General features: G+C 31.8%; 1 protein-coding gene across 4 annotated transcripts; it reads left to right on the forward strand.

The window, feature by feature from the left end:
• The first annotated feature begins 412 nt into the window (after positions 1-412).
• Positions 413-49240, forward strand: Eph (Eph receptor tyrosine kinase). Of its 4 annotated transcripts, XM_065514601.1 has the most exons (15): positions 413-603; positions 11838-12587; positions 22829-22908; positions 29897-30077; positions 30978-31463; positions 31562-32521; positions 32585-32761; positions 32926-32943; positions 33087-33134; positions 35435-35563; positions 39248-39343; positions 43730-44100; positions 44170-44316; positions 44387-44716; positions 48254-49240. In XM_065514601.1, exons 2-15 carry the CDS (start codon positions 11897-11899, stop codon positions 48356-48358), a joined length of 3819 nt encoding a protein of 1272 aa, XP_065370673.1. In that variant the 5' UTR covers positions 413-603; positions 11838-11896; the 3' UTR covers positions 48359-49240. The 4 variants fall into 4 exon arrangements, with proteins under 4 accessions (XP_065370673.1, XP_065370675.1, XP_065370674.1 ...); XM_065514603.1 differs by lacking the exon at positions 33087-33134; XM_065514602.1 differs by lacking the exon at positions 32926-32943 and having other exon boundaries at positions 415-603.
• The last annotated feature ends 22849 nt before the right edge of the window (positions 49241-72089 follow it).

Below are 72089 nucleotides of genomic sequence, written 5' to 3' on the forward strand. Positions count from 1 at the left end.
GGCGCTGTCACCTTATTAGATTCACCTTTGATAAATACAAAGTTTGAAATAAAGTTGCCGACGATATTTCTTATGTTAAGAAATAAAAATTGCCTGTTGAGTTGGGGGTTAAAAGCAATTTCTGTTTCGTGTAAAAACCATAATTTGTTGTATGTTTTGTTTAGATTTATGCACATGCGCAAAGTGGGAAAGCAATAATAAAAAAGAGTAAAAGTGTCACATTAGTCATACGATGGTAACACTGGTCGTAATTATGAAGGTAAAAATAATGATTGGCGTCTTTGTTGAGTTTTTGGCTATAAACTCAAAACTATAAATTATTTTTGGAAATTTTTGATATATAAATGAAAATTAAATGTACGAATACAATTATGATGAAAAGTGTATTGAAGTTTTATGTGAAATTAAACAAAACTGATCAGTAGTGGAAAATCTTTATAAAAAAAACTAATAATTCTTTATTCCAAATATATTAAATAGAAATGCAAACCACAACAAACATATTTAAAATGTGTATTTAATAAAAAAAAGTTTTCGCAATGAAGCTGGTGAACATAATGCAAGTGAACATAAATTTTGTTTTCTAAACATATGCTGGAACAGGTAAAGTGTAATGAAAAAATGCTTAGTATTTGTGTGTATATACAGAAAAAATACTTTTGTTGTTATTTTTCCTTTTTGTGAAGTATACAGAAATTGTCAAAAAAAAATCTAGTTACCACTTTTAGTATTATTATTATTTTTATTATTCTAAATAAATAATGCATAACAAGTCGATATAACAATTACTCAGTATTATTAATATAGGTATGTACTTATTTACATTAGACTGTTTCAAAAATATATTGAAGAAAAGAAGTGTGTATACCTAAAATCGTTTTGCAAATAAGTTAGTACAGTAATATATGTATATATTTTAAAGTTTTATGCATCTGTAGGTCAATTTAAAAAATCTTTTCACAATTCCAATTGTTCCATTATTTGAAAATCCTCATTGCCTATAGGATTGGCATATCTTCAGCATGCGTCACATTGGCACTGAAATGTGAGATAAGTTATGAAGGATAACAATTTCTTAAGTTAAATTTTAGCAGACATTTTCTTATCAAATATTCAGTATTGCATGTCATTTTAAAGAAATCGTAATATGGTGAATCACAGTGAAGTGTAAAAAGTCCATGAAATGAATATAAAACCAGATGAAGAGAGTCTAAATTAGTTGGCATAAATCAAGACATCGAAACAGCTTGCACTTTAATGTTTTTTTTCGAAGGTTATAGCTCTCATAATTATAAGCACAAAAACGTTAAAATACCTGCTCTCTCTTAGTTTAGGAGTTATAGGAATTTAAAGTCAATTCCATGTCATCGTACGTGACATTTGTTCGCCTATGGAGTGGAATAGATTTTGCAAAAATAGGAGTATTTGAAAAATAATTAGGACTTTATGTTCCATTCAGAGGGTGCTATATTTAAAAAAAGAATAAGTGCTTTCGAAACATTGTTGTCCAAAATATCGAGCGAAATACGGGTATATCGCACGTGACAGCAAACGAAAGTAATTTTATGGTACCAAAATTTGCGAATGTTAAGTGGCATATGGGCAATAATTCCATATCATCGTACGTGACATTTGTACGCCTATAGAGTAAAATAGATTTTGCAAAAATAAGAGTATCTGAAAAATAATTTGGTCTTTAGGGTACTTTATTTTAAAATAATAAAAAGATCTTTAGAAATATTGTCCTAAATATTCAGCGAAATAAGGGTACATCGTACGTGACATTAAACGGAACTCATTTTGAGGTACATGTAGAAATATGCGAAAATATTCTAAGCGTGAGAGGCATTATGTTTTCTTTTAATTTCATACACTAAACGAAATATTTTTCCTTAACAATCCATCATATTTAAATAAAAACAATCTTTGGATGATTTTATAATAAATAAAATTTAATATCGTACGTGACATACCGTACGTGACAGATTTTTTTCTTATAATAAAAAAATATATATTCTGTAAATATATGTATACAAAAAAAATTAAAAAAATTAATAGAAAATATACATTCGGTTTCAATAAACAATTTGACAATAGCAATTAGAGTCAAATTGATTTCATACTACAAGCTAAAGGGAGTCTAGTTTTAACCGCAATTTTAGCCTAAAACATACATAAAACATTAAAAAATTAAATATAATCAGTTTAAACTATTATTTTTGTCTTTAAAATGTTGTAATATGACCTAAATACTTTCACATAGTAACATTTTATTATTTTTTCTATTCAAATCATCTTGAAAAAAAGTTTCAAGGTTTTTTGTTTTTTCAGTCGTGGTAGGTATTCTCGTGGAATTGCTCATATTTCATTGTTTTAATTTCTTGCACTAAACCAAATATTTCTCCTCTACAATCCATCATATTTAAATGAAATGGTGATTTTAAAGTAAATACATTTTTTTAATCTTATCTTAGCCTAAAACGTACTAATTAAATTAACAACTTAAATATAGTCAGTTTAAACTATTATTTTTGCCATTAAAATGTTGTAATAAGCTCTAAATACCTTCACATGGTACAACTTTAGTGATTTCTCCTATTGAAATAAAGTTTTAAGGGTTTTGGTTTTTTTTCAGACGTGGTGGTCATTCTCGTGGAATTGCCCATATATAAGTATATACATTAGAGTGCCCTAAAAAAAATAAAATTGCGAATTTTGACCGTCCCCTCCTCTAGAATGGTTATATGTATTGTAGAAACACGTGTAAAATATTAGGATGATATGATAACGCTAACTGGTGCCGCAACGACGCTGAAGTTTTGAGGTGCATTTACATGGGGAAAAAATGTAATTTTTTAAGTTTTTGTAAAAATTTTGGCATTAAATAATTACTTTTGCAATTTAATTTAAAAGAATCGAAATGTACACGTAATTGTCGTTCTAATAAGATATAAAAGACAAAAACTGGTTAAAAAATGTTAAAGTTATTAAAAAATCGCCAGGTCATTAACGTGTCTCAGGCCACTAGAACAAGAAATGTAGAAACAAAATTAACATATTTTGATAAATATTATAATAAAAGTACATTTTTACTTAAAATATATGCATATTTACTTGTATATGAGTTTTTGTCTTCGTAGGATACCGTTAACCTATTCGCAGGTATGACCAAAAAATTTAAGCAGTTTGAAAACTCCAATTTCAAATTTTTAAAAATTTTGTTAAACAAATTTAAAAATTTTTTGATCATCACATTGGGATTTATTGAGAACATAATAGCGAATAAAAATATGAAAAAAGTTTGAAAATACCTCCTATAGTTTTTCCGTACCTGCGATTTAAATTTTGAGATTTTCGAGAAAAACTATTTTTTTGGCCATATTTTGGCGATTGAGCCCAATTTCCTTACTGCTATGATTTTTTAGCAAAAGCTATTCAGAATATTATATTCCAGGTAATTTTAAATATAGTCTGAAAGTTTTTCTAAAATCGGAAAACATTAACCCTTAAATCGTGAAGGTCAAAGGTAAATTTTTTCAATATTTGGAATTTCTCATGGAAACAGCGAAATGTTATTTATTTTTGGGCCGATTTTGATGAGACTTAAAAAAAATATAACACAAAATCTAGTATTTATAAAAACAGCAGAACAATTAAAATTAACCCTTAATTGCACTTGGTGTTAAAATTGCCCCAAACTTTTAAACCATAAACAAAATTGTCAATTTCAATAGTGCTGATCAAAAATTGTTTTTTATAGGAAACAAACTTTAAAATATTGTATTGTGTATTAGAAAATAGTACTTCTAAGCCACTTTGAAAACTGTTCACATATTTGTTCAATTTGGACCACACATTTTTCAAAGGACAAAATATTTAATTTATACCTGATTTTTGCTTTAATAACATATTTAATATTTTATTGAGGATTTTTGAATAATAAAATTGATTTTAACCATTTAGTGCACTTTTGATTTATTAGATTTAAAAAATAACTCGAATGATTCAGTTTATTTAATTCTGAAAAACATTAAAGTTATCACCAAAGTATTCACCATGTGTTTTTCGTGATTTTAAAAGTTGAGGTTTATTTCATTCATGCAATTGTGCAAGCTAACCACACACATATTCTTATTCTCTTTGATTTAGTAGTCACTGAGACAGCGACGAATGAAGAACAGCTAAGCGGATGTATTACTATTTTTTATTTTATTTTAAATTTTTGTTCATGATCACTGAAAGAAATATTTGGATTTTTTTAATATATTTCGAACTTCAAAAAATCATTGAAGTTTTGTCTATTTTTCTCCTCAATTTACTTCTGTGAACAATTTTTTTTTCAGATTTGAAATGATTTTAATCAAAACAACTTAATAAAATAAGCAAAAAAATATTTTTCATATTTTAAAAATTTGACGAAAATGATTAATATCGAACTCTCCATTAATGTGCTATGATAATATGTCGCCGACAATTTGATTAAGGGGCGTTTTCTCATTAGGTGATTATCTTTTTTCTCAACGAAAAACTGCAGATTAAAGAAATTTGGTTTTCTCAATGTCCCGACCTCATTTGCAATTATTTATTTATCGTACAGATAAATTCAATCAGCTGACTGCTGTTCATAGTTTTTATGTGTTTGTATTTTTGTAAACGAAATTAAATAGATTTTATAAAAAAAAAGGTTTAATAGAGGAATTAAGAGTTTATCATGCCAGGTCTAACTACCTGTCATACATGCAGGATAATTAATTTTTCAAAAGATTCCGGCTGTTGATGGCCACATTAAACAGCTGATTTATGTAAACATGTTGTCACTTTAAGGCAGGGTTCCCAACTTTCACATGTATTTTGAGAGGTATTGCCATCTGAAAATAATGTTATTTGTCGGTATATTGAGAAAACCAAAATTGTTAACGGACAGTTTATCAGCCTACATCTCCTGTACATCTCCTTGAAATGTACATACATACACACATGCGTACATTATTTATGAACATTAAGAAAAACATGAAGCAGTTGTTTGTAAGTAAAAGAGCGCAGCAAAAAGCACAGCAAAAGCATAGGAAAAAACAAAAATGCTGAAATGCTCACAGCATTTCAGCATTTGTGAATTTAATCGCTGTGACTGGCTGCGCAAGCAGATAACTTCTCACTGAATCACTATAAGCTAATAACAATTTTTTTATTTTTTGACTTTTGCTGTTTGACTATAACTTGGACGGAATTGCTGAAAAACTGTAAGCAAAGCATTTTTTTAGGTGCTTTTGCTAATTTCAAGCAAGCAATACAAACACTGATTTAGATTTAAGATTTGAACAAATTATTGATAGTTCACATTATTTTGTGAAGATACAATAAATAAAATATGAAAAAAAAAATAATTATCATAAATGAGTTATTCATCACCCAATCAAGCAGTCTATGAAGCGTAAATTTTATAACAGCCTCCAAAACATCCGGAAAATCCCTGGAGGTACCGAACAATAGCTGGATATCATATGCAATAATGAATGGCTTTACTAAATCTAAATCCAAACAATCAACACAATCATTCATATATAAAATGAACATAATAGGTCCAATAATAGATCACTGTGGTACTCCACATGTAATATCGACAATATCCGAATAGATTCCTTGTACACCAACATACTGTGACATTCCTTTTAAATAAGAATTTATCAGTCTACATGCCATCACAGATAACTTAAACTTCTCTTAACTTTCGAATAAGAACAGAATGATCCAAACGGTCAAATGCTTTTGAAAGGTCCAATGAAACCATAACACAATTACAGTTTCTGTTTAAATTGTCCCTTATAGTTTCCGTTATACCTAAAAGAATGGCAGTAGTATTATGTCCTGTTTTAAATGCCTATTGAACGTCACTAATAAGATTTTGTTGAGAAATATAATCGATAACCTGGGTCTTCAATACGTGTTTCATTACCTTAGAAATTGCTGGCAAAATGCTTATTGGCCGAAAATCATTGGCAGATTCTTTTTTAGGTATAGGAACAACGCGGGAGAGTTTCCATTGATTAGGATAGGTAGACGTGGTAATTATCATATTAAATAAATGCAAAACGGGATCCAAAATGTATGGGAAAACTAATTTATAAATTTAATTGGCAATTCTTCAGTTCCTATGCTGTTTGAATTAACCTTCGACAGGCCACTAAGTTTCATCAGTGTATATATGTTTAAATGAAAATCCGTCAATATGTCCACTCAAAGATTCAAAATCAAATTCATTGGTAACATTGCCATTTTTTACAACAAAAGACCGGTTCAATTCGTTAATGTCAATGTTTGAGAATTTAGAATAATTGCTTTTGCCACATCCTACATTATTTAAAATTCTCCACATCTTTCTATTGTCAGCACGATCAAACAGCCTCACATAGTGACATCTTCTAAACTTTTGTATTAACGACTTCAATTTATTTCTTAGACGACAGTAAATTATGCGATCCTCCTCTGTTCTGCGTTGCCGCTTTGGTCCAATTGGACCAAAATTGGTAGTTTGAAGTTAACAAATTGACTTTTGGTAGTTTGGTTGGTTTGTTCCGATATTTGTCGTATTTTGGTAGGCTACGATATTTCTGAACAAAATAATTAAAATAATAACGAAAAAACTACTTATGTTAAGCCAAAATAATAAAACTACATATTTGCAAAATATGAAGATAGCATTTTCTAAAATATTTAGTTTAGTCAGGTAAATGTGTATTTATTTAGTAGTGTTGAGTTCAAAAAATGCCAAAGGGCTCTCAAAACTTTTATTTTCTAATAATATGTGTTAAACTCTGCTTCAATATCATTATTCCTCTGGATAATTTTATAGCAGCAATAATATAATTTTAAGTTAACTATTAATTTTGAAAAGAATCCATATAGCATTTCTCAAATATTTTAAATTTGGTAGGTTTTGGTAGGCTTTGGTAGTTTTTAATTAGAAATTTGGGAGGAAAAATATTTTATGAGTGGGAACGCTGCCTCTGTTCCACTCATCTGTTCAATAAGTACGATTTCTGAGAGACCTTGCTACAATAATTTCTCTCATTCTCATCCAAGGAATTTTTTTGTCCTAACACTAAAACTAATAATGGACACAAATTCATACAATTCAGACAGAAATGAATTCAAAACATTCAGTTTATAATTTACGCAGTTATTATCGTAAAATGAGGAAATATTAAAATTATCGACATGAGTTCTAATGATGTTGAAATCGATATAATCAAATTTTCTGTACTCTATATATCTATCATACCTAGAAGTGATAAAATGCAAAGAAATATAAATCAAGGCGTGATGAGAATGTAGAAACGCAACTGACGCCTGACCTGATAAGATAATATTACCTTGACGACTAACAAGAAAAAAGTCAATTAATAATGTTGAATTAGATTTTTTTTCTTTTTTTTTTATAATAAACTAGTTGACAAGTTTAGTTCGTCAAGTTTCTCCAACCCTGCCTGTTCTTATTCACTTGCAAATAAAACATCTAAATTTGTACAGCATACTTTAGGGGCTTTTTTATTACAGTTGACTGGACTCAAAAAAGTCGGTTTTAGTCGTAATTTTTTTCTTTACAAACCATCTCCTGAAAATTTCGAATCGAATAAAAAAAAATCAGCCAAATCGCTCCAGCCGTTCTCACGCGATGACATTACATACATGGACCATTTAATTTTTATATATATAGAAATAGCTTTGTTTTTTCCCGATTCGTTACTAAGGAGTTGTTGAGACTTCACTGTTAACTGAAGAATTGTCCGAAGTCGATACTTGTTAAATTTCTAGCTGGCGTTTCCCAAAGTTAAAGTGTTTAAAACATTCTTCATATTCAAACATTTTCTCAGTAGCATCCTGTATTTTTACTCGAAGTAAATAAGAATTTAATATGCGAAATATGGGAATTGTATTATCTTTCCTTAGATAATGACATAAGCGGTTCAATTTTCCTCCTTTTTCAGCTAAATGGTCATTAAGATAAATACGCTTTACACCATTGTTTTTGAGAATGTCTGCTTCTACAATTATGCCTTTTTTAAAATAGTTATGCATAACTGTATCCCTTTTTGTCGTTTTTGTCTTCGAGATCTTTAATCTTGTTGCAATTGTTATCATAAACATCTTATATATAAATAGGCCTCACGTTTTTTTGTGGTACACTTTTAAGTATGTTATTGTCCACCAATATTGATGAAACATATATGGTTTAAAAGATTATTTTCTCTATTTTTTCCATAAAAGTGTTAAAAAGCGTTCTAAATTTGCTTGAAAAACAACAACAACATGTTTATGCACATCTAAATACACGTGTATTTGTACACAAACGTGAAAAATATTTTTGCGTATACTCAAAGTGACTGTATAATTTCGTTATTAGTGGTCGAATTTTGACCACCAGGCGATTCTAGTATTTAATTAACTGGTTGCAATTTTTAATATCATCTGTTAAGCTGGAGGTCCACACTACGCGTCTTCGCGTCAAAGCATTGTGTGCTTTTCATATCTATTTCACATCCTACGCTTGAAGTTACATGCGATGCTTTTTAAGCGTAAATTTTTTGTTTTATTATTAAAAAAACTTCGCGTTTTCAGCAGCTTATATTTATTTTTTCACCATTAAACTTGTTTTAATTTATTAAAATTGAAAAATACACATTAAAAAAATAATATAAATTGTTAAAATCAGCTGACATGTTCGTGCGCCGCTTGTGACGCTTATAAAAGTAGAAAGTAGATCTACTTTAAGTATTCTACGCGTCAAGGCATTCTACGCTTTTGTACTTGTAACTTGCAGCGTACAAATACATTGCAGCGTACAAATACATTGATTCTACTTTTTTGACAGCCGCGTAGAATGCCAGAAAGCGTAAAACGCGTGGTGTGGACCTCATCCTTTAGCTCTTTAATTTGTTCATCGTAATTTCCAACATTTAATAGCAAACCATCAAGTTTAAAATGTATACTGTCATTCGATTTCCCAACTGCATCTCTCAGATCAGATACTTCAGAACTGGATCCAGACCATTTTTCTCATTCGAACATAAATTTTCCTTTTTCGGTTTGAAATGGGTACAAATAGTTAAAAAGAAAAAAATAAACGTGTTGTTGAATGATAATTTTTATTCATATATGTTGGTTTGGGTTATGTTTGATTTACTTTTAATTTTAAAATATGCACAATGAATCTTATGGTCATAGAATAAAATATACATTGAAGCGTTACTGAGAGACAAAGAACCTAAGTCTGTTGTCAAAAACCTAAGACTTGCAACAACAGATACATGTAAATCTATGTACATATTTTGAGTTTTTATAAAAGTAATCAAATTTTGGTCTTAAATATGAGTGATCACAGATCCTTTTCTTGATTAAACGCTTATTGACCAAGTTATTTGCGAATTTAGATATTTTGAGTTTTTATATAATAAATCAAATTTTGGACAGAAATATGAGTGATCACAGATCGACCTGCTTTTCTTGATTAAACGCTTATTGGCCAAGTTATTAACGAATTAAGATATTTTGAGTTTTTAAATTAAAAATCGATTTTTGGTAAGAAATATAAGTGATCACAGATCGAGCCCTTTTCTTGATTAAACGCTTATTAGCTAAGTTATTTGCGAATTTCGATATTTTGAGTTATTATATAAAAAAATCGATTTTTGGCCAGAAATATGAGTGATCACAGATTGAGCTCCTTTTCTTGATTAAACACTTATTGGCCAAGTTACTAACGATTAGAGATCGAAAATAACTCGTCCATATACCAAAAAATACAAATTGTGATTTATATTTTTGTGATAAAAATAAATCACTGAAAATAACGATTATGAAATGGTTTGGTATGACCTTTATTCGTTTTTTTAATGGTTTGGTGTTAGAAAAAACAATTCATTTGTTCTTGTTCTTAATAACTGTTACTTTCTCTTTTATTTACATACAATAACATATTAGTAATTTTTAACAAATTATGGAAATAATATGATAAGTATGAAGTCTGAGTAACAATGAGAATTTTTTTTAAATTGTTATTAATCTTTTGATAAATTTAATATATTTAAGCGTTGATTTGCATCAAATGCATTTGTGCGATTTATTTTTCATGTTCGCAAATAAAAGTCACAAGCTAACCTTTACGCAAAAAATAAATTATAAATCACTCATCCAGATTATTTGCGTTTGTTTCTTTTCTGTTTCTCTCAACCCCAATCCTAAAATGTTCTCGAATAAATCACTCTCAGTGATATATCACAAAAAATTATTTTTAAATGGCTGCGAATGAGAATTTACCATTGAAATGAAAGTGAACCCGTTATTTTACGATCTGCTTGATTATTGGCTTAGTGGCCAAGTTATTAGCGAATTTAGATATTTTAAGTTTCTAAATTAAAAATCGATTTTTGGTCAGAAATATAAGGGATCACAGATCGAGCTCCCTTTCTTGATTAAACGCTTGTTGGCCAAGTTACTAACGATTTTAGATATTTTGAGTTTTTATATAAAAAAATAAATTTTTAGCCAGAAATATGAGTGATCACATATCGAGCTCCTTTCCTTGACTAAACGCTTGTTGACCAAGTACTAACGATTTTAGATATTTTGAGTTTTTATATAAAAAATCGATTTTTGTTCAGAAATATGAGTGATCACAGACCGATCTTCTTTTCTTTATTAAACGCTTATTGGCGAAGTTATTCGCGAATTTACATATTGTGATCGAGCTCTTTTTCTTAATTAAACGCTTATTGGCCAAGTTATTCGCGAATTTAGATATTTGGAGTTTTTATATAAAAAAAACAATTTTTGTTCAGAAATATGAGAGATCACAGATCATTTAATTTTTTGTATGACAACGAATGAGTAATTTTATTTGCTATATAATTTTATTTCAATGGATATTTTCTCATGATCTCGTTTTCAAATAATTTTAGTTTTATATTTTAATAAAGCAGTTAACAATAAAATAATTTCACGTTCAAGTGAGTAAAACACAGGTTTATATTGTAAAATTTTATATTTTTCTCATGAAATTCGACAATCGCTAACATGAACCCCCTATAGCTGAGACTCGTTTGTAATTAAAGAGTGATAATTAGTGGTTGTTTTTAAAATTTCTTATTATGTTTATGTTTGTTCAAGGTTTTTTAGACTACTTATCATTAATAGTGTGATGTTAATTGTTGTTTAATTTTAAGTAAATCATAATAACTAAGTTTTATAAAGGTTTCAATAAACAGATTAATAATAAAAAACAAGTGCATATTTGATATTTATAGTGGCGTTTAATTACTTCGAAGGAAATGATTATACACAAATATTTTCTTTGTAAATCCGGGTTGAATCATGGAACTGTCATTAAAAATTTTAGACCTAATTTCGATAAAAACCTATCTGAAGAAATCGTCTCGTGAAATCGTGATATATACTAGATTAGGGACATGAGAATATTTAAAAGTATTTTTCTTATTCACCGAAAAGAACGCACTTAATTATGTATAAAACTAAAATTAATAGACAATTTGTTAATACTGTGGTGACCAGCTAATTAGGGAAAAATTTTTTGCTATATTGCATGTGATTCTCAATTAATTGTTTTAAATATTTCGCTTTTGTCCAAATATGTTGTACATATTTTTCCAAACATTTTTGACAAGGTTCTTTTGTTTTGGCACTATTGCACTTAAAATTCAGTAGATAAAAAAATCAAAAATTTGCCCCTAAATAGCTGGCCGCATATTTGCATGCTGTAAATTTGTTGTAAATATGTACTGTAAATTTTCTGAAAATATTTGTATTTTTGTGTATACTTTTAGATCTCAATTATGAGTATAAGACACCATTTGGAAAAAGAAATATTTGTATCAACAGGAAAATGCATGCTTTTTTATCCGATGCATGCGATTTATGTGAAAAGAAGAAAATGTTAAAAGTTGTAGCCAACATCCTTGTGTCGCTCCTTCATCGTTATATTCGCCATCATCACCAAAAAGTTTTAAAAATGTTGTACCCTTACTGTGGAGGGCATCATAGTCGATCTCATAAAAATCATAAATTACCTGTATATAATGTTGACTTCAATAATGGTTTATCCACTGACAAATCGAATTTTATAATAAATAATATAAGTAAAGAAAATAGTTATAATGAAAATGCTTCCAACATACAACAAAAGACTTCCTTATGTGCTTCAACAACCCAAATTTTAACCGCGATATCAACTAAGACAATGGTATTTATCTTGCCATTATCTTACAAAAAAGCAATTACAACAACAAATACATCTTCTTTATCAACATACACATCGACATCATCAGCTTTTATTACATCAAATTATTTATTATCAACTCCACTACTATCATCTGTAATATCCAAAGATGATTCCTGCCACAAACTTTTATTTACATCATCTTACAAGCCATCATTAAACATGTTCATTAACACCGTATCATGCAAGAGATCAGCGCCATCAATGCATTTTCCTAAAAAATGCCAATTCATCATGAAATTAATAGTAATATTTGTATTATTAATAATGCAGATTGGCATTGCAACTGCAGATCAAGGTAAATTATATTTTAGTAATAAGTACAATACGGTAAGTACACAATGAATATCAAATATTTATAAAAATTTTATCACTTTTATTAAGACAATTAGAAAAGCAAAAGCATTTACATATACAGTAGCGAGCATAAAAAATTCAACGCTATGCAATTTTATTTTCAACAGCACTGATTTTGCTCAAAAAGGTATCCAATTGTCCACGTCTGCTATTTTTATATTCTTATTGATCATATGCAATTAAGGATAATTATACAATTTTTAGTAAAAACAGTGGTAAACTCTACAGAAAATTGACTTGATTTTTAAAATTTTGAAAAAAATAATTATAAAAAATTAATAAAAACTATAATACTGTTACAATACAGTAATTTACGGTTAATACTAATAAATTCAACGATGTGAAATTTACAAAGGATAACAGAATTAACGAATGATGCATTTTCCGTTCAATATGGTGAATTTTTCGAAAACCAAGAAAATTTTAAGAATTTTTATTTATTTCTTTACCAATTTAAAATCTATGAAAAGGAAATCAAATAATTGTGGTGGTGTGCCTAAAACTGAGTGCATAAGAGCTAAAGATCAAAAGGATATGACTAGTTAATGTTAGAAGGGTGCTGAATTTTAATGCTAAAATAATATTTTCACAATCATATGACATCATGTGGTCTTTAAAAATTACAAATAATGATTTCGACGCTTTCGCAGCGACATCCAAGACGTCATACCATCGGACGTTAACCGATTGTCTATTGCAAGTGCTCGAAAATTGTTGCATCAAACGGCGGTTACTGAAGCCATTAATGGCTACAGATGCAACAGAGTCCTAAACGAACACCCCCTGCGATATCGGATTGTGAGAGACAATTACCCAGGCCGGTTGGTGCAGTTTCCTCAACTGCTACCGAGAACGAATCGTTCCTGGCACTTTAAACCGTTGCCCCGCCTGTCATCAAAGTCCTCATGATATAATGCACTTATTTAATTGTCCCACCAGGTCTACAAATCTGCGCCCCATAGACCTGTGGTTAAGTCCAACTGGGGTGGCGCAGTTTCTTCAGCTCCCACTACCACCTACTGACATAAACACAAATAATTAAAAATATACAGACACGAATAAATTAAAATTACGTTAATTGACCTTCCATATCATACGACTGCACCATTTTAAGCATAAAGGACCTGCTTCGAAAAGCACAGGCGCTTCATTTATTTTTGTAAATAATATATTGTTTATTGAATTGGTTTCTCCTTATTATATTTGCATCATTAAATTATCTTTTGGAGGTTGCAATAGTCATACACATGTCCACATGTGTTCGTTTGGGTAGCATCAAATATATGATGTCACCTTCCATGGATCAGGTAACACAGCCTTGATTACATCAATGTCTAACATTTTAGATTTATTTCCATAAAATCCAATTAAAAACAAGCCATCAAAATTATTTCGGCACTCTAATCATAACACAATTTTTAATTATATCTAAATTTTTATAACGGAATAGTAGTATGACGTTTTTGGATAAAATGTTTATCCTTTTGAATTTAAATTTTTTTGTATTAATAGTAAATGATGGTTATGCAACATTGTTATTGTTTTTTTTTACCAATTTTTTATAATTATTTTTTTCAAAATTTTAAAAATCAAGTCAATTTTCTGTAGATTTGCATTTTTTTTGCTCGCACAATTTTACCACTGTTTTTACTAAAAATTTTCTAATTATCCTTACGTAAAAAAATATTGGACAAAATGCCATACAATAATTGCCTATAATCAATAAGAATAAAAAACAGCAGTGCGGACAATTGGATTCCTTTTTGAGCAAAATCAGTGCTGTTGAAAATCAAATTGCATAGTGTTGCATTTTTTATGGTCGCTACTGTACATATATACCTCAGCAAGTATCAGTGAATTTTGATAACCCTCATTATCTTCGCTCTCTTTGTTGTAATGAATCTTCAACGAACAATTGTCTGATCTGATAGTCCTACTTATCTGTGTTTAACCATATTTATCAATATAATTCATTAGATACAGAAAATAAATTTGCTCCAAATTCTATCATAATTACAGAGTATTTAACTTATTCTTGAGATTTCTAGCGATTTCAACCAATTCCATCAAGTTGTCTTTAAACTGTACCTTTTACAGAACTTATATCACATGGACACATTGACTGTCGGACATCGCAAAAAATATAAGCCATTTGGTATATTTGAAGGTGTATGTTCATAAACATCAGCAAAAAAGAATTATCTAACACAAGGCAACAAAATCGAAAAAAAATTAAAGGCTTTTTAAACCACTACACAATTTTTTTACACGTTTCTCCACCTATTTAATGATAACTCAAAAAGGCATCGAAAAGTTGAGATTTACATAACCTTTAATCCGTTTATATATTGCTATATAAACGATTTTTATGACATCGATCATATTAGACGGCCAAATCAGGAAGATTCATGTAAATTATTTGCTGTTAGCTGCATTTTTGGGCAGTAAACTTAAATACCTGCTTAAAATAACTTGGTCCTACAAAAAGTTGGCCAAATAATCAAAGGTCTGCTATCAAACTGTTTCCAATGTTATTAAGCAGTACCAGGAGAACTTGTCCGTTGATATAAAACCTGGTTCAGGTAAAAGGAATGGTCCACGTGATGTTGCTAAAGCCAAAAAATAGAAAGCATTTTCAAAAGAGCTCCCAACACCTCCGGTAGGAAAGCTGCCCGGTTAGGTCAGTATTCTGACTTTTTGGTTCGAAAAGTTGAAGCCAATGCTGGTTTAAATGCATACAAGGCTCAAAAAGTTCCTGACATGAACTCTTCTAAAAATTTAGAGACCAAAGACAGAGCACGGAAATTCAAGTCAAATTGTATACAAAAAATATACCTGCTGCATAATGGATGACAAAATGTACGTATGGAAAATTTTCGCAGCTTCTGGGTAAATTTTTTTATGCTGCAGATGCTCGAGGGAATGTTGAAGAACAGTTTAGGACCCAAAAGTAGAACAAATTTCCCAAAAACTTCTTGGTATGGCAAGCAATATGCAGTTACGGCAAAAAAGCCAAACATTTGTTACAAAGGGCTTTATAAATACCGAAATTTACATCAATGAATGTTACAAAAAAAGGATGTTTCCATTCATTAGACTTCTTAATGTGTCCATTTATTTTTGGCCTGATTTGGCATCTATCACTATGGTATGAAAGGTCTTGAGTGGTACAAGAACAATAATGTGGTATTTGTACCAAGAGAGGCAATTCCTACAAACTGGAGCTGAGTACAGTGAAGAGATATTGGGCTCTTGTTAAAAGAGAATTGAAGAGCACAAAAACGTTGTCCAAAAGTGTGGTAGATTTTAAACGGAGATGGACAACCTGTTCGAACAAAGTGACATAAAGGACTATAAAAACCATAATTGAAGGGTTTTCGAAAAAGTTTCAAAATTTCATTATTAGTGATTAGAACTATAAAAATAATTTTTTTCGTAAATTGTAACAATAATATCAATCAAATATAAAAAAATTCAAAACTGTAGGCTTAGTGGTTTCATTTTTATTAACATATGTATATTAGGGATATAACTATTGACAATTTTTGCAAATATGCAAATTGGCATAGCATAGTCGAATAGAGCATTAAAAAATATAAAAAACCACGGTATTATTTTTTCGCGGTTGTTAAAAAAGTTCACGCACCAAACGCAATAAAGTTTTTCATGAAATATTTTCAATTATTTTGAAACACAATATATTTTATTTTAATAGTAACTGCGGACATACTTTAAAATATAATTTTTAAATGAGGGAAGTATCCCTCACACTTGCAAAAAAAAATGAAATAATTTATATAATTTTTCAGAGAAATAGAAGTTTGGTTTATTTTAGAAATAGGTGTTGGTGCGTGATGTTTTTGATTCCAAATGATCTAAAAAAATGATTTTCATTACTTATACAACATTGGCCATCACGTGGTGGTATGCCAAAAATTTCGCCAAAATTAGTTATATGCCTAATGTATATGTATGTTAAACATTTTTCGATCTCAGTCCTTAAATATCGAACTACATCAACAACAAATTTTAGTTTTAACCCAAAACATTACTAGATTTTGTCAATCCACAAATTTTGCTCAAGAACCCAGAACAAAATAAAATTAAATTTGAGAAGAAAAAAACAGAATGTAAAAAAAATATTGAATAAAAAGTAAATGAAATTGTTTTGTATAGAAATATTTTAAGTAAGAGATGTTGTAGTACATATTTAGAATTAAGAAGATCAGAAAGAATTAAAAGACAAAAATAGGATTATTAATATTATTGATATAATGAGTGATTCTGTTGAAGTTTATTATCAGAGTTTTATATTAAGACTAAAATACAAAGTTGAAAGTAATACAATGTTACTACAATATGAGAATGAACATGTAAGAAGAAAATAGAGAACGTACATGTTGCAATATAAAAGGGTTGGCATATTTCAAGAGATTCATCGTAAGGTTTGATTTATAATGTAAACTAAAACACATAAATATGAAAGTGATCTAAAAATGTTTATTGTCGGTTAAAAGAACAATTTATGGCATTTACTGTTTGAAAATGAAATCATGTAAATGTTGGCCATGACTACGTCTGAGTTGGTCCATTTCGAAGCAATTTTCGGTTACTCCTTCGAGCATAGCGACTGTTATCTCGTGAATAACACCAGTCATATTGGCTTCCAAAGCGTCAATCGTAGCTGGCTTATTCCTGAAGACCTCACACTTTACATATCCCCAGAGAAAATAGTCGCATGATCTAGGTAGCATATTTAACGTAGCAAATCGTGAAATTAAGTGCTCATCAAAATGATTTCTCAACAAGGTCATTGTTACCCTCGCTGTATAGCTCGTAGCTCCGTCTTGTTGAAACCAGAGCTGACCTAAACTATGTTCTTGAATTTCGATAATCAAATTGTTCGCTAACATGGTGCGATAGCAGTTACCATTGACGGTAACATTCTGATTTTCCTCATTTTTGATTAAATATGGACCATGATTCCACCAGTCCATAAACCACGCCATACCGTCATTTTTAACCCTCCGTTAGTATCAACTGATCTGGTTGATACAGGCAAAAAATGTTCTATTGTAAATTTTTTTAAACATCCTAAATTTTAAGCTATTTCTTGATAAAAATATATTTTTACTGCAATTTTATTTTTATTACCCTTTTAAATACTTTGGCCCATAATCATAGTCAAACACTAAAGTCGGTTCTATTTAGAAACAACTTTAAAATAAAAACCTGCTTTTAATTATTTTGCAACTATAGTCAAAATTAAAGTGTGTTTTAAATTGAGGGATATTTTGGTTCTAATTTTATTGATAACCGTTTAATAATTGCAAAATCTCTGCCAATATCTTGTAACACAAACATTTTTGACTTGTTGTCGAACTTTTTTACTTGAGGAAGAACAGCTGATGATGTTGTTAAATGAGTTAATAACAGCTTCAGCTGGTTTTATTTTTACAGTCGACTTTAACGTCAAAAGTATATTTTATCTTGTCTATGGTAGACCTAAAGTCCACTCTTAAGTAAAGACGACTTTATTTCTCTTAAAATATACTTTATTTCTGACTATGATTATGGGCCTTTGAATTTAATATTGTTTTGATGTTTTCGAAATAAAAAGTGAAGAGATTATTTTCAAACGCCGTTTTTTTATTGATATCATTTTGATACATTGCGAGTAGTTTCGATTGAAAATGATTGCGACTAACGGAGGGTTAATGGATTTAATGGTAGCTCTTGGTACTCTTCGGGTTACTCAGCAGCCCAAATACGACAATTTGGTTTATTAAAGTATCCATTGAGTCAGATATATATATTTTTATAACTGCTTTTTATAACTATTTTTATATATTAATTAAATTTATAATAATCTTCATAATAATCTTGTTTTACTATAAGAGAACATTCTGTCGCGTACGGTATGACACGTACGATATTACATTTTATTTATTATAAAATCAACCAAAGATTGTTTTTATTTAAATACTAGATGACCGCCCCGGCTTCGCCTGGTAGCTATTTACTAGGGTGTTCATTCGAATAATTTCTTACGAATAATTATTCGAACAATTTAAAAATGGCCATTTTCGAATAACGAATAATTCGAACAATTATATGTAGAATAATCGAATAAAACGAATAAATGTTCATATATATTTAAATTTATTAAATTGCTTAAAATTTTCTCATAATTTCAAATTTAAATAAGTAATAATGACTCACATAAATTGTATTGTTTCTGAAATTCGACAAATAACTAAAGACAAATGGACTTTCGATCACTGCAGATGAGTGTTCCGATAGCTCCTTCTATAAATATTACTGCAAGAAGTAACAATTCTAAAAACAAATCTTTCAACATTTTTAACTTAGGACTTGAACCAATGAAAATAAAAGGTACGGATTAAAATATTTATTATTTAGCTGGCGAAATATTAGAAGAATCGCAATTAATAATTAAAATATTAACTTAGATTAAAGTGGAGTTGAATGTGATGGAGAATGTGATTTTGAAACCGTCGTCGAAAGTGATATTGAGGATGACATTTATAATGATTACATTGAAATAGATGAAGGCCATGATCTTAAAATATATGTATATAAGTGATGTTATTAACCGCAAAATATTTAATAAATCGAATGATAAACACAATTATTGTAAACTAACGTTTTGTTGCAAGAAAAGCATGGAGTTCGTCTTATACATGATATTAAACATCGTTGGACATCTTTGTCTAACATGGTAATTAACTTTTTGCGTATTTGTAAATGCGTCAATCATGCACCGCCTGACTTCAAGTTAGCCACGTTCACTGACAATGATATCAAACTTTGGACAGATTCCCTTTATTGTGTAATTACCCAAGGCCACTTTATTAAGCAAAGATTCGGCAACATTGATAGAGCTTGATGAATAATACAATTTGTTATAAATAATTTAGAAATAGTAAATAATTAATTTTCTAAAGAATTAGTTACTCAATTTAAAACCCGAATTAATGAACGACATATAAAAGTTCTTAATACGTTTATATTGTATTTGAATTCAGGATCATGTCCAACTAGCTCAAATTTTTTAAAGCATAGCTCCAAAACGGAAACTAAAGGGTTTGCTAGTCAATTGTTTTGTAGATTCGAATGTTTTTTAACATTATCAATACTTCAATGGTTAACTTTAACGATATTTTTTGTTTTTCCTAAACAATAAAATATTAAAAAACCGAAATCAAAACTTCATTCTTTACTTTTTTAAAAAAATTTAAATTATTCGAATAATTCGATTAATTTTAAACGTGTGATCGAATTATTCGAACAAGTTAAAATCTCTTATTCGAATTATTCGTTTTATTCGAACAAGAGAAAAATCGAATAATTCGAATACCCTACTATTTACTAATGTTAGTTAGTTCTTCAAGTTTCTCAAAAAATGTCTCTTATTAAGAAAAGTGAAATATTTTAGTTTTTTTTCTTTACAAACCATCTGAAAATTTCGAATCGAATAAAAAAATCAGCCAAATCGCTCCAGCCGTTCTTACGTGATACCATTACATACATGGGCCATTTCCTTTTGTGCCTCAAAAGTTAGTAAACACAAAGGTTAAATCTTAAAATCTATCCATCGATTCAAATTTAAAAGTTTCGGTTTGTTGGAGATTGAGTTGAATAATAGATTCGGTTCTCAAAAAAAAGATTTAAGTCGGAATATAATGATTTTTATGATCTTAAAAAAATCCCTGGTGTACACTCACTTCTGAGGCTGTGTGTATCTAGATAGATGATGGATTGTAAAGGAGAAATATTTGGTTTAGTGTAAAAATTAAAAGAAAACATACGCCTCTCACGATTCGCATATTTTTACATGTACCTCAAAATTCCGATATACCATTATTTCGCTTGATATTTTGGACAACAATGTTTCTAAAGTACTTATTATTTTTTTAAAAAATAGTACCCTCTGAATGGAACATAAAGACCAAATTATTTTTCAGATACTCTTATTTTTGCAAAATCTATTCCACTCTATAGTCGTACATATGTCACGTACGATGACATGGAATTGCCCATATGTTATAAGCTCTACAAAGTTTAGCAAAGTTTAACAACATGTATATCACCTTGTATTCTAACAAACTACATTTTCATAATTTTGCAATCGTAGGAGAAGTTTAGAAGATACAGATATACTTGCAATATTTTTGCGATCAGCCGCACTGTGCAACATTTTATTATAAGCTTTGAGCTTATCAACCTGAAATACATTGCGTTCTACTATAAGATATAAGAGAGTCTGTTACCGATATGTAGATACCGTATATCCAGTTTGTGATCACTTGGCACTCTTCCAGACATCCCCTTTCAGGGTTGTACATTTAAAGTCGATTTCCGATTGAATTCCGATATAAACGGATTTTCGAGAATCCGTATATGGATACAGATATCGTTTATGATTGAAGTGTGGCCTGTTCGCCTTGCACTCAGTAGATCTGACTCATACAGTGTCATTGGTTCGATCGTAATCCCCAATATTAGTCGTGATTCTTTGTTGATCAGAATTGTAGAATCAGAGTTATGGACTACAAAACTAGTTGATCTTTTTCAAAAACGTTATGATAATTTCATTAAATATATTGCAGATAATACCATGAAATGTTACATACATTGTTCATATGATGAAAGGACAAGCTCTGTTTAAAATTTTAAGAATCCGTCCATGATTTCGTCTATCCTCCATACAAATTTCTGCTCGCAATATGGATCTATGGTATATAAGCAGTATTCATACAAAATTCAGGAAAATATGTTCCATGAAGAAATAAATCACAAAACGATATTTCGTTTGGATAGATCCATATGCCCCATATAAAGTCCAATTCCTAAAATCACTTAAATGCTCAGAAATCTCTTATCAGGTTAGAATTCGACGTAAATAATCCTAATATATATAAACATCGCCGTACCGAATAATTGAAAAACACATCAGGAAAACCAGGCTCGTCTTATTTTGGTGTTGGGTATATAAGATTCGGACCAGCCGAATATAACACTCTTACTTGTTACTTACTTAAGACCCTTTCTTTTTGCTAAATAAGAAAACTAATCCGTTGCAATTTTAGTTCCACTTCTCCCAGATTCAGCGGTATGAAACATCCCACTTTATATAATCTAGTGAAGACAACTAGCTCTTCTTGTCCATGCTTCGGACCAAGAAGAATTTCAAGTGTTTTCAATAAAGAAAAAAACATACTTATCAGACTACCATTTCTATATAGTGTCATATCCGAGCTCTTTTCCTAATTTCCATAATGGCCAAAAATCCTCTCCAGATTTATTTTTTGAAAAAAGGCAAATTTATTGGAATCCCAATATTATTTCAGATATCCCACTACCACAGTTCCATTCAGTGACCCTAGGACTACCATTTCTATATTGTGCCATATCCGTGCCGTTTTCCTAATTTCCATAATGGCCAAAAATCCTCTCCAGATTTATTTGTTTACAAAACTCAAATTTATTGGAATCCCAAAATTATTTCAGATATCCCACTACCACAGTTCCATTAAGTGACCCTAGGACTACCATTTCTATATAGTGTCATATCCGAGCCCTTTTCCTAATTTCCATAATGGCCAAAAATTCTCTCCAGATTTATTTTTTCACAAAACTCAAATTTATTGGAATCCTGATATTACGATGGGTTCAAATATCCATCTATTATTTCAGATGGATAGTTTTTTTTTAATTTTTTCCATTTTTTTTTCTTATTCTGAAATTATTTCAGATATTGTGGGTATAAATTTGTTTATTATAATTCAAGTATTATGACTGTTAAGTGATTAACAGTGCTCTGTTAACTGCAAAATGGGCTGAGCTAAAATATGTGGTTTATGTCTGTGCTAAATAAATTTAAATTTATCTTCACACACATTAAATTTTACGCTTATAATCACTTAACATAAATAGATAAATACAAATCAAAAAACTTCACTTCAATCTAAAATTTTTCTTTTGAAAAGAGTTTCCAAACTAACAGATTCATTAAAACATTCTTTAAAATATTTGTGAAAGCGAATGGGTAAAATGAAGCGAATTATTACGAATATTCGTTACATCCCTAATTTATAGTGAAATACAACATCACTTTTATTAAATACATAAATTATCTCCATAAATTTTAATTTTCAGTTATTCTTCTTGATACAACGAGAGAGGCTACATTGGAATGGACACGTTATCCGTACGGACCTCAAGCACAAACACCAGGGGTATGTACAATAAATCATATCATTTATTTCTTGTTACAGATATCTAAGATATATGTAAGTAAAACGGTTATGAATGGCATTCCGACAATGTGTCAATTTCAGAAAAAATAAGTTTTAACTTAACACTTATTTTTCCAATTTACTATGGTCGTATATATGTACGTCTTTGAAATATCTATCATTAGATATCCATATTGTCTATATTAATGAATTAGTAATCCATATATTGGTCAAAAATAGGTCAAGAATGAGTGGACCGTGGACCGATTTTCTAGATTTTAAATAGCAACCGAGACGGAAGAATTCCGGAGATATGAATCACTTTGGGGGTTTCGGAAAGTTGATTTCAACAGACAGATGGACAGACAGACAGACGGACATGGCTTAATCGACTCCGCTATATATATCCAGAATATATATACTTTATAGGGTCGGAAAATTATATTGTGGAAATTACAAACGGAATGTCAGCAAAGGCAGCAATCTCCACTTTTGTTGTTTTCGAAATAAATAAGAAAAACATGTATTTCTAAAGAAACTTAAATTTCATAATTAAATGTTTTGCTAATTAGTATAGAAGAAAAAGACAAATATGCCAACCAAATTTGATCCATATCCTCACTGAGGTTTGCGGGTAAATGCGACCTGAAATTTGGAGATTGCTGTGTTTGTTTCAACAAAGTGGACATGGCTGCCTTTGAAATAACCAATTTTGGAGATAGCATACTTTGTTATAAAATAATAAATACCAAATCGATTTTTATTTTATTTATTTATTTCAAAACATGTAATATAAAGCCATACAGGCCAAAATAACAATATTACATAGCAGTAACAGTAATACCTGAAATATACACTATTAATACATTAGTATATATAAAACTATTATAAAAATAATATTATAATAAATTCATTAAAAAGATTTAAATAATTCATAAAATTCATCGGCTCCCCAGCCAAAAATATATATATTAAAGACTAACAAAGTATTAGTCCCATTTTTGTTGAAATTAATTATTTTTAATGATAATATGAAGAAAATATTTATAAAAATACTCATATTTATTATGTAATATACATATTAATTAAAAGAAAATTATATACAATTTTATTTTAATTATAAAGAAATGAGAGGTGAGGATTTAAATTTTCATTAGTGGTGCTTCTTTTATCTATTCTACCCGTTACTTTTATTTTTGCAAAAAAAAAAATCGAAGAAAGAAAAAAAAATTAAAAATTAAAAAATATTTTAAAATTTAAAATAAAAATTCGAAAAAAAAATTACAAAAAATGTAAAAAACAACTTTGGAATTTAAAATTTGTATTTTGGAATATAATTTGGTGAAGGGTATATAAGATTCGGCACAGCGGAATATAGCTCTCTTACTTGTTTAAGGTAGCAATAGAAAACAAATTGCTCTGCTACTTTTAAATTTTTCTTTTATTGGTACTACCCCTGCCAGCAATTGGAAGTTATATTTTCGATATGTATACTAAAATTTCATCCCGATCGGAAGACATCGATTTTAAAAGTTGGTTCACTTGACGTGAAATCCCCCATATTTGTTATTTTTTGATTTTTATTTTTTTTTCTCAGAAATATTTGTCAGACTTTGATTTGTTGCTATACTCCGTAATGCCAATATATTATACTTGAAATCAATCGTCAAAGAAATTTCAACGGCGGAAACAAGGAAATCCAGTTCCAGGTTTCCCCCTTTATTTTCCACCGACGCATTAGGTCGCATTTATACAGTCCATCCAAGAAACGATGAGTGTTACTATTTGCGTTTTCAATTAGTCAACGTTCGTGGCCCAACATCATTCCAAGATTTGCGAACTGTAAATAATGAATTGTGTGACACATATAGAAAAGCGTTTCAACGCTTGGGATTTTTAGAGAATGACACTCATTCGGAGATGCTGTAAAATGCTCATCAAATACGAACATCGTTTTCGATAATTATCACAAAATGCTTCTCATCCAAACCGACTGATTTGTGAAGCAAATACAAAGATGCCATGTGTGATGATATTTTTCATCAGATGCGTATTAGAACATCAAATCCAAATTTACAACGGAGTTTTGATATTAATTGAGGACATGTGCTTGATGATGTCGAACAAGGTATTATCTGAGTTAGGCATGACAGCTAGCAATCGTCCGATCACGACGCATTTAATCAAGAGGAGCGACCAGAAAAATAATATGATTGCGATGCCTTGAGGGAATCTGTTGGAACATACGTTGAATGTTGTGAAAGAACATTCAGCACTCAAGTTGCCATTGAATAGGCAAATCAACGAAAATCCAACATGCTACATTTCCAAGAACAGTGCGATGGCCAAAGTTTTGCAGCAAAGCAAACTGATTGTTTGGGATGTACAATGGCGCTTAAAAAGTCTTTGGATGCATTAGACAAAGCGTTGCAAGATACCGGTTGACATTTCGACCGCCTGCATTCAATTATCCTTCGCTTTCTGCCAGTTCAGCGAATCAAAATCCGAACTCATCCGAAAGGTGTTTCCAAACATTTCACAAAATTACAATTGGTTGAGCGAACGTTAATGTGAAAAACAGTGATGTCGAGGAATTGGATTTTAAGATTCAAAGTGAAATCGCTATCGAATTGATGACGTACAAATCGGTGGATTCCGATTCCAACTGAAAGACGGATCGGTAATCATAATGTTACGAAAAATAAACCAATCACGTCTTTGTAATGACGCCCGAAAAACCTGATGAATAACGTCATCGAAGCAATAATACTTAAAGGAAATTACAAAGAAGAAGACGTTTTGATACCACGGATCCCAATGGCTCCGACCGACATGCCATTGGATTTTAAACGCTTGCAATTTCCGGCACGGCTTGCATTCGCAATGACAATTAACAAAACTCAAGGACTTTCATTGCGTGTTTGCGGTACTAACCTTGAAAATACATGTTTCATGTAAAACATGTAAAAGTTTCGTGTATCGGTGAACATTGTAATGTACGATGTTATGATATCACAGCAATGAAATCGAAAAAAGTATTTATTTTTCTTTATTTTAATTGGTTACCTGAACATCGATCTTTCAATCAAAATGTAAATAAGATTCATTCATATTCGGCTTATGTTCGCTCTTTATGCATGAAACTTAATCTTAATATTCTTCATAATTCGCTGCCTACTCATTTTGATGTATCACATGGTTCAACGTCGTTAATCGACTTTATGCTATTTAGTGACAGTTCAAGACCTACATTCTCCGATCAATTTATATGTCCGGCAATTTCACGACATTTCATGCCTTAATATGCGCTGCTTTTGATTTTAATAAGTTTCTGATACAGCAAGTTTATGCGTATCTTGACTACAGTAACATTGATTGGGAAAATTTGCTAATATTTTTGTCTGAATTTGACTCTTCTATTATTTTTAATTCATGTGAAGTTGATATACTGTGCTCCAATATATATTCATTGCTTTATAATTTACTTTCTTTCGTTCCTATTGTTAAAAGGAGGATTAGATATTCTAAGGATATTCTGTTGGATGAAATCTAAGACTATTGTTTTGGCTATATCCTTAAGGGATTTAGCTTTTGCTGCTTATAGACAAGACAGGTCTACTAAGAATTGGAAGGTTTTTTTGCAAATATCGGAATAAGGACAAAAAAGTTATTCGCAAAGAAAGAGCTTGCTATTATTCTGCATTATTTAGGGAACTTAATACTGCTGGCTTGTGGAAGGTCCTCAAGTCTTCAGGTACTCTAAATGATCAAACTTTATTTGATAATTGCTAATTGCATTAATAACTATTTTGCTAATAATGGGAGTACTGGTGATTCTGAACCTTTTGATTTTGGTGCTTCAACTTTTTCTGAAAATGCCGTGTCTTTTCGTAGTGTAAGTGAAATTGAGGTATTAGAGGCTTTAAATAAAATAAAGACATCTTCCGTTGGTACTGATAGTCTCTATTAAATTTATTAAGATTATGTTTCCTCATATTTCAGCATTTTGACACATTTGTTTAATACCATATTTATGCGATCCCAGTTTCCTGCAATGTGGAAGGTTGCACGTGTTGTTCCCATCCCAAAATCTAAAGTAATCAATGTACCGGATGATCTTCGCCCTATTTCAATTTTGCCTGCACTCTCCAAAGTACTGGAGCATCTGCTTAGACAACAGATTCTTGAAGCTATATCCTTGAGCATTTATGAGTCGCAGTATGCTAACCGTAGTGGACATAATGCTATGTCGCATAATGCACGTCAGGCATTGTAATAATAATGAGATGCTAAATGTACTTGTTTCTTTAGATTTTTCTAAAGCTTTTGACTCATTGAATCATTTTCGGATGATTGAAAAGCTTAGGGATCAATATGGATTTTCCAGACCTAGTTGTAGGCTTATATTAGCATATCTTAGTGGTAGATCGCAATTTGTTTCGATAAACGGTATAGATTCTGACTTGCTCCCTCTGAGTTCAGGTATTCCTCAAGGTTCAGTTATAGGTCCTATATTATTTATACTCTATGTCAATGATCTTCCTTCTAAAGTTAACTCTAATTTGTTCAAATCATTTATATTTGCGGATGATGTTGTTTTGCTCTTTTCTTGTGCTCGTGATTTTACTGATGTATTGGAAAATAACATAAATTTTTGTCTCCGGTCTGTCTCTGATTGGACTAGAGATAATTGTTTATCAATCAATACTTCAAAAACAAAAGCCATAACATTTGGCGCTTCAACTCGTTTTTATTTTGACCATAATATTTTTTTCGACATTGTTAGAATTGATTTTGTAAACCAACTTAAATGTTTAGGCATTTCATTAGATAACAAATTGGAATTTGATGGTCATATTGATTTGATATTCTGTAAGGTTTTAATGACATTGCGTAAGATATATTCTACAAATCTACATTTGCCTCTTCATATCAGATATAAGCTAGCTTATTCTCTTCTAATGCCGCAAATTTTGTATGGTCTTGAGGTTTTTTCTTGCACACTTGCTTCTAATCTTAATAAGTTAAAACTAATTTTAAACATGATTGTACGATTCGTCTATAATATTAAAAGACGTGAACATATTTCAAATTATGTTCCAACTTTTTTGGGCAGACCTTTTTCTAACTTTGTAAAAGTTCGCCCTTATTTCTATTTTATAAAATTATAAGAAGTTGTCGTTCCACTAGAAATCCTCAAATTTTAATTCATAGAATCTCAAATTCATTCTATGAAAAATCTTTTGTTGTAAAAATTGTTCGTTGCTGGAATGTGTTGCCGTGTGAATTGCGTATTTTTTCTCACTGTAATAATACCTTTAGGCTTAAATTGCTGGAACATTTTCAACAGAATGCTTCTTAAATAATTTTTACCTTTTACTTTTAACTACTTATCCATTTTTACTTTTATTTATTGCAAATTGATTGCTTACCTCTAATAATGGACTGTTTGTTATCTTTTTTACTGCTATTATTTATTTTTCATTGGTTATTTCTGCGGCTATTGCATGAAAAATATTAAAATAAATTATTTAAATAAATTAAACAATATGTCCTTTATTAATTTTCTTATAGAATTACTTGTTTTATTAAAAAAACACTTAAAATTTAATAAAAATCTAGAGACACCTTTTCTGCTGTAAAAAGTTTTTTTGCTTTTGTGAATTCTTTTGTGGTTTCAGGTTTGTTTTCAGTTGTCAGCTGTTTATGATTTTCGAAAATACATGGAAGCTTGTCAGACTAAAATTTTTTAATGTTTGTCTAAAATATGTTCAATATCTTTAAATTAATTATAGAATTCGTCATAAAATTTATAAGTTATCAATATGCGTTAAGATTTTTGCGCTAATTGGAAAAAAAATGCAACAAAGTTGAAGCAAGTGGTAACCAAAAGCAATTGTGTGGCAGCTTTGCTGTTTTGTTTTCTTTTTGACATAGTGGTTGAGCTTGCGCCATAGGTTTTGCAAAATTTTTATAAAATTCCATTATTTTTAATTCCATTAAAGATATAACAGAAGCTCCAGGCATTTTTTTATTTTCACTTTAATATTTCTACAAAATTATTTGCAAAACAAAACATTTAAAATAAACGAATCAGCTGTTTTCTTGTGCTTTCGAAAATTTAAAATCAAACCGAAAAATACAATAACAGTGTGATTTACAGAACAGGCAGAAATCACACGTGTGATTTTAAAACGGTATGTGATTTGAAATCACGTGGATTACAGAACATACCTGATTGTTCAAAAAAAATATTGTTGCCATTTAATATTTTTAAATTTACACAAAAAACTATTCAATTTTTGACTGTTATCAATCAATAAACTTAAAAAAATAAATAAATTTAGATTTTAAATTGTTAGTTAACTTATATAAATTAATTATATTTTTCGTCAAATCTGCTTTGTATTGTCCAACAACTAAATCAGAAATAGAAAATCACAAAAATTAACTAACTTTTTACAGCAGAAGACACCTCTTTAAAAATTTGAAATTTTTATGTTTTTTTTAATAAAATATCTAATTTTAATACATAAATGATTAAAGAGCACATCGAATTATTCATTTAAGCAATTTATTACAAATTTCGCAGCAAAGCAGGTGATTTGAAATCGACAGCCACTTAGCTGAACGTTTTAAAATCACAAAATTATGTGCACAGAACACCATTTTTGTGGTTTCAAACCACTATAAAATGTGATTTGCAGAACATACCTGATAATTTGTAAACGATATTTCAAAAATGTTCAAATACGTATAACTGACTAACTATACGAGATAAATAGCGCAATACATGGGCTTTAAGACTATTTTATTAAAAAAAAAATAAGCCTTGCAAAGATAAGATAAGTGAATTATAATTTGAAGTTTATTCAAGAATTTAATTGTTATTTTATAATATTTAAATTAATACTCATTTAGAATTAGCATTATTTTAAGTTTATTAAACAATGTTTTTACTATTTATTTTTTATTTCTATTATTTTAGTGGGTCGAAGAAAGTTTTACTGATTTTGTTAAAGGTATAAATTGGAGAAGTTATGTTGTGTGCGACGTTGCATATCACAATGTTAATAATTGGCTTTGGTCGCCATTTATTGATCGTGGTCCTGCTAATCGATTATATATTGAAATTCAATTTACCATTAGAGACTGCTCACTTTTTCCAGGTAAGTAAAATAGAATTAGATATTTTTAAATAAAATTTTTATTTATTTAGTAAAATTTCCTGAATTATAAGTATTGTTTAATAATGCAAAAGATTTGTATCAAAAACTAACTTTTAAAAAAAAAAAATACGATGAAGTTACAATCATTAAATTTCGAGCAGTGGGAGCTACAACATATAAGCTGTTTCCAGATTCGAACTGGATCATTCTTTAGTTGATATTGTTCGGGAATTCCGAAGGTTTACTCAAATCGGTTGCATATACAAAGTTATTAGATTACCAACAGAATAAATTGTAAATCGTAAGGGAAATAATAAATGTCATGTATAATTAAAACAAAGTCAAAACAACGGACGGATTGACGTGCTTAGCTCGATAAGTGCCACATTTGGTCTTCTGCTTCCGTTTGTAAGCATTTTTTGCTTGGAAAAAGTAAAAAATGTTACATCGAATGATTAATGTTTTATGCATTAATACTGAAGTTTTTTATTATTTTGTACGTCGTCAGCTTATTATTGTTTCGACCCAAAAAAATTAGTTTGGTTGATTATTACTATTTTAACTGTCCACTTTCTGATTCCGTAACTGTTTCTGGATGTTTTGTATGCTTTTTGATATATGCATCATCGTAGAAATTCGTGTCGATCTCTTTAGTTTAATATTTTTTTGAATATACTCATACTTGCATGAATGAAATCGTAGTTGCCTTGCGAAGCACAGAAGTAATGGAAACTTCATATATTCTTGGCCATATTAAAAATGTCATCGAAAAAGTACCTTTGAAAAATCTTTTTAGTGTTGTGCTTCCAAATTGTATTATAATTTGTTAGAATCGTAAAAATGAAGCTGATAAAATATATTTGAACTGAAAATTAATAGAAACATTTATTTGCTTTAAAGGAAACGCGCTTTCGTGCAAGGAAACATTTAGTTTGCTGTACTATGAGTTTGATGCAGCTACACGTGAACCACCTCCCTGGCAAACAGATAGTTATAAATTAATAGCACGTATTGCTGCTGGTGAAGGCCGTTTTAACCAAAATAGTGACGTTGATATCAATACTGAAGTTAAAAGCATTGCTGTTACTAAAAAGGGTGTTTACTTTGCCTTTCGTGACCAAGGTGCGTGCATCAGTGTATTAGCTGTTAAGGTTTATTACATTACATGTCCAGCAGTTACCGAAAATTTTGCCCACTTCAATGAAACACCAACCGGTCGGGAAATAACACTTATTGAAAAACAAAATGGCACATGTGTAGAAAATGCTGAGCCTTATGAGCCGCCGACTTATTTATGCAAAGGTGATGGAAAATGGACAATACTCAATGGCGGTTGTCGTTGCAAAGTTGGATATGAGCCTGATTTTGCAAATAAAAGTTGCAATGGTATGTTTGTTGCAGTTAATTTTGGCACCTTTCATATAAAATTGTATGCCTGCAGTAATTTTTGTAATTTTTTGTTTTTGTTTTATTTATACACTCAGAATGTCCGATAGGCACATTTCGCTCAGTGGAAGTGACCAAATGCATTTCTTGCCCTCCAAATTCAAATGCTTCAAAATCTGCTTCCGGCTACTGCAAGTGCTTGTCAGGTTTCTTTAGGCATCCTAGGGATGGTAAACATATGGCATGTTACAAACCCCCAGGACCTCCAACAAATCTTACGCTATTATTTGTCGATCATATCAGTGCAATATTGTCTTGGAATACACCTGTACGCGATCATGCCGCCGTAGAGAACAATTACCAGAATTCAAAGTATCGAAGTGACATTGTTTATAAAGTTGTGTGCGCTTCATGCTCTTCCAATGTGGTTTTTACACCATCGGCAGACACATTTAATGATACTAAATTGACCTTAACTAATTTGGAACCTGTCACAACATACACTATTCAGATTCATTCGATGAATGGCGTGTCTTATATTATCGAAAACGCAACGACTGACGAAAAAAATTATAAAAATCCCAACGAATCGTTTAGTAATCAAGACAAAGAAGACAGTTCAAAAAGTGAAGAGGATATCGTGATTGGAAATAGTATTAAGGCAGCGTCGTCGAGCAATAACAATAATCAGCACATTGATTTATCCCAGATAACTACAGAGTGGGCTGAAATAATTTTCACCACCACAGAGTCGGCCATACAATCGACCGTAAGTAATGTACGAGTAGTGTCAACAACAAGCACTGAAATCGATTTGCTTTGGGATAAACCTGTACAAAGTGATGTTCCTATAGAATTTTATGAAGTGCGATGGTTTCCCAAACCTGAATTTGATACTATCAACAAGACCGCCTTGACCACGAAAGACACAAAAGCTCATATAGAAAATCTTAATGAAAATACTGAATATGGATTTCAAGTACGCTATAAAACTCTGAATGGTTATGGAACATACAGTAATATCGTTTATGCTCACACCCAACAAGGAGTCAGTTCAGGTAATACATCAATTTTGCAACCCTTTGGCTTAAAGTCCGTTTAAATTTTTTCGTTGCATCTAGTTTACGAAAACAACATTCAAATGCGCATGGTCGCTGGTGCTACTGTAGCCGTGGTAGTCATTTTGGTATTAGTAATTGTAGCTACAGTACTGTTTTTAAGATCCAAGAATCAAGATGATATAGATAAAAAATCCAGCAATCATATGCCTTTGCCATTAGATTATGCCAGCAATGAAGGTAATTAAAAATGTAAAAATCATTCAATATAAAACACAACAGCTGTAGTTTAACCGCAGTTTGTAATAAATGCCATGATCACTTAGTTTAAGTTTATTTCTGATTTAAATAATCAAACTCATTGAAATACTCTATTCCCCTTCCTTTCTATCCTTCAAAACCAGGACTGCTCGTAACCTATAGTAAGTGTTTATGTTTTTAAACCAAATTTTGCTATTATTTTGTTCAATTTCGATCCTTTTATATACATTTTTTAATCGTTTGCATTTGATATTAAAATACTTGTTTTTTTAATTTGTTTATAATATTTTTTGAAATATTTTAGTTCATGCCATGGATACTACACCCATCGTTAAAACAATTCAATCCAATGGTAAACTTTTTTGTTCTTTTTCTTTTGCTTTTATCGTAGAAAGTAAATGTAATTGCATGATGTATAATTAGAATCTTACCTTTATATCCTCACAAAAAAAATATTATTATAGTTTCTATGATCGGTGTATATGGGCTGTCTAATAAGATGCTTTTGCACCACGACCAGTTAGAAATACTTACGTAATTCCTTCCGTTACAAAAATGGTTTAAGAAACGATAATTTATTACTTTCTACTAACATTATTCTTAATCCTTCCTATTAGTTTTCTCTTCTATAAATGCATAATTTTTTTATTAACTTGCGCATATTTATCTTGGCTCTTAGTAATAAAATAGTATTATAAACATAAATCTAAACATTATTAATGTGATATTACACATCATTAATAATAAGAGATAATGCGAAGCAATTGATATCAGATATATATACAATTTTTTAAACTGTCAATATTTGGCTGTTCTATTTCAAAAGTATATTTATGAGCAGAAACCAAATTGTACTGATTCAGAAAAAGACGGGCAAATTATTTTGAAAATTTTTCTAAAAAAAACACTGTTTTAAATATTTTTAAGTGTTTTTCAAAATTTTGTAAATAATTTTCCTTTCATGTCTCTATAATTTTTTTTTATATTTATAATTTGTACCCTTTTTTATATTTTTTTTATTATAAGATTTAAATTTATTTGTATTATAGTTGATTTATTTAGTTGAATTGTTTAAGTATAAATAGCTCTTCAGGCTCGGTTATAATGTTATATGAAATAAATAAATCATATCATGTTTCAACCGCCCATGTTCCAATCCGCCCATTTATGGATTCTGGTGTCGCTTTGGTTTGTTTGCATTTATATATCCGTACACATTGCTCTAAAAGTGAATTATTTTAGATATCTATAAATACCTATGACCATCATGGATTCAGTGTTTTTGTTGCTTTGGTGTTTATTTAATTTATAGTATATGGGGCATTTCATGTCAATTGAACCAATTTTTGAAATCGATGTCTTCCGATCGGGATGAATGTCTTGAGTTACAAAATATTTATTTTAATAGATATCCCACTCGCATCCCATTAAGCTACCAAAAGGGTCTTCAAGGAAAATACCTCAGCTTTTGTTTGAGCTAAAAAAAAAATTTCAAAAAGGATCCATTTTAAAAAAAAAGTCAAAAAAATGTTAGATTTTGCAAAAAAAAAAGTCAAAAATTTTATGTTTTGAGTTACAAAATATTTAATTTGATAGATATCCCACTCGCATCCCACTAAGCGACCAAATAGATCTTCAATGAAAATATCTAAGCTTTATTTAAAGAAAAAAAGGGGCCCATTTAAAAAAAGTCAAAAAAGTTTTTGATTTCGGAAAAAAAATTTAAAAATTGGTGTTTTTTTTAAATATTTTTTTCGAAAGATTGAAGAAAGAGCTATCTAAACTATTTGGGACACATTTTGCTAAGAACCATAGATAATAAGTTACATGGATAAGAAAAAACACCAGCTTGGCCAAAATGTCAAATTTTTACCCCCTCTAACTCAGAGAGTTCTCGGCCGATCTTGTTAAAAAATTCTGTCTGAGTTGCTATCCAATAGAATTAACCTTGGTGCATAATTTCATCCCGATCGGAAGACATCTATTTCAAAAGTTGGTTCACTTGACATGAAATGCCCCATATATACATATATATATAGTATATATGTCTGTATAACATAATTAATTGGATAGGGCTAATTTAATGTTAACGGGAATATTCTCTTAAGTATAGGATGTCCCAAAATGTTCGCAAGATTTTAAAATTTGTTTTCATTAGATTGGTTATGAATTTGAACACTGGGAAAATACCCTGCTCGGTTTTTCTGGAACATACGATCATAAGTATTACTATAAAATAGGCTCAAATAATACCATAAAAAGAAATCCAATGATATTAAATCACAATAAATTGTTATTACCGAAACGAGTACTCGACCAGGAAATGTTTTATGGAGCAATTGAAATGTTTTACATGCTATATGGCATGAGCCACAATCATGTTCAACAAAAAAAAGGCGTTCTCTCGATCAATTTTTACAAACCCACAACTGTCTGCTATCCAACACTTTACTTGACAAATACCAGACAATTAAAATTTTGAACGAATTTTGGGACATCCTTTATTATAAATATCATTTAAATGTTACTTAACACACATATGTATATTAATTGTTAACGGGCCTAGTTTAAAAAATTGTAGGCATTAATTAATAATTATTTTTACAAATAACTTTAAGAATACAATTAATTTAATATTTATACGCTTTATAGTGACAACTCCGTTGTTTGGAAATAGTCGCAGCTATGTGGATCCACATACATATGAAGATCCGAATCAGGCTATACGCGAGTTTGCTAGAGAAATTGATGCTAACTATATAACCATTGAAGCGATTATTGGTAAGTGTAAAGTTTTTTCTGAGGAAATGTGTTTGTAGTTTTACAGATTAAAAATTAAAAAAAATATACTTTATTCTATAAGTAAATATTTAATATAACAATTGCACTTAAAAATTAATTATTGTTTGGATATTACTGGTAGTGAAATTTATATTTTTTAATTCATTGTTAAACCCGCAATTTATAACAGGTATATACATAGAATAATCTAATCAGAATTCAGGAATCTTGACTTGAAATATACTAAAAAGAGCGATTTCTTCTAATGTAGTAATTTTTAGATCACTTTAACATTTACCTGTGGAGCTATTCTCCAAATCCAAATGATTTTTATTATTAGTATTTATTTATTTATTTAGTAGTATTTTAAATAAAAAAATAAATAAATAATAATAAATAAAAAATAATAAATAATAAAAAAAAAAAAAAAAAATAAATAAAATACTTTATCTTAAACTATATAACATTTGATTCATTTTATTGTTTAAGCTCTGATATACATTATTTTTCACAAAAAATACACAATTTTTTTTTAAATACATTAATTTTCGTTAATTTTTTACATCACTTGGTAATATCAGTGTTTAAATAACTAGACTACAAGTAGCAATAGCAACGAAAAAACACAAGTAGTCTAGTTAAAAAATTAATAAAAACTCGGAGTGAATCAATTACTACTACTACTGCTACCTTCACATTTTAGTAGCAGTAGTTGTAGTAGTAGCAATAAAAGAAAAATTTAAAAGTAGCAGAGCAATTTGTTTTCTATTGCTAAACAAAGTTCGTCTTTTTTGTTTGTATGCACATTAGAGTGTCCTTTAGAATTAAATTTTTTGAAATGTTGAAACGGTACCCCCTAAAAACTTTCGTAATAACCTAAAATACCACAAAAAAAAATTTTAGCTTGTTCTAAAAAGGGCAACCCTTTTTAAAGGGAAAAAATGCATTTTTTTAATTTTTATTAAAAATTTTGCTATTAAGTAATTACTTTTGCAATTTAATTTAGAAGAATCGAAATGTGTAAGTAATTATCATTCTAATGAGATATAAAAGACAAAAATTGGTTAAAAAATGTTAAAGTTATTAATAAATCGCCAGGCCCTTAACGCGTATATATATCATTATATTACATCTGATTTGAAACCTATACTGCTGATTTACAATACAAACCTCTTTAGATTAATATTTTTAAGAATTACAATTATTCTAAATAGTAGAGCACGATGAGTTTACTTAAAAACTTTTTCAGAATAAATTGCACATATTGAAACTATTAAAAATTAAATTCCGCATAATTCTAGAAGTTAAACTAAATTTTAATAATGATTCATTATAAATTTTGTGATGATTTTACGAAACGTTAAATTGAATTTGATGTACATACCTTCTTTCAATAAATTTGACTTCATTCGTGTGTTTTGTTCTTAAAATTTTACTTTATTAATCATTTCGTTAGCTTAGTGTACAAAGTCCTTTTCAGAAATATTATAATCCATGATTTGAAACCTGATAATGGAGTTTTATTAGTTAGTTGGTATGATTTATAATAACAAATAATCACAGCTAAGAAGAAGTGCGTTTGCATCTTATAGGTCCTTTTTTGGGACTTGTAACATTTTCTGTTTCATATCAAAAAGTCGAGGTGAAAATAAATTTCAAAATTATCAAATATTTAATTAATTTTACATTTTTTGGTTGAAATTTAATGAAAAAAACAATAATAAATAAAAAAACGATTTAAGGGTTAACGTTTTCCGATTTTAGGAAAACTTTCAGACTATATTTAAAATTACCTGGACTATAATATTCTGAACAGATTTTACTTAAAATTAATAACACCAAGGAAATTGGGCTCATTCGCCAAAATATGGCCAAAAAATTATTTTTTCTCGAAAATCGCAAAATTTAAATCGCAGGTACGGAAAAACTATAGGAGGTATTGACATAATTTTTTCACTTTTTTATTCCCTATTATGTTTTCAATAAATCCCCATGTCATGATCAAAAAATTCTGAAATTTGTTTAACAAAATTTTTAAATTTTTTTTGGTTATACGGAATAGGTTAACTGTATCCTATGAAGATAAAAACTCACATACAAGTAAATATGGATATATTTTAAGTAAGAATAAGCTTTTAATTTAATATTTCTCAAAATATGTTAATTTTGTTCCTACATGTCTTGTTCGAGTGGCCTGAGACACGTTAATGGCCTGGCGATTTTATAATAACTTTAACATTTTTTAACCAATTTTTGTCTTTTATATCTCATTAGAACGATAATTACTTACACATTTTGATTCTTTTAAATTAAATTGCAAAAGTAAATACTTAATAGCAAAATTTAAAAAAAAAACTAAAAAATGCATTTCCCCTTGTTAATGCAACTCAAAACTAAATCGATAGTCGGCACGGGTTGCCCTTCTTAGAACAAGCTAAACTTTTTTTTGGTGGTATTTTAGGTCATTACGAAAGTTTTCAGGGGGTACCGTGTCAACATTTCAAAAAATTTAATTCTAACGGACACTCTAATGCACATAGTTACCATACTTGTACATAAACATTGTTTCAAAGCGTTGCCGTATTATTTACTTTAAATAAAAACGAATTCTATATTATATACAAATAAATGTAATGATTTTAACGTTCTTTTATCTATATATAACAAAATGAATGTATATCTACTTATTTATTTGTTTGTTTGTTTGTATATTTGCAGATCTTAAAATAGTAGTAGTTAACATAAATATAGAATACATTCCAATTTAATAAAAAAGGAATGAGATCAATTCAATGATAAATATTAAAGAATTTAAAAAATTTTGGAAAAAGTAGTAAATTTGATTTCTTAAAAGAAAAACTAAATTAACAAAATCCAATAAAATTAAATTTTATAAAACCTATAACAATAAAATTAAATTTGATTGGATTTTGTTAATTTAGTTTTTTTTAAGAAATCAAATTTACTACTTTTTCCACAAAATGTTAAGTTCATTTGAGATAAGAAAATTAAAAAATATCCACAAAAATGAATTCTATCATTTAATAAATTGTTTCATTGTTCAAACAGTTAAATATACGAAAATTCATTTATAATTGTGTAGAACATTAATATTTCCCCTGTAAATAATATGGCAACGTAAGAAATAACTTGTTTATGTGGATGGTAAAAAATTCTCAAAACAAAAACAACACACAATGTTTATTTCTGTCATTTTTGGTCTTATGGCTGCAGATTTTCTTTTTTGACTACTTCTATTGCTATCTCAACTGCAAATTATTCTACTACGTTAACTGCTACCTTATTGCTACCTTACTGCTACTTATAAATAATAAAAATGAATACTCGATGTAGAGCAGTAGTAATGATTTTTTGTATTTTTATACTACTAATCTATATACAATTCATGATTTATTACTACTGCTCTGTTTAAAGTTTTATTTTTTGAAGGTAGTAGTAGTTATAGAAAAAGCAAGAGAACAAAAAAAGACAAATGCTACCGCTACAGAACATTTTCTGAAGCAGTAGTTGTAGCAATAGTTAACATTTTTTAGTTAACGTAGCCTTTTAAACACTGGGTAATATGATAAATAACTGTAATCCTTTGTCGAGTAGGCACCTTTTTATGACAGTATTTTAGCAATTAGGATTATGCGTATTTCAATTTATTTTATGTTTTTTTAGGTGGAGGTGAATTTGGAGATGTCTGCCGTGGTCGCTTAAAAATACCACCAACTTTTGTTCAAGACATTGATGTGGCTATCAAAACACTTAAACCAGGTATGTTTTATTCACATATTTCAATAGCCCAATAACATTGACAAAAATATTTTTATCTAAATTAATACGCAACTAGAAATAAAGATCATTAAACAAAAACAAAAACTCTTAGGTTGAATTTTTAACATGAAGATTGGCGATTAAATTAATTTTAAGCTACGAATGTTGTGTTAGGGTCGTCGATTATTTTGTTTTAGCTCACTTTAGTGAGAGAAAAGCACATTGTTTTTGGCAACGGTATTTTTTCATAAAATTTATTTTCATGTACTATTCTGGGCGTAACAACTCTCATTGGAAAAGGAAATTGAAGTTCTTGCGAAAAAGGCTTTTATTATGACCACACTTTTGTTTTTGTAGTCCTTTTCCTGTGCGTTTTCCGACAATGACAATATAAAATACATACATGGAAATGCCATGAACAGTTAAAGATTGTAATTTCCGGTCCGTTGGATTTTTCGGCATCGGATTAATGTAACTAAACTAAATATTGTTTTATTAGCTCAGTGAAGTGATCGCTCTCTTCAGCTCAGCTCACTCAAATTAACTAGGTCGCTCTTTTAAGTCATTAGTTTAGTAAGTTGTATAATGAACATCTCGTTTTGTGAGTTTGTGTGAGGTTTATTTCCTTCAAATAAACCGGATACTTTTGATTGCAAATAAAAGCCGTAGTTTAAAAATTGTAACAACTCTTTATTTATTTAAAATGTACAACAACCACAGAATGTTTTTATACACGTTTATAAATTCGCAGAAATACACACACTTTATAATGCACACGAATTCACTTGAAAATACAGCACAATTTAAGGCACTCAGTTGATGTTTATTCGAATAGCGTCTCTCATAAACTGAACTCACGATTGCAACCATGGCCACTATTTATACACATATATAGTTTTAAGTGTTGACTATTTGTAGGTTTTTGTTTTTTATACAGAATATATCTCTGTACGTTAATGGTTATGCCGGGAGCAAGCATTTGTTTACAATTAAATATCAAAATACGTTTTAGTATTGTACTTTCTCTATCTAGCAAGTTGCTTTTTCATTATTATATTTTATTAGAGCAAGATGTAAATAGTTCTAAGAATAATATTATTCTATCGTTTAGTAAAAAAAAAATCATTGTAATTGGAAAAAAGAAAAGACACGCCATCTCTGGTGAACTTTCTACAATGTTCGTTAACTGTCAAAACTCGTATATTCTAGAATACACACGCCATATCTGGTGAACTTTCTACAATGTTCTTTAACTGTCAAAACTCGTATATTTCGAATTCGAATATACGAGTCGAAGCAAACATTTAGCGTTGCCATACTTACGATCAATGATCAACTCAAAGCTTTTATTTAATGTTAATAATGCCCACATATATGTTACAGTTTGAGATGCACTGCTCTTTGAAAGCTGTTGGTACTGATTATATTCCTATTCGCTTTATAAAATCGATTTATCCTCATATTTCTGACATTCTTATCCATCACGTCAATATGATCTTGACCACATCAAAATTTCCTTCCACTTAGAAGACTGCGCGAGTCGTCCCAATTCCGAAATCAAGAACAATCCATTCACTTGATGATTTAAGACCTATATCAATTCTACCAGCTTTATCTAAAGCTCTAAAACACATATTAAAAGACCAGATATAGTTTTCTGTACGTGAATTTATTACTCCATCGCAATATGCTTTCCGATTTGGTCATAACACTACCTGTCTTTTACTTGATATGACAGATGATATTATACAGAATTTTAACAATAACACTTGATCTGCATTTGTGTCTCTTGATTTGGCTAAGGTTTTTAATTCTATAAATTATTCTAATATGATACGTAAATTGAGAGATATATTTAGGATTTCCACTACCGCTTGTAAGCTAATTTTTTTGTGCCTCACAGGTAGATATCAGTTTGTTGGAGTTAATGGCCACTCTTCGAATTTACTTCCCCTTAGTTCTGGTGTGCCCCAGGGCTCAGTATTGGGACCACTTCTGTTTATCTTATATATAAATGATTTACCAATCTGTATTGATTCAAATAGTTGCAAATCTTTTTTATATACAGATGACGTTATGCTCTTATTCAGTGGCAGTAAAAATTATTTTTAATAAACTCTCTTCTGATATTAATTATACTCTTAATCGTTTTTTACTTTGGAGAACTCCTTGTCTATAATTCATCAAAAACCAAGGCTCTAGCATTCGGAAGTAATGGTGAAGTTATAAATATTTCTATTGCTGGCTCCTCTGTATTGTTTGTTGATCAGCTAAGATGTTTGGGGATTTATATTGATAATCGTTTAATATTTGCAAATCATATTGATAATGTATCTTGTATATATACTTTGCGGAAGCTTTATTCTGCTAGTATTTATTTACCTTTTCAAATTAGATGGCGTTTGGCACATTCTTTTTTAATTTCAATTATATTGTATGGTCTTGAGATTGTGTCGGGAACTTTTTCATATATAATAACAACATTAAATAGGATTGTAAATATGATTGTTAGATATATATTTAATCTTCGGAGGCGGGAACATATTTCTGATTATGTCAAACATTTTCTTGGTTGCTCTTTTCTAAATTTCATTCGTTATCGTAACTTATTATTTTTTAACAAAGTCATTAAATGTGGGTTACCTGCATTACTTTGTTCTAAATTCTCTTTTATACATTCTATTAGGAACCCACAGATTTTGATACCAAGGATTCATTTGGTAATATTTGAACAATAACTTTTAGTTAGGATTGCTAGGTATTGGAATTATTTTCCTTTAGAACTTAGGGTCTTCTCCCATTCTAATAATGCTTTTCGGCTCAAATTGATGGGATTATTTTCCTAAGTAATAACCTTTTTGTCCATACCAAAATTTTATTTATTAGCTTATTAGCTTTTATATTCTTTTTATATATTTAATTCATATTTAAAAAAAATATATAGAATATTTAAATCTTTTTTACAATTACTAATAATCATCTTGTTAAATTGTATGTTTAAAGTTGAACTAAACTCATGTTTTATTCATACCTAATCACTACTGGGATCAGTTTCTTTCTTTTTTTTCGTTTGTTACCTTTTGGTTTGGGAACCAATAACTCAATGAAGCTCATTTAATTTGTATTAATAAATACTCAATATATTTAAATTTTTTGTACTTATTTATATATTTTTATTTATGATTACTGCTTTGTAATATATATATGGGGCATTTCATGTCAAGTGAACCAACTTTTGAAATCGATGTCTTCCGATCGGGATGAAATTTGCACCAAGGTTAGCTCTATTGGATAGTAAAGTCAAAAATTTTATGTTTTGAGTTACAAAATATTTATTTTGATAGATATCACACTCGCATCCCACTAAGCGACCAAGTAGGTGTTCAAGGAAAATATCTAAACTTTATTTTAAGAAAAAAAAAAAAAGAGGACGTATTTTAAAAAAAAGTCAAAAAAGTTTTTGATTTCGGAAAAAAAATATTAAAAATTTTTTATTTTTTTTTTAAATATTTTTTTTCGAAAGATCGAAGAAATAGCTATCTATACTATTTGGGACACATTTTGCTAAGAACAATAGGTAATAAGTTACATGGATAAGAAAAAACCCCTGTTTGACCAAATTGTCAAAATTTTACCCCCTATAACTCAGAGAGTTCTCGACCGATGTTGTTGAAAAATTGTGTCTGAGTTACTATCCAATAGAGCTAACCTTGGTGCAAATTTCATCCCGATCGGAAGACATCGATTTCAAAAGTTGGTTCACTTGACATGAAATGCCCCATATATTTATTGACCAAGAATGGCTTTTTATATTACTATGAATAAAATAAATAAAAATAATGCAACTTAAAATCAGTTTCGTAACAATACGATAAAAACTCACATTCGTTTTAGTTTTGTTGCGCACAACACTCATTCTTCAATGTGTATAATTATATAGAGTACAAGCGAAGGAATTTTACAGCATTGATGAGTGAATTGAAGAATGTGGTTTAATCAAGACGACAAATTAATACATATGTGCATACTACAAAACCGATCAGTGCTAAGCTGAAAACGCTCTGTACAATGAGCAGCCTTTGGAAGAGTTACAACAATAATCTTAAATGATACTCTATTACGGGAGTTAATCTATCGAGCCACAAGTTACATAGCTTTGGCCGATTTTCATTTCACCACTGAAACCCGAAAAACTATGTTAACTTTATCTTTCGCTATAATTAAGTTATATTAGAGAAGATGGTTTAGATATATAAAATAATGATTTCATTAAAATCTTCGATCATGAAAATAATTGAAATCACTTGATTTGTGATTTTTGTTTTGGATTTTATGAGAAATAAATAATTAAAGCAAATTTTTCTAATATAAAATATTGTATTATAGGTTCATCGGAAAAAGCAAGATGTGACTTTTTAACTGAAGCTTCTATAATGGGACAGTTTGATCACCCGAATGTTATTTATTTACAAGGAGTAGTGACTCGCTCAAATCCAGTTATGATTATAACTGAGTATATGGAAAATGGTAGCCTCGATACATTTTTACGTGTCAATGACGGAAAATTCCAAACCCTACAATTGATAGTGATGTTGCGTGGTATTTCCAGTGGCATGGCATATTTAAGTGACATGAATTATGTTCATCGTGATTTGGCCGCCCGCAATGTGCTCGTTAATTCTCAGCTTATATGCAAGATTGCAGATTTTGGACTTTCAAGAGAAATTGAAAATGCAAGCGATGCTTATACCACAAGGGTATAATATTAAATCAAAGTTTTAAATAGTGTAAACACATTAATTTTTATATTTCTCACGATCTTTAAGGGCGGAAAAATACCAGTACGTTGGACTGCGCCTGAAGCTATAGCATTTAGAAAATTCACATCTGCGTCTGACGTTTGGTCATATGGCGTCGTTTTGTGGGAGGTTATGTCTTATGGCGAACGACCTTATTGGAATTGGTCTAACCAGGTAATTATTATAATTTATACATTTCATATACATCGCTTTATGCTTAATTATGTTTTATTTTAATTTAAAGGACGTTATAAAGAGCATTGAAAAAGGATATCGCTTGCCAGCACCAATGGATTGTCCGGAAGCTTTATATCAACTCATGTTAGATTGTTGGCAAAAACAGCGCACTCACCGCCCGTCATTTGCAAGCATAGTTTCCACATTAGACAATTTAGCTAGACAACCGCAGGCTTTATTGACCACACGTATATCACCCGAAAACGATGGCACCCACATTATAGATGGTCAACGGGGCCATAACATATTTATTAGCACAGACATGTGGTTGGAAAATATAAAAATGTCTAGATATTCACAGCATTTCAAAGAAGCTAATTTGGTGACGGCTCAGCAGGTAAACAAATTATTATTTTAGGAAGACCCATATACACTGAATCAATTAAGTCTCCGTACAGAAACACTTTTAATATAAACTAGCAATTTATGGTCACTTTTCAATACATATTTAAAATTTTTTTTAATTAATTTTATAAAAAAAATTTATAAACTAGAAATCAACATAAAAAAATACAAACATTTTCATTTAAATCATAAAAAATACATAAATTCAATAATTGTACTAAAAGTATCACCAAAGAAGTCTCCGTACAGTTGACCGTTTTAAGGTAAGGAACCCCAATATGAAAATTAATTGCATTTACTATGTGGTAGGCCCTCCTTGCTGAGCAATTGCAGCATTTAAATGGAATGGACCAGCTTTGTTGTTGTCAGGGAATGCAAAAATTAGAAAATTTCAATGGATAGAAATAAAATTATTATTTACCTGCAAAATGAAGGAAAAAGTCTAAATGAAATCAATGATATTGTAAAAAGACCACGCTCTTCCATTCAGTACGTTATTCAACAGTGCAAAAAAACCGGAACAATGGCAAATAAACCAAGAAATCACCGTCCAAGAAAACTAGACCACCACTTAGAGAGAAGAATTGTACGATTTGTAGAAGGTAATCCAAAAATTAGCGCATGTATAATTGCGGGAAACTTGAAAACTAGTGATGAACCTACACTGTAAGAAACGCTCTTAAACTATATACAATGGTCGGGTAAGCCGTAAGAAGCCGCTTGTTCGAAAAGTGAACATGAGAAAGAGATTGGATTACGCTTTGAGCTTATTGATAAAGATTTTTTTTTTAACCGAATTTTTTTTTTAGCGATGAAAGTAAATTTAATATTTTCGGTTCTAATGGAAGAAAAATGGTATGGAAAACCCCAAATACTGAAATGGATCCGAAGCATTTAACGCTAACCGTAAAGCATGGAGGAGGTAACGTAATTGGTTGGAGTTGCATGGCTTCATCTGGGGTGGAAAAACTTATTTTTATTGAAAAGACGATGGATAAATATGCATACCTCAATATATTAAAAGAAAACTTAAAACAAAGTGATGCAAAAATTATGGTTGGGACGTTTGTATTGCTTCCAATAAGACAACGATCCCAAACACACCTCTGGATTAGTAAAGGAATGTCTTATTTATAATGTTCCTAAGCAATTAAATCGCCCAGCTGAGTCACCTGATCTCAACCCGATTGAGCATCTATGGAATCACTTGGAAATAAATATTCGGCAGCACAATATATCGAGTAAAGATCAGCTAAAGGCGTTATAATGGAAGAGTGGTATAAAATAGATTTCCTAACAACAACAAAGCTGGTCCATTCCATGCACTGCCATTTAAATGCTGCAATTGCTCAGAAAGGAGGACTTACCACATATTAAATGCAATTAATTTTAATATTGGGGTTCCTTGCCTTAAAACGGTCAACTGTACGGAGACTTTTTTGGTGATACTTTTAGTACAATTATTGAATTTATGCAAATTTTTATGTTTTTAATGAAAATGTTTGTATTTTTTTATGTTTATTTTTTAGTTTATAAAATTTTTTATAAAATTAATTAAAACAAATTTTAAATATGTATTGAAAAGTGAGCATAAATTGCTTGTTTATATTACAAGTATTTCTGTACGGAGACTTAATTGATTCAGTGTAAATCAAACGAGTTTGACCCTCTTAGAGCTGAAAAATTATGTTCCACATGTTTTCCACCCGAAATTAATAAAGTGTGGCAATATATAATAAGGTTTATTTAAAAAAATTAATATTTTTAATAAGAATCACTAATTTTTGATCATTTACTTCATCATAAAATTTTAGAAAACTTTCAGTCGCGATCTTCATTTTAAAAAATAATTTCTCACAATGTTTGTCATAAATCTTGCCATTGCAGATTGTTCTCAAATATTTTTTTTTAATCAAAACTTAGATTTTTTTAATTTTATAAAATTTCTCTTTTAACTGAGATAAATCAAAAATGCATGTTTTTCAGGTCATACAAATTTTTGTTTTCATTATGTGTTATAAACATGAATATTTGTATGAATATATTATTGTAGATATACAATGATAATAATAGTGCAAAATTGCGCTAAGCCACAAAAATCTCAATATTAGATAACTTAAATAACCTATTTTTTAGTCAGTGCTTTCTTAAAAGCTTTAGACTTTGAAGACTTAATTTATTTTGGTTGAAATGTCGCGCACAAGGCGACTTCATATAAGGCGTACTCGTCAGCCCAGCTGAACATCAGCTGTTTTACCCAAACTGTCAAAATTTGTGTTTGTGTGTTTTTAATGCGTCCACTTTTTTTCTGTTGTTTTATATTCAATTTCTTCTGTTTCTAAACGCTTTTGAACTCATCATCGAACATTTAATCATCCTCCACATGAAATGAAGCAATAAATATAACACTGGTTTGTCCAAGGTGAATTTATATAAGGTGACGACAGAACTACAACATATACAGACACAACAGGTACTTTGTTTTTGTTAAAAGTTAAGTGAACTGTCAAAGTTGCCTGTGGTTGTTTTTGCTTTTGGGTTTGTTGTATTTTTCGCCACAACAAACACAAGTGAATTGACAGTTCACTTGCCTAAACAACTGAATAAAAAAAATAATTAGCTGTTCTTCTGAGGTCACCTTCTATAGATTCGCCTTGGGTTTGTCGTTAAATTCCATTTTGATATTGAATTCGCATTACTTGTGTTTTTTGACAGATTGGGTAAAAAGCAAAAACAAAATGTATGTTATGTTGTTTTTGTATTGTTGTAGGGACGAGTACACCTTATATGAATTCGCCTTGGCCGCGCACTTAGAATATTTTTCTTTAATAATCCAAATGTGGACATATACTCGAAACTTCATTGAAATAAGCGGGTACCAATTAAATCAGGCGAACTTTCAGTTAAAGGCGAATTATTAAAACAAAAATTATAGAGACCGTAAAAATGTAGTTTCCAAAACTTTTCAAATATTTATGTATTATTTATAATATATTGAGATAGATCTTAATATGATACATTAATTTATTTAAAGCTTGAACTGAATACTGAATTTTTTTACCAATCTGTTAATTTTTTTTAGTTTTGGAAGCCCCATATATCTGGCACAAAGTATACAGAGGCGTCACGAAACAGAAAATAATCTCGTTTTCTATTTGTCTTTCTCTTTATAAACTGTCCTTTTCATCGTTTTGTTTTGTTTATTTGTTTGTTTTGATTACATTACTTTGGCTACCGTATTCGCGTTGTGTATAGCGTTTTGCTTTAACACATCACTGATATTATAGTACAAAATATTTGCTATCCCTTTTTAAGAGAACTGCCCTATCATTTGATTTTGAATTTTTGAAACATCAAATTTGGCATCTCTGTATACTTTGTGTATCTGGTACAGTGAAAAGTAGAAGTCTGAAATGTAATATTTTAGATTACAAAAATTCAAAAATTTTTAAAATTCTAATTACATTTAAAATGTTCTAATCATATTTTAATTTTCATCTATTATATTTCTCTATACTTTTCTTCTTAGATCTCAAGATTAACAGCTCAACAATTATCGGATATGGGTATTACTTTAGTAGGACACCAAAAGAAAATTTTACATCAAGCCAGACAGTTAGACACCATAATTTAGCAATTTTATTAACTAAAAAAAGTTTTCTTTAAAACCAATGTTAACACTATTTTGGTCAGCTTACAAAAATTTACCACGCTGCATTTAAAATAAACATTTTGAAATGTTTTTTTTATAATTTAATATTTACAATATATCATTATTTTCAAGGAGTATTACAAATATAACGTACACAAATGTTTTTATACCCTCGTACATACATTTCTTCATTCCGTTAAAATTACCGATTAAGGTTTAAATTAAAACAAACGAAATATAATATTTAATAGAATAATATTTAATGTATACAAAAATTATATTATTTTACCATCATTTCTAATTTGTTAAAATAATTAACTAATTAATCAATTTTTTTAATATTAACGATATATGTATAAGTATTTTTATTTTTTTTTTTAATATATTGTAGTCTTCTACAATACTAAGTAATACTCGTAATACTCCCAACTTTTTCTTGTTTGTGATATTGATTTTTAGCCCTCTATTTGTAATATATACCACTCATATAGGGTAGGGTATATGTATGTATCTCGTATGTGGTAAGTATGCATAAACCGAAACTGGTATTTTTAGTTTTGTATATATCATTTTGTTATAACGTTTTTAGAAACCATCATCATATTCATAACAAATCGAGAAAACTCCTAAAATGACAATGTTTGGAATGTTTGCCTAAATAGTGTTAATATTGTATGTAAATATTATACATAATTTAATTTTTTATCAATAATTTTAAGATTTTTTTAAAGTGTGTAATAATGATTAAAGCAAATGAAAATATATATGATTTGTAGTAGTATGGACCATCAAACAAACTTTATTGATGGTATAAACTACAAAATCATAAAATGAAATTAAAGAAAAACACTGTATGACATTTAATTATGTGAGTATTTATTACATTATGGTACATATATGGTAAGTAGCATAGACTAACATAGACCCGAATCAGCTGTTTTAGCAATTTGGCGGAGGCAAACAAAAAATAATTTACGAAAAATTAACAAAAGAAAATGTATAATAAACCACGGAAGATTTAAAAGTGGGACAAACATATAAAAAAACAATCATATATTTCGTCTCACACACTGATGGATTTTTTACTACATTTATTTTTTCTCTCGCTCTAACATCTCCCTTAATGGCGGAATTGAAAAAATGGTAAAACAAAATGTAAACAAAACCATACGGTTTGAAATTACTTTTTTGACAGCTGTCAATGGTCTCTTATCTGGGTATCTGTGGTAAGTAGTCTTAAAATAACGATTACTAACAAGCAAATCGTCTCCTTAAATGCAAATGGACGTAACTACTAGGGCATTCATTCGACTAATGATCGTTCGATTAATCGAATAATTTCTTACGAATAATTATTCGAACAATTTTATGTAGAATAATCGAATAAAACGAATAAATGTTCATATATATTTAAATTTATTAAATTGCTTAAATTTTTTTATAATTCCAAATTTAAATAAGTAATAATGACTCACAAAAATTGTATTGCTTCTGAAATTCGACAAATAACTAAAGACAAAGGGACTTTCGAAAAAATTACCCGAATTAATGAACGACATAAAGTTCTTAATACTTTTATATTGTATTTGAATTCAGGATCATGTCCAACTAGCTCAAATTTTTTAAAGCATAGCTCCAAAACGGAAACTAAAGGTTTTGCAAGTCAATTGTTTTGTAGATTGTTCGGGAGTTAATCTGATCAGAATATTTCTGTTGAAAATTTAATGATGGACTTTGTTTTCGAATGTTTTTTAACATTATCAATACTTGAATTGTTAACTTTAACGTTATTTTTTGTTTTTCTTTAACAATTAAATATTAAAAAACCTTGATGTCGGTTTTTTCATTCTTTACTTTTTAAAAAAAAAATTAAATTATTCGAATAATTCGATTAATTTTAAACGTGTGATCGAATTATTCGAACAAGTTAAAATCTCATATTCGTTTTATTCGAACAAGAGAAAAATCGAGTAATTCGAATACCCTAGTAACTACACTTTTATTTTTTTGTTTACAGGAGAAGCAAAAAAACCTTATACAATCTACACTGGAGCATATTCCTATAAACGCACTTAATTTTTTTCTGTATTTTTGTTATATCTTTGTTGTTCTCATCCAAAAGCAAAATTTTACTTTTTTAATGAAAGACAACTTAACGGTACTTTTTGAAAGTAAACAAGTTTTTTTTCTTATTCTTGTTGTTTGCGTTAATTATGCGATCAAATGTACTTGGTGCTATTTTAAGTGGAAGATTCGTATAACCGCAGACGTGAAATTTGTTTTTAAAAAAGTTACCAAAAATAAAATATCAATTTTAGTTTTTTTCAACCAAAGGTACGTTTCTAATAGTAACATCTCAATTTACTGCAACTTTTTCTATTTGAATCAATAAATTTCATCACTTTTAAAGATGCCCAAGGGAACTTTTTTGTCCGATCAAGAATTGGACGTAAAATCGATCGTTCGGAAAGTGTGGTGCGAAATTTCTTGAAGAAAGGTCAAAATTACAAAGGGAAATACAAAACTAACAAGAAGACAACTTAATCTAATAAAACAAGAAGCATCCCGCAACAAATTGAATTCCACACAAATAAAGAATAAATTGAATATTCCAGTGACTTCCAAACACGTTGCACACATTTTACGAAACGATGAAAACATAAAATGGAATAAGTCGAAATGTAAACCAATGCTAAAAAAGCACCATAAAGAAAATCGTCTAAAATTCGCAAGAAAATATATGAAATGGACAGATGAGTGGAAAAAAGTAATTTTCTCTGACGAAAAAAATTTAATTTAGACGGTCCTGACTCATACTCATGCTATTGGCACGATTTAAGATCAAAGGATGTTCGGATGTCAAAACGTAATTTCGGTGGTGGCAGTGTTATGTTTTGTTCCGACAAAAATGAATAGTGCGATTCATAACGAACTGTTGGAAGATGCTCTTTTCTCATTTATGGATGAAAAAATGGATGAAGATTGCATATTCCAACAAGATAATACTGCAATCCATGTTTCTAAGCAATCGAAATCTTGGTTTAATGAACATAGCCTTCCTCTGTTGGACTGGCCGGCTTGTAGTCCGGACTTAAACCCAATGGAGAACTTGTGGGAATACATGGCCCGTAAAGTTTATGCAAATAATGCCCAGAGTGAAAGAATAATGACTGTGGCAGAGCTGAAACTATGAATTAAACAAGTCTGGGAGGAAATTGAGTCCAATCTGCCGTATTTTTGAAAAAATCCATAACCAAGGATCATCCACACATTATTAATAATGCTACAGTGGCCCATAAATTAAAGTGTGTTTATAAGAAAATACCCTTAAAAATGGCTGTTAATCTCGAAAATTAAGTAAAAATAAATAAAGTACAAATGAATTTTTTTTGTAAACAATATTTTAAGTGAAGTCTTAACTAATTTAATAAACAAATTTGTAGCCCCCTAAATACGTTCGTGTTTACTTTTTACAATCTTTTTAAAAAAAGTAGTGTGCGTTTATAGGAATATGCACCAGTGTATATATATAAAAGAGTAATGCCATGTTTCCACGGCAGTCTGAATTACTTAATTCGCGTTTTGAATTACGATTGCGAATCAACCTGTTTACACGACAACATTCGTAATTCAGTTTGACATTTATTAATTTCTTCTTCTGTTTACATGTTTTGTTTATTTTGTTTGTTTGGTGCGAATTTTAAATTTGTAATTTGGCAATGGATAAAAAAGGTAAGTAAAAACATAAAATTGTAGCATTATTAATTAAACAAGTATAATTCAATTATTATTTTAATTATTAGAAAAAAGAAAAAGTCCAAGCAAGTGGGACCAGGGCAGCGAGCGGGCTTTATTAGAGGTGTGGACTGAAAGAATGGCAGAGCTGCTACTTCTACAAATGAATTTAACTTTAATCAGACTTTTTATTTCTTTTAATTTATTTATTTAATACAAAAATCTTTTTCTTTTATTTTGTTTTGACATTTTTGTTTGGACAGCTGATTTTGATACATAAATAATCGATAAAAATTAGAGATGACAGTCATTCGTTCGTAATTCAAACTGAATTACGTACGAACAAGGTAATTCGCACTTGAAATTTTGTATGGCGAATCATGTAATTCAGTTCGTAATTGGGGGTTGAATGACGAATGAGAGCGTGAATGACGAATAATGCCGTCGTGTGAACATGGTATAATTCGCACTTGAAATTTTGTATGGCGAATCATGTAATTCAGTTCGTAATTGGGGGTTGAATGACGAATGAGAGCGTGAATGACGAATAATGCCGTCGTGTGAACATGGCATAACGTTACTGACTGAATGACTGACTGATTCATCATCGCACAGCCCAAACCAAAGTAAATAAAGTAACGACAGTACTACAACAAATACAACATTTACAAAAACCACAAGCAATTTTGTTTTTGGTTTAAGGTCTGAGCTGTCAAAGTTGCCTGTTGTTGTTTTTGCTTTTGGGCTTGTTGTATTTTTCGCCACAACAACCACAAGTGAATTGACAGTTCAGACTGAATAAAAAAAAATAGTCAGCTGTTCTACTGAGTCTACTTTATTAATTTACTTTGACCCAAACGACTGAAGCTAGATCGGCGTGAACAAAACAACCTGGAAGTAAAAGAAAACAAATTGAAACAGCTGATTATACGTATGTTGTTGATGTTGTACACAACAACTTTATTTGTGTGTGGTGAATATAACACTGTATATTTGTTATTGTAAAAGTTTGTTGGTTTTTAACAAACCGCAGTGGTGACAAAAATTCTGTATATTTGTTATTGTAAAATAACAAATATACATATACCTTAAAATAAACTAAAAAAACAAACAATGACAAATTATAATTTTTAAATGCATTTACAAAAATTATATCAAGACATACGTACCACATCGTTAAATAAGAATGTAAATAGGATGTTCATGAGTAGCGTTTAGGGCAATGGAAATATTAATTTAGAAAAGAATTGCCAAATTTATAGAAGACAATGGGCATCATACCGGGAAACAGAAACGGGATATAGACTGTCGTAGGAATCGAATGCCATATTAACTTCAATTTGAAAAACTTTTAATTAGGGGATAGGTCCATTTAAACTTTGATGTCATAAACAACTTTTTCATGAAAAATTTAAAATTAGAAAATATACTGACACAATTATACTAGGCGTTGGGCATCATATCTGGGAACGGGCACGATAAGTAGACACCCGTAGGAATCTAATGTCATACAGAGAATGTTTGGAAAAACTTGAACGTGGGGGGTAGGTCCATTTAAACTTTGATGTCATAAAAATTTTTCATAAAAAATTTTAAATTAGAAAAAAAAAATTGCCACAATTATACAAGGCGTTGGGCATCATATCTGGGAACGGGCACGATAAGTGGACACTTGTAGGAATCGAATGGCATAATAACTTCTGTTGCATTCATTTATTAATTTGATTAATTCATGTATAAAAATTCAATCTTTTAAGTCGATTGAGCAATGTCCGTTTGTCTGCCTGTCTGTGTAAAACACGCTCACGTCCAAAATAGGCAAACAAAATTGGTAGACATGCAAAAAGAATGTTTATTGTTCTCCTAAGCAGTTTGGTGTTGAAAATCAGCAAAATCGGTTCAGTGGAAACAAGTTATGAACCAAAGTATGAGAAAACCTAAAAAAAACTTCATAATTTTAACATAGTTTTTGTTATTTGTGCAAATATATTGCAGATAATACCATACAATTTTTCACACGTTATTTTTATGTTAAAGAGACTAACTCTGGCAAAAATTATAAGAATCGTTCCATGATTTCTCCTAGCCCCCATACAAATGTCTTCCCGAAATATGGTTCTATGGTCTGTAAATGCCTACAAAATTGCAGTATCCACACAAAATTCAGGAAAAATAAGTTTCGTGCTTAAAAAAATCACAACACCAAATTTTTTGTGGATCGGCCCATATTTGACCATAGCCCCCATATAATGTTCACTTCCGAAAATCACTTAAATAAGTATAAATGTCTTATAAATATAGCTATTAAGTTGAAATTTCATTTTTTTCGACTGTGATAGAGATTGGACGTGTTCTATTTTTTACTCCGAGTTAATTCGTTATCCTAATGTTTTTATCGGGAAATAAATATAAATTACACCTGTTTTTTATTAACGCGAAAGGACGCTTATATTTTAATAATATTAAATAAAAAAAAAAAATCAGAACATAAACTAAAAGACAAATAAGTAAAGAAAATTCTTTATTTCTTTTTTGAACCTTTTTTGTACATTAACATTAAATAAAGATCAAGAGTGTTAACTAATTTATTTACAACTACTCTTAAATGAGTCTCTTAAACGAAATCAGTGAGCGAAGGTTGAGTGTAAACGGAAGAAATGCATACGTAACAGTTAATGCAGATGAAAAAAATATAAATAAAACAAACAGAAGAATAGATGACAGCTTGTTTTTAACCGCCAAGTCTGTTAACCATGCTCGTTCTTGTTCCCCCGCATTGTCAACAACTAATGATTGTCAAACAAAAGAAAACCCAACAGCTGTTAATTTGGAGTTACCAAAAAATACAAATACTTTATTTACGCCTGAAAGTATGCTAGCAATATCAGCTTCAGAAACGAAATCCACCACACCGACTACAATTAAAATTAACCCATTAAGCGGCGCAATACCCAAGATTAATCAACCATTAAATAAAGATAGTAAATCCCAAATACAGGTTGGAATGGACCGGTATGTTACAGTACTAAAAAGGGCACGAAGTCCCAAGTCTTCGAAAGCTGCACCCTTGGCTAAATTATATAAGGATAGTGAACCTAATAGACTTAATAATGAAAATCGTTTTTCTATACTGGAATGTGAAACAGATGAACCAGTAAATAAAATTACCTCTATAAAACCACCCCCAATTTACTTGAGAGAAAATAATTCAAACTCACTGGTTCAGAGCCTGATATCATTAATAGGTGAGAACTCTTTTTACGTTATCCCAATCAAGAAAGGCACGATTCATGAAACTAAAATACAGGTCAATAGTGAAAACGATTATAGAAAGGTTGTAACAGATTTTGAAACTCAAAAGAAAAGTTTTTACACTTATCACTTGAAAGGAAGCAAGTGTCTACAAGTTGTAATAAAGGGTATTGACTGTAATGTTGAACCACTCGAAATAAAGCAAAGCTTAGAAGATAAAGGTTTTAAGACAAAAAATGTGATAAACATTAGAAATCGCGAAAAAAAACCCCAACCACTCTTCCGTGTTGAACTTGAACCCGGTGACATAAGAATGAAAAAAAATGAAACACATCCCATCCCACACCTGAAGTACTTATTGCATCGTAAAATTACGGTAGAAGAACCACATAAACGATTTGGCCCCGTCCAATGTATGAATTGCCAAAAATATGGACACACCAAGGCATATTGCAAATTGCCACCCGTATGTGTTATTTGTGGAGAGTTGCATAACACATCCCAATGTAACAAATCCAAGGATGATCCTAAAATGAAAAAATGCAGCAATTGCGGAGGTAACCACACAGCGAACTACAGGGGCTGTCCTGTCTACTCAATTGTTAAAAAATCACAAAGCCTTAAACCGAAGATTTTCCCCGCTCAGCCATTAAATAACATCCATTTTAACTACCCCACTCCCACAGCGATGGTTTCGGGCTGTGGTGAGTCGAATGCTACTGCAACTCAGGCTAGTCAGGTGATCACACCGGGCCAGACTAGTCTGCATGCTACTGGTGTCGCAAGAGGTCAATCTGGCATACCCAGATTGGCTGATTGTAAAAAATCCAAGGCAATAGGTGGTAGTGACCTAAGCGGCGAGGTACCTCTGGACTTCTCTCCAAGTACCGCCAAAGCCGCGAAAGCCCAAGTCGTCAAGGCGGCTAAATCCCCTGTTTCGGGTGCCTCTAAGGGGGAAGCGACTAAGTCGCCCCTCACGGATGCTTCCCATATGCCAACTGTGCGCTCAGGTCTTGTGAAGGAATCCTCCTGTCCTGAAGACGCATCACCCCTGGCCAATCCCGGCTCTGAAACTAACCCCAGGCATAAAAACCCTGCTAGAAGGGCTGCTACCACCAGGCGTTCCGCTTACCGCTTTGTTGAGGCACTTGGCTCGAAAAAAGTCGAGGACCTCACTAAGGAGCAACAAGCTTCGCTTTCCTGGGCGAAAGCCTATATTGCTGGTCTCAAGACCGCTCCTCCTTCTGCTGAATTACCAGCGGGGCCTAAACGGCAACGTTCAGAGGAGGATACAGCGACCAAGAGCCAGCAACCGGGACCTAAACGTCCCAAAGCGGCACAAAGGTCGTTAGCTAAATCCTTTAGCGAGATTGTCAAAGACAGTCTTGTTAGGGCGGTTATCGACCGGAGTGCGAATGACGGATCCATATCTCAATTGAATTGGGATATGGTGAAGCAAAAACTGGTAGGGGTGTTTTGGAAAGTTCTCAAAGAGAACCCAGGCACTCCTCCACAATGCGATGACGCTGGTTGGTACCAGGGTCACGTAAAACTTATGTCTTGTGTAGATGAACGCTCAGCGTTGCTACTAAAGACTGCCGTCGCATCACTGGGTGAGGTTTGGCCGGGGTCTAGGCTTGAGGTGGTATCTGTGAGTGAGATACCCCGAAAGCCTAGATCCATAGCTAAAATACCAGCTGAGCCATCTAGCCCGGAGGAGATCTTGGAGATCCTTCAGTGCTGTAACCCACAGCTTCCAACTCAAGACTGGAAAGTTGTTAAGGTTACGGACGCTGAGGGCTCTTCAAGGAAAGCGATCGTTGTCCTGAATAAGGACTCTTTGGGGCCGCTAAGGAAGGCACAAGGGAAGGTCTACTATGGATTTGGTACGATCATCCTGCGTGTCTACCGTAGCGACAACAAAGGCGATACATCCTCAGGTGATGTAAAGCCCATGCTCTCGGAAGAGGGCATGGATTGCAATGACGCCACTGATCCAGCCGACACTGAAGATACCAACTCAGTCTCCGAACTAGTTGGTACATTCTTTGAACGGATGGATGAGGACGCCCTCCTGAATTCTGACCAGGAGGACGCCGACGTCACTATTGTAAAAATGGAGCATGGTGAGGGTGACCCAGATAAACCTTCACCACTCTAAAGCAGCATCAGCTGCACTGCTCCTCCGAATTGCTCAGAACGGGGAGGAGCTAGTCATGGTCCAGGAACCTTGGGTCCATCAGGACCGTATCTGTGGACTATGTTTGAAGGGCTATAAGCTCTACTTCGCTAAAGGCGCAGGTAAAATTAGATCCTGTATATTGGCTAAAAGCTCTTTGAAAATCTTCATTCTGTCTGATTACAGTAATGAAGATACAGTAGCAGTCTCATGGGAAACTAATGAAGGCTGTTTGTTATGGCTGATATCCAGCTACATGGCGCATGACCACGGGGAGCATCCACCAAAAGATGATATCCGTAGTGCTGTGAAAAAGGCGAATGAGTCCAGGATACCATTGGTTATCTGTGCTGATGCTAACTCGCACCACATTGTATGGGGTAGCAGCGACACCAACACAAGAGGTGAGAGTCTTTTCAGTTTCATACTTAATAGTAGTTTGGAAGTAGTTAATAGAGGTTCAGAACCTACCTTCATTGTTTCAAACAGAAGTGAGGTACTAGACTTAACACTTGTGAGTGCTGAGCACCACAGTATGATTAACAATTGGGCTGTCTCCGACGACTGCTCTTTTTCTGATCATCTATATATTGATTTCAATATCAGTGTAACTTATAGGAATGATAATACCATTCTAAATAGGAGGAAGACCAATTGGGAGTTGCAGAGTGATGTACTCTCCCGGTCTCTACCAAACCCGCCCACTATTGAAAATAGGGACGATATTGAGGTAGCAGTTGAGGCACTTACAGAAGCGTTCCAATCAGCTACTAATTTGGCCTGTAAGCCGAATATCTGCAGGGGTAGGAATAAGCCACCCTGGTGGAACCCTGAGATTGCACACGCAAGAAGGGCGTGTCGTAAATTGTTCAACGAGGCAAAGAGGCTGGGTAACTGGCCGGAATATAAGTCCTCAGTGAACCACTTTAAGAACCTTACGAGGAATGCGAAAAGGAAAGCCTGGAGGGACTTCTGTAGCGGCGTGGAAGGATCCTCTGAGACTAACCGATTACGTAAAATTCTATCAACTTCACCGGTTGTACCAAGCTATATCCAGAAACCCTGTGGTAGATGGACTCTGAATAGTAAGGAAACACTTGAGGTCCTATTAGATACTCATTTTCCAGGTTGCCTTCCAGTCGATGATGAGACTATGAATGGGGCTGCCGATTCTGTTGCTCCGGGTGATAACTCTGTTCCGATAAACAGGGATAGAATCCAATGGGCAATCAAAAGCTTCGACCCGTTTAAATCTCCTGGGCCGGATGGCATTATTCCTGCTGATCTTCAAAAGAACGAAGAAATAGTTGTACCATGGCTCATTAGCATATACACAGCGTGTATTAGATGGACCTATATCCCCACATGGTGGACGAGATGCAGAGTAGTCTTCATTCCTAAAGGTGGTAAGGCGACTCACACTAAACCAAAGGATTATAGGCCAATTAGCCTTGCATCCTTCCTGCTGAAAACCCTAGAAAGGGTGATTGACGTATATCTGAGAATGACCATTCCGTCGGAACTCATCTCTAAATCCCAACATGCCTACACCAAAGGCAGATCTGTGGAAACAGCTCTACATTCGCTAGTTGGCTCCATTGAGGAGTCGCTAATACATAAGGAGTATTCACTTGTTGCCTTTCTCGATATTGAAGGAGCTTTTAATAATGTCAGGCCCGATGCCATCCTATCTGCGATGGATGAACTGGGAATTGATCTATGTGTTCGCCGACTAGTCGAAAAGATACTCGGTTATAGAGTCATTTGTGCTACTTTAGGTGGTGTAAGTGTTTTAAAAGTGGCCAATCGTGGAACCCCGCAGGGGGGTGTTTTATCACCACTTCTGTGGAATTTGGCTATGAATTCCCTGTTGATCAGGATGGACAACAGAAGGATCAAGACAGTCGCATATGCTGACGATGTTGCAGTTTTTATATCTGGTAAATTTCTGGATACAATATCCAGTTGTATGGAATCAGCATTAAGTACACTGAGTGAGTGGAGTATTTCATGTGGACTTAGTGTGAACCCACAAAAAACGGAACTGGTTCTCTTCACTAGGAGGTATAAGATCGATGACTTCAGACCACCTAGACTGAATGGAATCAGTCTTGAGATTAGAGATAATGCGAAGTATCTTGGCATCATTCTAGATAAAAGATTGTCCTGGAATTTGAATATTCAAAACAGGATTAACAAGGCTTATGTAGCCATCTACTCCTGTAAGAAGGCAATTGGTACAAAATGGGGTATTATGCCGAAGGGTATCAGTTGGATCTTCAAAGCAGTTGTTAAACCCATCTTGTTCTATGGAGTGTTGGTGTGGTGGCACGCCTTGGATAATGCTACTCACCGTAAGGCTGTGGAACGAGTTCTCAGGACTATTGCGATACTGATTACAGGCGCTATAAGGACTACCCCCTCTAAGGCACTTTTTACTATCCTGAACTGGTTACCAGTTGATTTGATGGTGATACAAATGGCTCTCAACTCTGCTGTGAGACTAAATGCTGGATGTTCGTGGTATGGTAAAGATCATGGGCACTCTAAGATACTGAACTACTATGGGTACTTACATAGTAATGTCGATTACTGCATCGCAAAACCATTTTTCGATATGCATTTCCATATTAAGATCCCGAATAGGGATTCATGGCAGCGCGGACTCTTACCCCCTGATGATGTCATAAGGGTATTCACTGATGGCTCAAAGAGGGGCAATAGGGTCGGTGGTGGTTTCTTTATTGAGAACTATGGGATTAAATCCTATTTCAGGCTACCTAACTTCTGTACGGCTCTTCAGGCGGAAATTACGGCCATTAAACGTGCATCCAACTGGCTGAGGTTTTATCAAATATCTGGTGATATATGTATATTTACCGATAGCAAGGCTGCCGTTAAAGGAATAGCGGGTGTCTTTACGACATCTAGGTTAACCGAGGAATGCCGGGTATCCCTTAATGAGATAGCGAGACATTCTAGGATAACGCTTATATGGGTCCCTGGCCACGATGGTAATCAGGGTAATTGTATAGCTGACGAACTGGCCAAAATGGGGGCGATGATGGATGATGATGAGATCGACCCCTTTTCTGGTATCTCCCTTGCTATATGCAAGATGGCTGTTCAGCGGACACTATATGAATCTGCACAAAGCAGGTGGACCAATGAGTCTTCCTGTGTTACAACGAGGTCTACTTGGCCCGTATATGATGCCAGCAGGACGAATCTACTTATGGATTTTCGTCGTGAGCAAATAAGGCTAATTGTCTCCTTCATTACAGGACACTGTATAATTGGGACACATGCTAGGAGATTGGGCCTACGGTATAATGACTACTGTAGGAGCTGCCATAATGAAGAAGAGGATGAGACGGTGTCACACCTATTCTGTCAATGCCCGGCTCTGATAAATCTGAGGGAACGTATCTTCGGAACACCATTCCTATCATGCTTAGATGAGCTATCAAGGATAAGTCTTAGACGAATCTACTCTTTCATCAGAGAATCTGGTTGGTTTAGCCTGGAAACAACGGACGTATAATTAATACCAAGATGTTTACCCCTTGGGTATCACAATGGGATCAGTTTTGAATGGACCCAAGTGAGCTGCTTGAAGAGTGGCTACCCATGGAACCTAACCTAACCTAACTACCCCACGTTGCAACAGACATATGACAACAAAGAAACATATGCAAATGTACTAAGAAACAACCAAACTCAGACGCAAGTCCGTCAACCACAAAACCAAAATATGAACCCAGAGGTAAGAGAGCAAACGCCAATTTTCCATTTTACCAGACTAGAATCTACAATAGAAACTCTTGTGCAATCGGTAAATAACTTTACAAACTCAATGAGTAACATGATGCAAGAAATGCTTAAGATGCAATCAATGTTATTGCAGGCTATGCTAAACAGACCATGAACTGCCTAAGAATATGTTTTTGGAACGCAAACGGCATTCGCCAACATAAAAACGAACTCGAGTATTTTCTAAAAAGTCATGAAGTTGATATAATGTTAGTTTCGGAAACCCATTTGACGTCTAGAAGTTTATTTAAGATAAATGGATATGTTTTTTATGGCACAAATGATCCAAGAGATAGAGCATGTGGAGGCTCTGGAATTTTAATTAAAACCCGTATCAAACACCATTCAATGTGTGATATTTGTGAAGATTATCTTCAAGCTACGACAATCTGTTTGGATGATTGCTACAGAAACCTATTAATTTCGTCGATATATTCACCTCCAAGGTTTTCGATTACTGAAAACAAATATGAACATTTTTACGAATCACTAGGACCCCGATTCCTGGCAGCTGGCGATTATAATGCTAAGCATACTCACTGGGGATCAAGACTTGTAACCCCGAAAGGTCGCGCTTTGTTTAATACAATTTCTAAATTGAATTTGAATGTGCTGTCGAGCGGAGAACCAACATACTGGCCTACTGACCCAAGCAAAATACCCGATGTCATTGATTTTGCAGTTACAAAAAATTTACCAATGGAACTAATGCAGGTTAAATCTTCATTAGAATTATCCTCGGATCACTCACCCACCTTCGTTACTCTATTGAACCCCCTAGAAATAGTATCCCCGAATGGTCACTCTGCAATATCAAGCACGAAAATAAATTGGTTGAAATATAGAAAATATATTGCACACACAGTACAGAAAATATATCTCTAAGAACACCAGAAGATATCGATATCTCACTCAAAAATGTTGAACAAAACTTAAAACTTGCTGTTGAACACGCCACTCAAATAACCCAACAAATAAGATACAATAGACTCTATTCTGCAGACATTGAACAGTTATTAGCTGAAAAAAGAAGAGTTCGTCGAGAGTGGCAACTCTATAGATCCCCTCAACTTAAAACGGAGCTTAGAAAATGTCGCAATGAGCAGACCTCCTCTACGTATTTCTAGTGGAGGCTGGGCGAGAAACGATACTGAAAAAGGAAACCTGTTTGTTGGTCATCTAAAGAATGTATTTTCCCCAAACGAGTCAAACGACATAACAGAGTTACCACCTACATTACCCCATATTACTGCAGCTGAACCACTTGATTTAAACTCCAAATCACCTGGTATTGATAAAATCAGTAACAAGATGCTCCTCGAGCTACCCCAAATTGCATTAAGAATAATCCTATTTATTTTTAATGCTATATTACGCCTTGAATATTATCCACCAGAATGGAAGGTTTCTTTAGTTACAATGATACCTAAGCCGGGAAAAGATCACAGTAAAGTAGAATCATATAGACCCATTAGCCTATTGTCAAATATATCAAAGCTATTCAATAAACTGTTAATGCACAAGTTAAAGCCGATAGGGAATCATTTTGATTATATTCCAACTCATCAATTCGGGTTTCGAGAAAAACATAACACCATAGAACAAACACAGGCTGGTAGATATCATATCCAAGACATTTGAAGAAAAAAATATTGTTCTGCGCTCTTCATCGACGTTTCGCAAGCCTTCGACAAAGTATGGCATGAAGGATTATCGATAAAAATAAAACAACCAGTGAACACAACACATAAGCTTTTAGAAAGTTATTTAAGACGTCGAAGGTTCGTTCTTAAAGAGGGAGACTTCATGGAAAAAGCATATAGATACGAAATGGACTCAAATGAAGTTATAATTACTACAAATTTGCTGGCTAATTGGTAAAAACTCGAGTTTAGATTGCAAACTTTTGCTGTACAGCTCAATAATAAAACCCATATGGTGCTATGGAATTCAATTATGGGGCACGACCTCAGCTTCTAATATTGAAAAAATTCAAAGATTCCAAAATAAAATATTACGAATGATAACAGCAGCGCCTTGGTATGTGAGAAATATTAACATTCATAAGGACCTAGGTGTCTCCCTGGTGAAAAATGAAATAAAAAAACAAGCGGAGTCATATTTTAAAAAGTTAGAAGTTCACCCAAACCCACTCGCACGAACATTAATGGGAAGTAATGGCTACATCCGACTAAGAAGAAGGAATCCAACAGACCTGCGCTAATGATAGGATCTATAAATTAAACAAAATTTTTCGTCCAACTGTGGTGGGACGTAAATAAAAAATAATATTTAGATTTAAGATTTGAAGAAATTATTGATAGTTCACATTATTTTGTGAAGATACAATAAATAAAATATGAAATAAAAAAAAAAAAGTTGAAATTCGTCATAAATAGTCCCCATATATACCAAAATCGCTGTACCTAATTCTATGAAGATCGGCCGATAATTGGTTAAAGCTCCCATATAAGGACCACTTCCGAAAATCAGTTAAGTACTCATAAATCTCTTATAAATACCTTATTCAACAAAAATAATACTCATATATATAGAAATCACAGTACCAAATTATTATGCAGATTGGCCAATAATTAGTCATAGCTCCCCTATAAGGCCCATTACCAAAAAAGATATTAACCTTAAAAAATATTTAAAACATATCGATATCAAAATGAAATTAAGCACAGATCAGTAATTTGTGTCCAGTAATCATACTTCTGGATTTTGTGAATATCGGTCCATATTTAACTATAGCTCCCATATAAGGTCCACTCCCGAAAAACACTAAAATCCTCATAAATTTCTTACAAATATAGTTATCAGGTTGAAAAAAATCTGTACTGAACCAAAATGTTACACCGATCAGTAATTTGTACCAAGAATCGTACTACAAGACTTTTTAAATATTGGTCCATAATTCGGCATAGCTCCCATATAAGGTCCACTCTTGTTAATAGCGTTGTTTATATGAAATTCTACAAAAATAGCCCTCAAATACTTTGGACCGAAATAGGTCATAGTATCCATATATTGAACCAAAATAATACACAGATCAGTAATTTGTATTCATAATAAAATATTTTAAAAATAACTTTAAAATATTTTATGACAATCGAATCATAATAGGTCATAGTTCCCATATAAGCCCCACAACCAAAGATTTTGAAATTTGTTTAAATATATTTGTATACCCCTTTTTATACCCTTCACCTTCGTGAGAAGGGTATATATAAGTTTGTCATTCCGTTTGTAATTTCCACAATATAATTTTCCGACCCTATAAAGTATATATATTCTGGATCCTTATAGATAGCGGAGTCGATTAAGCCATGTCTGTCTGTCCGTCTGTCTGTTGAAATCAATTTTCTGAAGGCCCCAGATATCTCCGGGATCCAAATCTTCAACAATTCTGTCAGACATACTTTCGAGAATTTTGCTATTTAAAATCAGCAAAATCCGTCCATAAATAACGGAGATATGAGCAAAAATCCGAGACAACCTCTGAAAATTTCATCAAAAAACACAATGTATTGCATGCTTTGACAAAAAAGCAATAAAACGTATGTTTGGATGTGCATGCTTTGCGTATTTTGTTTTTGTGTTTTGTTTCTTTTGGTGTTGTTGTTGTTTTTTAATACAACTAAACGTATGTTTGGTGTGTTGGTTTTTTTGCTTTGCGTATGTGGTTTTGTTTTGACAAAAAAGCAACAAAAAGTATGTTTGGATGTGCATGCTTTGCGTATATTGTTTTTTTTGTGTTTTGATTCTTTTGACGTTGTTGTTTTTTATACAATTAAACGTATGTTTGGATGTGTGTTGGTTTCATTGCCTTGCGTATTTTGTTTTTTCTTTTGGTGTTTTGTTTCGTTTGGCGTTGTTGTTGTTTTTTGTGTTCTTGATAAATTTAGGATGTGTACACTGAAAGTGGGCAATGTACATACATACTAATTATAAAAAATAATAATGCATCCACAACAAAGGTGAAGGGTATATAAGATTCGGCATAGCCGAATATAGCACTCTTACTTGTTTATACTCTGTTTCTTCAATTGAGGTTAAAAGGAAAAAATGTTGATCCAATCGTTTTAACTAATTATTAAGTTTATAAATTGTTAAATTGCTGAATTAGATGCAATTATTTGTACATTTGAAATAACATATCTTCTGCGTAAACTAGTCTTTCTAACAATTGTTATATTATTTCGGTTGTTATATCATTATATTTAGGTGGAGGGTATTTAAGATTTGACACGGCCGAATATAGTGCTCTTTTTGTTGACAGTATTAATTGCACTAAGACTGAATTTGACGAATGATATTTTTATCTCAAAAGACTGAATGTAATTTTTTTATATATATTGTTACGTTTTAACCTTTTCAAAACGTTTGTTTATTTCCTTTAAATAAACCGCATACTCAGTGTTTTTTTATACACGTTTATAAATTCGCAGAAATAAAGACACACTTTATAATGTACACGAATTCACTTGAAAAACACAGCACACTTTAAGGCACTCAGTTGATGTTTATTCGAATAGCGTCTCTGATAAACTGACTAACGACTGCAACCTCTAACACTGCCATCTGCATTCTAGATTTCTCTTTAACTGTCTAGAGGTTTCTAATACATACGCCATCTTTTCAATAGAAGGTTGTTGACAAAATAAAAACACATTTCTAGATTATTTTCTTTTTGTATACATGTATTAAAATGAAATCAATCAGCTGTTTTTTTGAATGTATCAGTAGTTGGCATTTAGTTACAACTTTACCCATGATTAAGTGCTAACTAATTGTGCTGAAAGTAACTAATTGTGAATAACTTAAATAGGTACTTAAAAAAGTCAACACTTGGTGATCGTTTATGAATATGCGCCTATAAGAATAAAATTATTATAATACATACCCATTCAAAATTATATATAAAATAAATCTGGTGTATAATTTACACCACATCTTCATATACGTTAAAAAATTTCACGTCAGAAGTTAAAATCTTAGAAAGAGACAATCCTGTGTATTGTACATGTACTTTTTTCGTACACGAACATTTCTATTTTACATGTACATTTTTTCCGCACACGAACTTAAAGTCTATTGCACATGTACTTTTTTCCGTACACGAATTTAAAGTGTAGCTACACTTGAACATGTGTGGTTAAAGTGTGTTCCGATCGAACAGTACGTGTACTGCTTATGTTCGTGTACAAAACCACATATTAAAACAAAACACATTCATGATTGTGTTCGTTAACGTACAAAATTTAGAGACACACATAAATGATGTGAAAATAAAAAGATGTGTTTGTTGTTTTTGAACAGTACATTGTGTGTAGGATGTGTGTACTTTCTGAACCCTGCTTTATAGGCAACAGAGGCAAGAGGAATAGAAAGGGGTACACACTCTGATGTACTTGAAATTCGTTTTGTGTTTTCGTTCGTAATACCTACATACACACAAACATGCACATTAATGTGCAAACCATGGTGTAATGATATACAAGGTGACATTAATCAAACAGCTGATTAGTTTTTGCTCGAGTTTATTTACAATTTTAATGTTGTCATAATTTTTTTTTTGCGTAATTTGTATACATTATGCACCTGTTTTTGACACTATAAAATTTATTTGTTTTTGTATTGTTGTATTCGTTGTTGTTGTTGTTCTCTCCTGAAATTATAAGAGTAAATATTTTTAATTATTTGTGTTGGTGTCAGTAGGTGGTAGTGGGAGCTGGAGAAACTGCGCCACCTCAGTTGGTCTTAACCACAGGTCTATGGGGCGCAAATTTGTAGACCTGGTGGGTCAATTAAATAAGTACATTGTTTCGTGAGGACTTTGATGACAGGCGGGGCAACGGTTTAAAGTTCCAGGAACGATACGTTCTCGGTAGCAGTTGAGGAAACTGCAAGATATACAGTGAGTGTCACTCAAAATCGTACAACTTATTTTTTTTTAAATATTATGAAATTATACAGGCAATAATAGGTGATTATATAAAAAATTAAAAGTCATTTTATTAATTGGAACAAAAAATATGTATTTCAACAAAAAAGTTAACAAAACCTCAATTCGTTAAAAAAATATTGATGAAAATTAAAGAACATCACTAAATTCATATTTCACTTAAATTCGTACAATTATATTAAATTATAATTAAAACTTTAAAATTTAAAAAAAATTTTAATATTAAATAATCCTAATACTTTGTAGGGTATCATTTGCTATTTTTTAGTGCCTTTACGATTTTAAATGAAGCGTTGATATTCTGGGCACTGACAGTCTTACCCAATTTTTTATTTGTGGATAAGGGCAATTAAAATTATACCCAATTTTCTGATAGGTAATAGCACACACAATATAAAAATAGCATTTTAAAATATTTCCAAAACATCAACTTTCTAAAACTAATGAATAAAATTTGACTACGATGGTGTACGATTTTAAGTGACATTCACTGTATGTTGAAGAGCATCGGTGATAGTACTCCTCCTTGTGGCACGCCCATCTTTATCTTGCGGTATTTTGATTTCTGGCCTCTGAACTCGACAAACGCATGTCTTCCACATAGATAGTTGGCTATCCAGCGTTTGACATCATTTGGGAGTGTGGAGTTCATGATGTCATTAATCAGCATCGAGTGATCGACCGTATCGAATGCCTTGGATAAATCCAGTGCGGCGACGATGGTGCGTTGACACGGTCGTTGCTGATTGAGGCCATTGGCGATCTGGGAGGTTATCTGAGTAAGAGCCGTTGTTGTGCTATGCGCTTCCCTGAATCCATGTTGATGTGTGGCGAGCGGGAAATGCTCTTTCAGTGTGGGTAATAGTAGGGATTCTAAAATCTTAGCTATCTGGAATTACCAAATGGTGAATCGAGAGATTCAGAAGGTGGATGAGATATTCCACACCTACTATATCGAGCTTCTTTAGCATTATCATTGAGATACCATTCGGACCTACAATTTCGATTTGGAGATAATGAACTCGAAGGTGAAGGAGCATGGCTGAGGATCTCGAGTAAGATTCTTAGTTCTCCGAACTATAGTGCTTTTGGTCCGGTTCTGCGTGGCGGGGTGTTATATAAATTGCCTGCATAATTGTGTTGCGCATTTCTTGGCATCTGTATGTTGCAAGTTATTAAACGCAATGGCAGCGAGGTTTTGATTTCGATTATTGTTTCCAGATAGACTTTTGATAGTAGACCATAGCGATTTAGAGTCAATTGAGCAATGATTCAGGTGGTCTAACCATTTGTTGCGACGATGTTCGTCGACGATAAAGTAAATTTCAGCCGTCAACTGCTTAATTTGCTCATTAGCTGGATTGCTAGCACGTAGGAGATCGCGTTCTTGAGCCAATCGTGCTGCCTGAGATGGAAAATTTGGTCTAATATTCGGTGTTCTTCCTGCGGGGATAAAGCGCCTTGCCGTCTGAAGGACTATCTTTCTAAAAATTGCTTCATCCCTTCCGGCACATGTGGAGGGCGGCAAGTGACGTAGTGAATCGTCTATGTAGTTCGTAAGGCTGTGCCAGTCAGCTTTGTTGTAGTTAACGAACGTGCGCTTATCTGGCTCCACAAAGTCGGTAGACTTCTCTACTGTGATCAAGATAGGGATGTGATCGGAGATTAATGCCGTTTGGGCTTGCCAGGTGGTATGGGCAAGAAGCGACATGCAGACGATGGAAATGTCTGGGGAGCTTGAACATCGAGCAGTTATTCTCGTAGAGAAGTTTTCGTTGATTGCAGCGAAGTCCGAGTCGTCTATCTGGTCTGATAATGAAATACCGCGTGGATCGTTTGGTAGCTAGGAGTACCAACTCTCGTGGTGAGCATTGAAATCGCCAAGTATTATTTTGTTATCTCCTTGCAAAAGGTGGGCTATGCTGGGATGATAACTAGTCCCAATGCTGTTGACGGGTGGAATATATACATTGACAATTTCTAACTCAATATCTCCAGTTTTATTGAGATGCTCATTACTTCCAGGTAGTGGTTAGAAGAGGGGGAGGGGGTGGTACTGTCAATGTATAATTGACGCTTTGCTTTATGATAAGAGCAATACCACCGCCATGATCACGTTCCCTGTCTTTCCGAATGATGTTGTAATCACTGGAAGCGGAGTTGATGTTGTAATCACTGGGGTGTCTGCACAACACTGTGCGGTGTGAATTGCACTGGTGTGGCTGGGGTGGCAACTGTCAGGGAGCTAAAAAGCTATTACTCCAGTCCTTGTGCGAGCGTAATCCAGAACATCTTCTCATATGGCACCAATTTTTGCAGCCGTTGAACTGAATTGATGTTATGTTCCTTCTAATTACGTCCTGACAGACAGAACATGTCCATTGATTTGAACAGGGTCTGCTGTGTCCGGGGTATGGGGATTGGACAAAATTTTGTCCGGGGGGTGAAGTTTGGATACGGGATTGTGAGATCGTAATTATGGGGGTAGTGCTGGGGTTCTGAGGCTGCGTACTACAACATGATCCTACGAAGCTGGGGTTCCAGTCGCGGTGACTGGTGAGTCCTGAGCACCTTTTTAGGTGCATCAAGTTATTACAAACGGTGCATTGTACTGAGGTGGTGTTATGCATGTTGCGTTGTTGACATACTGAATAGAGCCAAATGCTGGGACCTGGATTCTGTTCAACGCCTGCTATAATTAAAAGGAATTTGAGCAAAATTGTCGACATATTTTGCTCATCTGGGGAAAAAACTTTCGGTTTGTACAGCTGTCGCTAAGTTGACAATCTTTGGCCGAATATGATTCGGGTCGTTCCGGAACGGAGATCCAATTGTCGTGGGAACGTGTTGTTGTATTTTGTATATTTGTTGCCGTAACGCATACACCTTATAATCATTACGCCATGGTGCAAACCAAGGCGAATCTATGGAAGGTGACGATAGAACTACAACAAATACAACATGTACAAAACAACAGGTGATTATTGTTTACTTTACTTTGTATTTGTTAAAAGATAAGTAAACTGTCAAAGTTGCCTGTTATTGTTTTTACTTTTGGGTTTTTTGTATTTTTCGTCACAACAACCACAAGTGTGACAGTTCAATTGTCTAAGCAACTATATAAAAAAAAATAATCAGCTGTTCTTCTGAGGTCACCTTCTATAAATTCGCCTTGGTGCAAACTGTCTGCAATAAAAATCTTTGTGTGTAAACGCGAATGCAATTTTAAAGAAGAATAATAAAATCTTATACGCGAAATGGGGATTTACAATAACAAATTGTTTGACAGAGGAGCTACATGAAACCAAGGCGAATTAAGAAACAGCTGATTTTATGCACTCACCTTGTTAATACTCCTTGGTTTTCATAACTGGAATGCAATCAAATATTTCCATTTTAATGCAAGAAGAAAAATTGGATACATTATCTGCTCTCTGGACACTTTTTAGATATAATAATACACTAAAAAGTATAAACTTGTGTACTCATATGCGTGGAATGTTTTAGCACGCACGGTGACACTATAGCGATAAGAAAGCGACATCATACTCGATGAATATCAACTTCAAGATGATACGTTTGGGACACTTTTTTGATAGTAATTGTTGGCAGGGTATATATAAAAGTGAATGTGTGTTTGTTTGTACGATTGTTTGCGTAATGGCACTCGACTTACAGTAAGGAAATTAATGAACAATTTAATCGGGTTATACCAAGGTGCATTTAATAAGGTGTCATCGGGAGCACAGCTGATTATAGAAATAGCACGCGATAATGTCAAACTCCATAAAAAATAAAATTAGTGAATTCGTCTGTATTTATTTCAATTCGCCGCTGCTGTCACCTTGTTAAATACGCCTTGGGCCAAAGCGAATTTATATACCAGGTGGTGTCGATCGCACAGCTGATTATTGTTTACTTTACTTGTTTAGATGTTTGAGCTGTCAAATTGTCTTGTATTTGTTGTGGCGAATTCTACAACAAACGTAAAAATAACAAAAACAATATGGAAACTTTGACAGCTTAAACCACATAAACAATAACAAATTACAAGTGGTTTTTGTAAATATTGTACTTGTTGTAGAATCGACACCACCTGGTATATAAATTCGCCTTGCCTTGGGTTATACGTTTGTGACACTTTTTGATAGTAATTGTTGGCAGGGGAATTGCAGGTGGCTTCATGTGTGATTGTGTTGATGCAAAAGTGACAGCAGTGGCAAATTGAAATAAATACAGTAGAATTCACTTATTTTTTATATATAGAGTTTGACATACGGGCGTACGGGCGAATATTTTTTATGTGTGTAGTTTGACATTTGTGCGTGCTATTTCTGTAATCAGCTGTGCTGCCGATGGCACCTTATTAAATACACCTTGAACTGTTACTTGCATGTGTAAACGCTAGTTACGGCCATTCTCACAATGTACGATTAAAAGTTAACGTGAACTTTAACCGCAAGTTAGGCTAATTTGAATTTCACAATGTACGATTAATTCTTAATTGACACTATTTAACAACAAAGTTGCTGTTAAATATAACCGAACAAATTTCGCCGGTTAGCATCTTAATTGTAAGAAATATAATAAAAGAACATGGAAAAACATTTATATTTTTGTAATATTTATAATTTTTAAAAGTGTAAAGCGAAGAAAAGTAAATTTTGCACGGGGTGATCCATATACCACCCGGATATTGCACTTACAAACCAAACAACAAATGTGCACTTTTGCTTGTTGGTTTTCAGTAATTGTTGTTCAGT

This window comes from Calliphora vicina, chromosome X (genome assembly GCF_958450345.1).
Source record: "Calliphora vicina chromosome X, idCalVici1.1, whole genome shotgun sequence".
Classification (NCBI taxonomy): domain Eukaryota; kingdom Metazoa; phylum Arthropoda; class Insecta; order Diptera; family Calliphoridae; genus Calliphora; species Calliphora vicina.

Bases quoted from the DNA above. Each gene is read 5' to 3' on its own strand.
- Eph (XM_065514601.1), top strand. From the start codon at position 11,897: ATGCATGCTTTTTTATCCGATGCATGCGATTTATGTGAAAAGAAGAAA. The intron at 12,588-22,828 runs GTAAATTATATT...TTTAATTTTCAG, and splicing joins CATTGCAACTGCAGATCAAG to TTATTCTTCTTGATACAACG. The intron at 44,101-44,169 runs GTATAATATTAA...ACGATCTTTAAG, and splicing joins GCGATGCTTATACCACAAGG to GGCGGAAAAATACCAGTACG.